This window comes from Ovis canadensis, chromosome 5 (assembly GCF_042477335.2).
Source record: "Ovis canadensis isolate MfBH-ARS-UI-01 breed Bighorn chromosome 5, ARS-UI_OviCan_v2, whole genome shotgun sequence".
Classification (NCBI taxonomy): domain Eukaryota; kingdom Metazoa; phylum Chordata; class Mammalia; order Artiodactyla; family Bovidae; genus Ovis; species Ovis canadensis.
Window position 1 is genome coordinate 110,570,656 of NC_091249.1, and position 70,592 is coordinate 110,641,247.

Genomic DNA, 70,592 nt, shown 5'->3' on the forward strand with positions numbered 1-70,592 from the left:
CTAAATTTTAAATACATATAAATTTCATATAAGCCAGGGACAAGTTGAGTGTTATCACCTGAAGTGTGGGGCCTCTGGAAACAGGACAAAAATCATAATTCAGGCAATCAACCCACATTAGAGTGAATATTGTGCACTCTTACTCTTACAATACCTTACAGCCGTACTACCACTGAAAACTTCCGCTCCCTTCTGACAACAGCCAGTTCTCTGCACCTATGACTATGCTTCTGTTGTGTTAGGTTTGTTCCTTTGGTTTTGTTTTTTAGATTTTGTATATAAATGAAATTATGTAGTATTTGTCTTTGTCTGACATTTCATTTAGTATAATACTTTTTAGGCCCACCTATATTGTTACAAATGGCAAAGTTTCATCCTTTCTTATGGCTGAGTGATATTCTATTGTAGATATATATACCACATCTTTATCCATTCATCCTTCGATGGACTTACGTTGCTTCCATATCTTGGCTGTAAAATATGCTGTGATGAACATGTGTGTGTATTAGTTGCTCATTCATGTCTGACTCTTTGCAACCCCATGGATTATAGCCCACCAGGCTCCTCTGTCCATGGAATTCTTCAGGCAAGAATACTGGAGTGGGTTGCTATTCCTTTCTCCAGGGGATCTTCCCAACCTAGGGATCAAACCCGGGTCTACTGCATTGCAGGCAGACTCTTTACCTTTATAGGAGTACATATATTTTTTTTTAAATTGGTGTTCTTGTTTTCTTCAGAAACGTACCCAGAAGTGGACTTGCTGGAATGTATAGTGATATACATTATAGATAAAGATAGGTAAAGATATATAGCTATCCATCTGGCCTAATGTGTTTCAAAACCAGTGTTTTCTTAGTGATTTTTCTTTCTGGATGATCTGTCCATTGATGTAAGGGGTATAAGTCTCCTACTATTATTGTGTTACTGCCACTTTCTCCCCTTATGTTTGTTCATATATGCTTTATGTATTTAGGTGCTCCTATGTTGGGTGTACCTATATTTACAATTGTTATATCTTCCTGTTCTACTGATTCCTTTACCATTATGTAATGCTCTTCTGTCTCTTGTTACAGTCTTTAACAATACAGTTTTTAAAATCTATTTTATCTGATAGAGGTACTCTATCCCAGCTTTCTTTGAGTTTCTATTTGCATTTTTTCCATCCCCTCATTTTTAATCTATGCACTATGCACTTATTTATCTACCTTTAATAAGATCTGAAGTGAGCCTCAGAAACAGCGCATAGATGGGCCTTGTTTTTTATCCATTCAGCCCCTCTGTCTTTTGATTGAAGTATTTATTCCATTTACATTTAAAGCAATTACTGACTGATATGTGTGCTGTGTGCTCAATCGCTCAGTTGTGTCCAATTCTTTGTGACCCCAAGAACTGTAGCCCACCAGGCTCTTCTGTCCCTGGAATTTTCCAGGTAGGAATATTGGAATGAGTTGCCATTTCCTACCCCAGGGGATCTTCCTGACATAGGCATTGAACTCTCGTCTCTCTGTCTCCTGCGTTGGTAGGTGGGTTCTTTACCACTATCCCACATGGACTTCATTGGTACATACTTATCATTTTGCTGATTGTTTTCTGGCTGTTTTTGTAATTTTCTCTTTTTTTTTCCTTTCTTTTTTCTCTCTTTCCTTGTGGTTTGATGACTATATTTAGTGTTATGCTTAGATTCTTTTTTCTTTTGTTTGTGTATCTATTATAGATTTTTGGCTTGTGATTTCCCAAGGAGTTGTATTTCCCTTGTTGCTTTTCAGATTCCTTCTTTATCTTTAATTTTTTTCATTTTAATTGCAATGTGTCTTAGTATGGATCTCTTTAGGTTTAACTTGTATAGGATTCTCTGTTCTTCCTGGACCTGGATGATTGTTTCCTTTCCCCAGTGAGAGAAGTTTTCGGCTACTCAGTTCAGTTCAGTCACTCAGTTATGTCCAACTCTTTGAGACCCCATAGACTGCAGCATGCCAGGCTTCCCTGTCCGTTACCAACTCTCAGAGCTTATTCAAACTCATGTCCATTGAGTCAGTGATTTCATCCAACCAACTCATCCTCTGCCATCCCCCTCTCCTCCCGCCTTTAATCTTTCCCAGAATCAGGGTCTTTTCAAGTGAGTCAGCTTTTCACATCAGGTTACCAAAGTATTGGACCTTCAACTTCAACATCAGTCCTTCCAATGAATATTCAGGACTTATTTCCTTTAGGATGCACTGGTTGGATCTCCTTGAAGTCCAAGGGACTCTCAAGAGTCAGAGTCTTCTCCAACACCACAGTTCAAAATCATCAATTCTTCGGCACTTAGCTTTCTTTAGAGTCCAACTTTCACATCCATATATGACTACTGGAAAACCATAGCCTTGACTAGACAGAGCTTTGTCAGCAAAGTAATGTCTCTGCTTTTTAATATGTTTTCTAGGTTGGTCTTAGCTTTTCTTCCAAGGAGCAAGTGTCTTTTAATTTCATGGCTGCAGTCACCATCAGCAATGATTTTGGAGCCTGAGAAAACACAGTCTGTCACTGTTTCCATTGTTTCCCCATGTATTTGCCATGAAGTGATGGGACCAAATGCCATGATCTTAGTTTTCTGAATGTTAAGCTTTAAGACAACTTTTCCCTCTCCTCTTTCACTTTCATCAAGAGGCTCTTTAGTTTTTATTCACTTTCTGCAGTAAGGGTGGTATTATCTGCATATCTGAGGTTATTGATATTTCTCCTGATAATCTTGATTCCAGCTTGTGTTTCATTCAGCCTGGTGTTTCACACAATGTACTCTGCACAGAAGTTAAATAAGCAGGGTGACAATATGCAGCCTTGACGTACACTGTTCCTGATTTGGAACCAGTCTGTTGTTCCATGTCCAGTTCTAACTGTTGCTTTTTGACCTGCATATAGATTTCTCAGGAGGTAGGTCAGGTGGTCTGGTATTCCCATCTCTTGAAGAATTTCCCACAGTTTGTTGTGGTCAACACAGTCAAAGACTTTGGTATAGTCAATAAAGCAAAAGCAGACTTTTTTTTTTTTTTTTTTTTGGAACTCTCTTGCTTTTTCACTGATCCAACAGATGTTGGCAATTTGATCTCTGGCTCCTCTGCCTTTTCTAAAACCAGATTGAACATCTGGAAGTTCACAGTTCATGTACTGTTGAAGTCTGGCTTGGAGAATTTTGAGCATTACTTTACTAGTGTGTGGGATGAGTGCAATTGTGCTGTAGTTTGAAATTCTTTGGCATTGCCTTTCTTTGGAATTGGAATGAAAACTGACATTTCCCAGTCCTGTGGCCACTGCTGAGTTTTCCAAATTTGCTGGCATATTGAGTGCAAGACTTTAACAGCATTATGTTTTAAGATTTGAAATAGCTCAACTGGAATTCCATCACCTCCACTAACATTGTTCATAGTGATGCTTCCTAAGGCCGCTTGACTTCACATTCCAAAATGTCTGGCTCTAGGTGAGTGATCACACCATCATGGTTATCTGAGTTATGAAGATCTTTTTGTACAGTTCTGTGTATTCTTGTCACCTCTTCTTAATATTTTCTGCTTCTGTTAGGTCCATACCATTTCTGTCCTTTATTGAGCCCATCTTTGCATGAAATGTTCCCTTGGTATCTCCAATTTTCTTGAAGAGATCTCTAGTCTTTCCCATTCTATTGTTTGCCTCTATTTCTTTGCATTGATCACTAAGGAAGGCTTTCTCATCTCTCCTTGCTATTCTTTGGAACTCTGGATTCAGATGGGTATATCTTTCCTTTTCTCCTTTGCCTTTAGCTTCTATTCTTTTCTCAGCTATTTGTAAGTCCTCCTCAGACAATAATTTTGCCTTCTTGTGTCTCTTTCTCTTGGGGATGGTCTTGATCCTTGCCTCTTGTACAGTGCCATGAACCTCGGTCCATAGTTCTTCAGGCACTCTGTCTATCAGATCTAATCCCTTGAATCTATTTGTCACTTCCACTGTGTAATCAAAAGGGATTTGATTTAAGTCATACCTGAATGGTCTGTGGTTTTCCCTACCTTCTTCAATTCAAGTCTGAATTTTGCAGTAAAGCCTTCATGACCTGAGCCCACCCCTCTGTTATGGCAGGCCAGCTGCTGTGGGTGCACTGGTATGCATCTCTAGCCCCAGTCCAGCTGGTGGACAGTCCTGCATTGTATGGAGGCTGCCAGGCCCCTGGTGGGTGGGTCCAGGTCCTGGCACAGCTGGCACTGGGACCCAGAGTGTCCCCTGTTGGTGGGGAGCAAGTTCTGGGGCAGCTACTACTGCAGAGCCAGGGCCAGGGGAAGGACCCTCAGGACTGCTGCTGAGTGGCTGGTACATAGACAAGCCTCCAGTGTTCATGGACTAGGATAGTGCCAAAATGGGGCTCACCAGCACCAGCGTCTTCATGGTAGAATGAGTGCCCCAAAGTGACTCCACTTGGGTCTCTGTCCCTAGAGGAGTCCCCATTACCTCCCGCCTTTTGGGGGGCTTCCCTGGTGGCTCAGCAGTAAAGAATCCACCTGCCAATGCAGGAGATGCTGGTTCAATCCCTGGGTCTGGAAGATCTCCTGAAGGAGGAAGTGGCAATCCATGCCAGTATTCTTGCCTGGAAAATCCCATGGACAGAGGAAGCTAGTGAGCCCATGGGGGTCACAAAGAGTTGGATGTGACTTAGCCACTAAACAACAACACAACCAAGATCAGCAGGTGGATTCAATCTAATTTGAAATGACTGCTTCTGCCTGAGGTCTTGGAATATGTGAGATTCTGCCTCTGCCCTTTAAGAGCAGGGCACATGCTCTCTGTTTCCTATAACTGCCCAGCTCTCCTGTATGCAAGCACCACTGGACATTCTCAGGGCTCATCTTCCTGAGGCAGAAGCACCAGGCCTAGGGAGCACAGTGGACCCCTCACTCCTAGGGGAGGACCTCTGCCATGGTGATTAACCTCCTATTTGTGGATTTCCTGCCTGGATCTTCCCTCATGGCTCAGATGGTAAAGAATCTGCCTTCAGTACAGGAGACATGCATTCAATCCCTGGATCTAGAAGATCCCCCGGAGAAGGGAATGGCTGCCCACTCCAGTATTCTTGCCTGGAGAATTCTATGAACAGAGAAGCCTGGCGGGCTACAGTCCATGAGGTCACAAAGGAGTCAGACACGACTGAGCGACTAACACTTTACCTGGACCATATTGTGCCCCTCCGACCCATCTCATTATGGTTCCTTCTTTATACCTTTTGTCGTAGAAAATCCTTTCTGTTCATCTTCAGGTCAGTCTCATCAACAGTTACTCTATAAATAATTATTTTGGTATGCCCATGTAAAGAATCGACCACAGGATCTTCCTACTGCATCTTGGCCATATCCTATTATCTTAACCCCCAAGTTATGATGTTTCCTTTCCTTTTCCTCACATGTGAATACTCAATAACTCCATCTTCCTGACCTTAATTCTAAAAATCAGGAGTCCTGCTTCACTCAAATATGATTGCATCTACCTGCTTCAGGAGAAAATGGAAAGGAAAACTAAATGTATTTTTTGGTAAACACAAAATGGAGAAGCAAAAGAAGATATAGAAGCATTGCTGTATATAGTAGACAAGATAGAAATGCTTGTCTTGACTTCAGAGTCAAACGTTGCAATGAGGTCATGCTTTATAAACCGTCTACTCCAAACCATAGCAATAATAGGTGAACTATTAAGATAGACCCAAAAAGACATACTCAGATTTGTAGAAAAGATAATATCCAGGCTACCCAAAGGCCAATAGCTTCCCTGGTGGCTCAGAGGGTAAAGCGTCTGCCTGCAATGCGGCAGACCTAGGTTCGATCCCTGGGTGGGGAAGTTCCCCTGGAGAAGGAGATGGCAACCCACTCCAGTATTCTTGCCTGGAGAATCCCAAGAACGGAGGAGCCTGGTGGGCTACAGTTCACGGGGTCGCAAAGAGTTGGACACGACTGAGCGACTTCACTCACCCAAAGGGTAGATGGGAGTTTCCACCCAGGTCAAAAGAGAGGAACAGCCACTGGGAATTTGATTCTTATGGAGGAAGAGGAAAGTACTTTGTGCAAGAAGGGGACAGTTGTGTCACTGCTTGAAATCAGGGCCTGACGTGAGTTCTCTCACCTGTGAAAGGAACATGGCAGATCTGTTGGCAGGGGCTGTAGCTTATCAGTAGCTGTGAGCTCAAGGAAAAGCATAACCTTGCTACTAGAAGCTCAGCTAAACTGCTTACTAGGTCTTCCACACTCCCATATATTATTGAAGTATGATTATAAATCCTAGTTTTCGACTGAGGGCCAGAAAGGTAAGTGGAGTCCTCCATAAAACAGGGAGCTCCCGAGCAGTCCAGCTGTTAGGCCTCAGAGCTTTCACTGCCATGGCGTGGGTTCAATCCCTGGTTGGGGAATTAAAATTCCACAAGCCTTTTTGTGTGGCCAAAACACAAAAACATAACGTAGCAAAAGTACAGGGGATAGAGAAAGCAAAAACAAATGTACTCAAAATAAGCCTTCAAATTCTAAAACAAAAAAATTTTTTTTTATTAGAAGAGGAAAAGAAGCAATGGAGAATATAAATTATGCTTGAAGTGGAGCTTATTTCATACAACATAAAAATGAGTTTGAAATAGCATTTGGAGAATTTCAAAGAGAAATAAGGGTGCAATGTCCTCACAGAAATAACAAGACACCGTGACACCAAATGAGGCACAAAGGATATAAGATTAAGTTCATATTAAGAGGAGTTAATCAGGGTTCCCCTCATGATGTGGGTGTATACTCTCTTACCACATCTGACTCCCTGCATACAACAACCATAAACTCTCAACAAAATACCCAAAGCAACAACCTGAAGGCATCAGAGAGTAAACCACAGCAAAGGTTGAGGTTCTCATTTTTTTACAGCTTTTGGCCTAAGGGCAACCGGAAGCTAACATTGCACAAGGTGGCTAAAACTTCAGTAGAAAAACCGCAGTCTTTCTTGCCTCAAGAATCAGAGGGCAGAGTTCAGAGTAACCGCAAACACTGGAAAGTGGGAAAGAGGGGAATTCTAGAACAAAAAAAGAAAACAGAGAAAGAAAGTCCCAAATTCTGTGTTTAGACGCTGCACAAATCTCTGGTTAATCCCTGAACCATGCATGTGTTGGACAGACTCCACTAAAGAAAAAAGAACCCGGTCTAAGATTTGAACAGTTTCCCAGGAGTCAGAGTTTGCAATTTGAGTGCAAGAAAATACAGAAATCAACACTCTTTGGAGGAATATAACAGACTTTGCACAACATAACATTTCATAATATCTAGGATAAAGTCCAAAATTACTCAATGGAAAATATGATCCATTTGCAAGAGAAAAATTTAATAAACAGAGACAAATCCTTGATGATCATAAATTGAAAAGAGCAGGCAAGGTTTTTTAAAGCAGCTATTATAACTGTGCTCCAATACATAAAGGAAAATGTGTACACAATAAACAAACTTAAAAGACGGAAATTCCAGAACTGAAAACCTTATATTTTTGTCAGAAATTTTTTTAAATATATATTTAGATAGTTTACTAGAATGAAGGTGACAGTAGCTAGCCAATGAACTTGAAGTTTGTTCAATAGAAATAATGCAATCTGAAGAACAGAAAAATCTTAAAAAAAATTTTGTAAGAGATTAGAACTTTAGGGACCTGTTGGACAATACGAAAAGGCACATATATGCTTATGCATAAGTAGAATCAGCATTATTCATACTCATGAATTCATATGCATCTAGTAACATGAACTTAAAAAGCAAATTCAGTTCTTCGCATCAGATGGCCAAAGCAATGGAGCTTCCCATCTTCAGCATCAGTCCTTCCAATGAATATTCAGGGCTGATTTTCTTTAGGATTGACTGGTTTGATCTCCTTGCAGTCCAAGGGACTCTCAAGAGTCTTCTCCTACACCACAGTTCAAAAGCGTCAATTCCATAGCATTCAGCTTTTTTTTATGGTCCAACTCTCACATCCATACATTACTGGAAAAACCATACCCTTGACTAGACGAACATTTGTTGGCAAAGTAATGTCTCTGCTTTTTAATATACCGTCTAGGTTTGTCATAGTTTTTCTCCCAAGGAGCAAGCATCTTTTAATTTGAAGCCTGCAATCACCATCTGCAGTGACTTTGGAGCCCAAGAAAATAAAGTCTCTCACTGTTTCAATTGTTTCCCCATCTATTTGCCATAAAGTGATGGGACCAGATGCCATAATCTTCATTTCTTGAATGTTGAGTTTTAAACCAGCTTTTTCACTCTCCTCTTTCTCTTTTATCAAGAGGCTCTTTAGTTTCTCTTTGCTTTCTGCCATAAGGGTGGTGTCATCTGTATATCTGAGGTTATTGATGTTTCTCTGGGCAATCTTGATTCAAGCTTGTGCTTCATCTGGCATTTCACATGATGTACTCTGCACAGAAGTTAAATAAACAGGGTGACAATATACAGCCTTGATATACTCCTTTTCCAATTTAGAACCAGTCTATTGTTTCATGTCCGGTTCTAACTGTTGCTCCTTGATCTGCATACAGATTTATCAGGAGGCAGGTCAGGTGGTTTGGTATTCCCAACTCCTTAAGAATTTCCCACAGTTTATTGTGATCCACACAGTCAAAGGCTTTGGTATAGTCAATAAAGCAGAAATAGATGTTTTCTTGGAACTCTCTTGCTTTCTTGATGATTCAACAGATGTTGGCAGTTTGATCTCTGGCTCCTCTGCCTTTTCTAAAGCCAGCTTGAACATCTGATAGTCCACGGTTCATATACTATTGAAGCCTGACTTGGAGAATTTTGAGCATTACTTTACTGACATGTGAGATGAATGCAATTGTGCGGTAGTTTGAGTATTCTTTGGCATTGCCTTTCTTTGGGATTGGAATGAAAACTGACCTTTTCCAGTCCTGTGGCCACTGCTGAGTTTTCCAAATTTGCTGGCATATTGAGTGCAGCACTTTGACAGCATCATCTTTCAAGATTTAAAATAGTTTAACTAGAATTCCATCATCTCCACTAGTTTTTTTCATAGTGATGCTTCCTAAGACCCTCTTGACTTCACATTCCAGGCTGTCTGGCTCTAGGTAAGTGATCACACCATTGTGGTAATCTGGGTCATGAAGATCTTTTTTTGTACAGTTCTTCTGTATATTCTTGCCACCTCTTCTTAATATCTTCTGCTTCTGCTAGGTCCATACCATTTCTGTCCTTTATTGAGCCCATCTTATGAAATGGGCATGAAATGTTCCCTTGGTATCTCCAATTTTCTTAAAGAGATCTCTAGTCTTTCCCATTCTATTGTTTGCCTCTATTTCTTTGCATTGATCATCTCTCCTTGCTATTCTTTGGAACCCTGCATTCAGATGGATATATCTTTCCTTTTCTCCTTTGCCTTTTCTTCTATAGGTATCTACTTGCTTCTCTTTTCCCAGCTATTTGGAAGGTCTCCTCAGTCAGCCATTTTGCATTTCTTTTTCTTGAGGATGGTTTTGATCACTGCCTCCTGTGCAGTGTTACAAACCTCTGTCCATAGTTCTTCAGGCACTCTGTCTATCAAATCCAATCCCTTGAATCTACTTGTCACTTCTACTGTATAATCATAAGGGATTTGATTTAGGTCAGACCTGAATGGTCTTATGGTTTTCCCTACTTTCTTCAATTTAAGTCTGAATTTAGCAATAAGGAGTTCATGATCTGAGCCACAGTTAACTATGTCAAGAAAATACAAGAAAATACACGTTAGCTATTGAGAGATTAGATGTTTTCTTATGTATGATCTTCCTGAAAATAGGACCTGTGTCTTTTGCATGCATTTAACTGGATCTGAGATGAAAAAGGACCACTAGAAAAGCCAACAGGTGTGGAGAACAATGACAGTGAATGGCTGTTTTTACCACCCAGGACCCACTCATGTTTCTCTTGGCACAGAACCCTGATGCTAGTTCTCCCTCCTCTCAACATGTAGGTTGCAGGTGAGCTGCCCCAGATAGCTTGGGGATGGTGTGAGACACAGACCTAAACCAGCCAGCATGGCACAGTACCCTGGACCAGGCTGATTGACCAGGGATGGGCCCCTGATCCAACGAGAGACAAAGAGATACTTCTTGCAATTCGAGGACAAAGATTTGCAAGCTTTTTTGCATGGCATTTGAAGACCAGACCACAAAAGGTTAATAACTGCTGCTGATCATGAGGGAGGACCCTCCTGAGGTCAAAGTTGACCAGGACAATGTAGAGATGAGAGACAGAAAGAGAAATCCCAGTCCCAGTTGGCACTGATTGAGTCCCTATATCCAGCTGGACCACATGTCTGCCAGTCAGTTGCTACTTTGAAACCCAGGCTTCATCAAAGAAAATGGACCTCTTTCTCTTTTCTTCAGCCTTCACTAAATGATTCTGATCCTCACAACCGTCCTTGTTGTTTTCTGTGAGCCCACTCGTTCTGCCCCTCCCCAGATGTACCTGGGTTTCAGAATGGTCTTCTGTGTGTGTAGGACTGTTTGCCTTCCAAAATATGAATTCACCCAGGAAAAGGATTATAATATTCTTTTCACAGATCCTACACAATTTAACTTCTGGAACATATTAGGCACTCAAACTAATTGTCGAGATCGTGTGTGTGGCATTGTGGAGAGACTTGTAAAGCAAGCACAGCTAGATTTAAACTGGATATTGTCTATAGTATAGAGCATCTGAGGGCTTCCCTGGGGCTCAGACAGTAAAGAATCTGCCTGCAGTGCAGGAGACTTGAGCTGGATCCCTGGGTCGGGAAGATCCCCGGAGGAGGGCATAGCAACCCACTCCAGTATTATTGCCTGGTGAATCCATGAAGAGGACCTAGCAGGCTACAGTCCATGGGGTCACAAACAGTCAGACACAACTGAGTGACCGACACACACCCACAGACACAGAGCATCTTGGTACCTCAGTTTCCCCGTATGTAAAATGGGAATAATAACTTTCACAATTTGTAGTAAAAGTTAGATAATGTTTGAAATATGTCTGTATGATCCCTAGCTTACAGAAAGTCCTCAATAACTGTTGGTTTTTTTCAACTCTATTCCCAGTAAATATTATATTAATTGATAATTCAAGCAAGTGGCAATGAGAATGTGATAGAGAACTACAGTTATAGGAAAAAAAGAAGACCAAGTTTAGGAGATAATATAAAGTAAAATAACAAATTTTGGTGAAGGACTGAAAAAAAAAAAAAAGGTAATTGAATGTAACCTAGAAGATGTGAGTACTGAGCGACCACTGATGATTTCATCATGATGCAGGGAGGGAGAAAAAAAAGCACAGACCATGTTATTGCTGATGAACAAATCCTCCTCCAAAGTTCCAACAATGTAATTGGCAGTTGCAGTGGTATACTATAATTTAACTGCTGTGAACATGTTTATTAGTCAGACTCTAATTCTCTGTTAGGGCCTCCATCAGCCATTCCAGTAACTAATTGCCCAAATTAAGTTGTAAGCACTGAGCTCATTGATAAACAATTTAATGATAACACATAGCATATGGCAACAGCAGAAAAGAAACAGCTGAATATCCAAAGTGAGGTAAAGCTACCCTTAGAGATAATCTCAATATTTGGTTGGTACCAGGCCTTCTTGGAATGTCCACTGAACCCTTCTGATGAGATTTGCCAACTGGAAACATGAGGAATGTCTAAATAATAAAATGAAGTAAAGGCTGAAACATCTATTCAGCCTATGGCTGCAGCGCAGATCAGTGAATGAAATAATTTACCCCAATAACCTCTTTCCCTTAGTTAGAAAAGAGTTCAACCTAATTTTGACAATGCATTTCCACTGATGGAGTGGACAGTACCAATAACGTCAGAGAGATTATGTGTATATTATCGGTAGTATTAAGCACATTTCTATTCAAGCAATATAAATCTCTGTAACAAATTTAGACAGGGGAATTCCCTGGCTGTCCAGTGGTTGGGACTCTGTGGTTTAACTGCAATGGCCCAGGTTTAATCCCTGATCTGGGAACCAAGATCCCACAGGCCATGCGGTGTGGCCAAAAAAAAAAAAAAAATTAGGCAAGGAGGGTAGCATCTAGGCTATTGGACTTTTGGTGAATAGATATATCTATATATCTGGATAGTTAACTTTTTTGGAAAGCTGATTTCATAATTTATGCACCCAAACTCTTTTAATTGTGCTGAATTTTTTCTAAAATAAACCACTAATTTTGCCTGACTCTTTAAACAAAGAATATTAATGACTCAAACTGATTGTTATAAATTACAATTATTAAAGCCTCAATACTTGAACACCCTTCCAACTATTATTTTCATTACTAGGAATTTACTTTTAGAGCATAATCATAAACACATGCAAGTATTTTACTTCAAAGATACTCCTATAAGATCGGTTTCAGAAATGATTATTTGATGTATACTCAAAAGCCATGGAAATAGTATAGAATGTGAATAGAATATGCAACAGTTACAATATGTTTGCAAAGTGAAAAATGACAGTAAATATGTCACACTTTTTAAGAAAGAAAATATAAACGGTACTGTGAAAGATATTGTGCCGTGATGTAGTGACCTTCAGAGCTACGAATGAGTATAGAGCTATTTGCTCTAACACACATACAACAATCAGGCTCTAGTAGAGTCCTCTTCAGATCTTGACCTGACTTTTGAAATGTTTCTGCCTTTCTTCAAGGCTGTAAGGCTGTCTGCTCCATCTTCTCGACACTGACAGGACACCTGTCCCTAGCAGCCCGCCTTCATTTTCATTCTCTCAGCATCATGAGGTTGAATAGGACACCAGTGATCCCTGAAACCAGTCACCTTCCAGATGTTTACGTCACCTCATTGACAACCCTGCCAAGTGCCATCCAGCTGAAACCTGGACCCATCTACCTGGACAGCTGACTTCATCCTCTGGCTGCATATAGCTCCTTTCAGCCTTGTGAATTTTTTTTTAATCTATTAATCCCCTTACAATATTCATCTTTTGCTTGTAATGATAGCCATTCAAATCTGAACTCCTTTCTAGTTACAGGATTTTTAATATTTGAAAATAACTATTAAAGTTTTCTCTCTTCCTTCATTTTTCATTCAGTGAATCATTATTTACACCCTACTAGGGCTTCCCTTCGGAGAAGGCAATGGCACCCCACTCCAGTACTCTTGCCTGGAAAATCCCTTGGACAGAGGAGCTTGGAAGGGTGCAGTCCATGGGGTCACTGAGGGTCGGACACGACTGAGTGACTTTACTTTCACTTTTCACTTTCATGCATTGGAGAAGGAAATGGCAACCCACGCCAGTGTTCTTGCCTGGAGAATCCCAGGGACAGTGGAGCCTGGTGGGCTGCCATCTATGGGGTCACAGAGAGTCGGACACGACTGAAGCGACCTAGCAGCAGTAGCAGCAGGGCCTCCCTGGTGGCTCAGAGTAAAGTGTCTGCCTGCAATGCGGGAGACCTGAGTTCGATATCTGGGTCAAGACGATCCCCTGGAAGGAGAAATGGCAACCCACTCCAGTATTCTTGCCTGGGAAATCCCATGGACAGAAGAGCCTGGTGAGCTATAGTCCATGGGGTTACAAAGAGTCAGACACAACTGAGCGACTTCACTCTTTCTTTTTCTTTCTTTCTTTCTTTTTCTTTCTTTCTTTCTTTTTCTTTCTTTCTTTCTTTTTCTTTCTTTCTTTCCTTCTTTCTTTCTTTCTTTCTTTCTTTCTTTCTTTCTTTCTTTCTTTCTTTCTTTCTTTCTTTGGTGAGGGGCACTGCTCTAGACACTGGGAATGTAGCAATGAATAAGTCCAATTAGGCCCCTGTCCTCATCCAACTCACGTTCTAGGAAGGGAGATAATATCAAGAAAACGAATAAGTAAAATAAGACAATTATAGATCCCAGGAGTTATCAGGCAGAACCTAAATGGGCTTTTGTTCCAGAAAGGCACTAGAAGATACTAAGTACGTAAGGGAGCATCGTATCTGAGTAGAGACCTGAAAGTTGGTGCTTCACCCACAGGAAAAGTCAAAGGGAAAGCAGTTCTGGCAGAAGGAACGCAACATGAATTCAGTCTTAGATAAGGAAACTCTCAAAGTGAGACAAACAGCCACTGGAGAGGGTGAGGAACGGGAGGAGCAAGGAGCGTGAGGTGACGTGGAAGAGGCACACACCACCAGATCATGTAGGGACTTGGTAAAAGGCTTAGATTTCCTTCCAAATCCAAAGGCAAGTGACAGGCATGAACGTGATAAAATCTGATTTACGTTTGAAAAGATCATTCCGGCTGCCCAAACATTACAAATTCCTGTAACCGTTTCTCACAGGAATGAGTTACATTTCTTCTCTTGGTCCCACCCCTCTAAACATGCTCTAGTTTTTCTACATTCTTCTCCAGGAGGGAGCCCAGAGCTTAAGGCGGTGCTTTGGGTGCGATCTGATCATCTGGAGTAAAGTCACCTCTCTTACCCAGGATGTTCTTCTACCACGTAGCTGAAGATTAAGACATCCAGCAAGGTTGAAAATATTCATATAAAGACATTTGTCAAGAACAAAAGTAAATCAATGCTGTTTGAGGGCTCAACACAGTGGCTCTCAACCTTGCCTGCACAATAGAATCAACTGGGAAGCTTTGAAAGAAAGGTAGTGTCTAGACAACATCCCAGGCCAATTAAATCAGAATCTCTGGAGGTAGTCTTTTCAGCCTCCCAAGTGGTTTCATTATGCACCCAAAGCTGAAAACCATGAGAGAATGGCTAGCTCATGGGCTCCAAATTTTATTTTGAGAAGGAGAAATGTGACAAAGGCAGGCTAGCCAATATGCTTTTGTGAGAGGGAAGCTTAACATGCAGAGATATCATCTGAGAATCCAGTTAAAATACATATTCTGATTCCCTGGGTCTGGGGCAGAGTCCGAGAACCTAAATCTCTCAATAATTTCCAAGTGATACCGTTGCTACTGGCTTAAAAGCCACTCTATTGAATCAGCAAGGGGCCAGTCCAGAAGTTCTCACAACAGGCACCAGAATCACTTGAAGGGTTTGTTAAAACACAGGTTATTGGACCCCACTCTCAGATATTCTGATTCAGCGGATTCAGGGTGCGGTGAGACCCAAGAATTAGCATCTCTAACACCTCTCTAGGCGGTACTGGGGTACTCTCCAGGAGATAGCTTGTACAGGGACCACTCTTTGAGGTCCGCTGAGCTACCCAATGAGGAAGAAACACACGAATTATAGGCTCTGAAGTCTGGAGCACAAACTTTATGTTTGACTTTCATGACCTGCAAAATGTTTCAGGTCTTTTTGTTCTCCCCTGGATTCCACCTAGGCACACTATTAATGTATATTTTCCACAGAAAAATGCTAACTAAAAGGAATTTTATTTCAAGCAGGAGAAGTGTGGCAATGACAGGCTAGCAAATATGCTTTTGTGAGAGGGAAGTTACTTTGGGACACTGAAGCTAATCTTGATATATTTTATCACTAAGAGAGGTTTACACTAAATTTTGAATGATCTCTCATAGATTTTAACTACAGTATGCAACCAGTTTCCCTAATTAGTAAAACCTCAAATATTCTGAGTCCTTTTATTTCTGTTGAGTATCTATCTATTGACTTCCTTGCTCACTTTGTTTCAATGCATCTTTGTGTTTTGTGAACATGTTGCATAACACAAACTAATAAAAATACATGTGTATTTTTACACATGTAAAGTGTAAAGAGTTGAGAAACATAAATAGAAAATAAAGTGAATTGCTCTTCCAGCACCAAGTTTTTTCAGCACGTACTTTTCAGAATAACATCTTTCCTTCAGACTCCTCTGCATACCAAACATTTGACAGAGATATTACATTCCATCTGTTATATATATTTCTACTGTGACATCATTCATTTCATTTTTCTATCATTCTGTGACTATTTTGTTTTATTAATAAAATGTATTTAACATAATAAACCAGAAAGCCTACTTTCCCTATCAAAACAATTAATCAACATATTTTTTGTTGATGTCCAAGAACTGCAAAATAATACACGATCCACTGGCTATAACAGCTGTCCCCAACCTTTTTGGCATCAAGGGCTGGTTTCGTGGATGACAATTTTTCTGTGGACCAGGGTGGGAAGGGTGGTTTCGGGATGATTTAAGCACACTACGTTCATTGTGCACTTTATTTCTGTTTGTGACAATCTCAGGATATTCCACCTTGACTTTAAAGTTAGTGTTCACACTTTTTTTTTTTTTTTTAGTGTTCACACTCTTTTGAGAACCTAAGGCCACCACTGATCTGATAAAAGGTGCAGCCCAGGTGGTAATGCAAGCAATGGAGAGCAGCTGTAAATATAACTGAAGCATCCCTAGCACACTGGCCACTCAGCTCCCGCTGTGCAGCCTGGTTCCTAACAGGCCATGGACCAGTCGGTGGCCTAGGGGTTGGAGACCTCTGGTCTATAACGTAGATACAAAAAAATCTACCAAGCTTAACACTCTTCTGTGAATCAGTTAAGAATTCATACAGTTGTGACACAGTCTTTTTGTAAAAGCCCAAAAACAATTATAGCACAGTTCTCCTCAATATACCATGAATTCTTACAGCTGTACATTATAGTATGAGCATGCAAACTGCATACTTGTCAAACCAGACACGGGAGGGTGGATGATTGGAAAGCTTCAAGTGTTGTATCAGTTTTGATGCTTATTCTCAGAACAAAGGACAGTAATAAAAAGTGCATAATGGAATTCTGTCTCCTATTCAATTTGTTTGTTGATTTATGGGGGCGACGGGGTGCTCTCCTGAGCTACAGAGGGGATGGTCTCCTGGTTAAGATAAACTGCAAGTCAGGTTTATTAGATTTGTCCAGTCAGCCGTTGTGATCTTCTGCTGGTCTTGCCTTTCTTGGACGGCAGCACCTCCACCGTATTCACATCTTTCACTTTGCCAAAGACCACAGGCTTGCCATGTCCAGCTGAAACCTCTCACCTCACCCTGGGACTTGAACCCACGGGTTCAGGACTGGATCCCAGCCAACACCTAGTTTGGGAGTCGAACCCACATGGCTGGGCCTGGAACCCCACAGTCTTCCGACAGAGATCATAGACCTTGTTTCAGGACCTAGTGAAGCTCAGGTTCTTGATGTCTCATCGCAGAAAGAATTTGGTGAGAGAGAAACTGGTAAGAAGTGAATTTATTCAGAGAAACACACTCCACAGACAGAGTGTAGGCTGTCCCAGAGGGTAAGTATGGTCTCCTATTCAATTTAAAATGTCAAATTATTTTACTTTTTTTAACCCTCCTGATTAGAAACATCCTGTAAAGGATAACAGAAAGGGAAAGAAAAAAAAATTTCCCATCAAGGTACATTTAATTGAGTTATTTTCAAGAGAATAAAAGAGAAAGATTCACTTGAGGACTTATATAATAATAAAGCTATTCCGGCAGAAACCCAAACAGAAACTAGAAGTTTCACACCTGGGAAAAAAAAAAAAGGGATTTGATGAGCATCTTGTTTAACATCAGTCTTGACAGTTTAAGAAATCAGTGAGTTAACATGGAGGGCCTTGCAAAGAAGTATAAAAAAAACTAAGGGATACGCCGGGACTCAGATTCCTTGTGACAAGTGTTAGGTCAGACAGCGAATTCAATGATAAGTTAAATTTTTATTTACCTCTTTCTCATAGAGTTTAGTTACTCCCCTCAACCAGCTTTGTAATTTAACAACTCCCTTACTGGATTACCCAGTATTGATTGGCTCCAGGATCCAAGGGTGAGACTGCATTCCTGAAGCCACCAGGTTACGAGTATTGCAAATTCACACTGATGTGTGCTTTTTAAGTGACTTAGCCCTTGAGAGCAACCCTTGAAACATTAGCATTTTGGCAGCTGGAGGGAAAGATGACCAAAAGCACTTATAGCCAAAATAGCTGTACCTGTTGTTGTTGTTCAGTTGCTAAGTCATTTCAGACTGTGCAGCCCCATGGATTGCAGCATGCCAGGCTTCCCTGTCCTTCACTATCTTCTAGAATTTGCTTAGACTCATGTCCATTGCTTCCCTGGTGGCTCAGATGGTAAAGCGTATGCCTGCAATGCAGGAGATCTGGGTTTGATTCCTGGGTCAAGAATACCCCCTGGAGAAGGAAATGGCAATCCACTCTAGCACTCTTGCCTGGAAAATCCCATGGATGGAGGATCCTGATGGGCTACAGTCCATGTCCATTGAGTTGCTGATGCTAACCAACAATCTCATCCTCTGCTGCCCCCTTCTCCTTTTACCTTCAATCTTTCCCAGAATCAGGGTCTTTTCTAATGAGTCAACTTTTTGCATCAGGTGGCCAAAGTATTGGAGCTTCAGCTTAGCATCAGTCCAGTGAATATTCAGGGTTAATTTCCTTTAGGATGGATTGGTTGGATCTCCTTGCGGTCCAAGGGACCCTTAAGAGTTTTCTACAACACCACAATTCAAAAGCATCAATTCTTCAGCCTTCAGCCTTCTTTATGGTCCAACTGTCACATCTGTACATGACTACTGGAAAAACCATAGCTTTGACTAGACGGACTATCGTTGGCAAACTGATGTCTTTGCTTTTCAATATGCTGTTTAGGTTTGTCTTAGCTTTTCTTCCAAAGAACAAGTGTCTTTTAATTTCATGGCTGCAGTTATTGTCCACAGTGATTTTGGAGCCCAAGAAAATAAAATCTGTCACTGCTTTGACTTTTCCCCCTTCTATTTGCCATGAAATGATGGGAGCAGATACCATGATCTCAATTTTTTTTAATGTTGAGCTTCAAGCTAGCTTTTTCACTCTCCTCTTTCACCCTCATCCAGAGGCTCTTTAGTTCCTCTTCACTTTCTGCTATTAGAGTGGTATTATCTGCATATCTGAGATTGTTGCTTTTCTCTCAGCAGTGTTGATTCCAGCTTGTGATTCATCCTGTCTGGCATTTCTCATGATGTACTATGCATACAAGTTAGATAAACAAGGTGACAATATACAGCCTTGTCGTACTCCTTTTCTCGGAATTATCATTCAAGCCAATACTAAATGTGTGTAATTTCTTCCGTGACCAGAGATCGGAGAAACTAAAATCAAATTATTGGTTAGAAAACATTGCTAAACAAACAAGCAACAACAAAAACCCAAAAACAAATGCCATTTGACAATAAAACAAACCCAGAAAGTAATTAAATGTGAATGTAAGATATTCCAACTAAACTGATTGGGAGAAAATGCTACTTAGAGTTCTATAGTAGTCCTTTAGAAGCCAGTATCTTCAATATTTTCATTAAAAGCTTGGAGTGGAGATTTTAATACTAATCAAATTTATAACTGACTAGGAGAATATATATATGACAATATTTTTGGAAAATTAGAATTAAAATAGAATATGAACCTGAAAGCTGGTAAAATGGATTAAAAATAAAAATAGTTCATTCGGTAAAGAAAAATGTGAAGTTATTCACATAGAAAGCAGTGAGTAGTATAAACCACTAATGAGAACAGAACACAAAGAGCATAAGAAAAAAGAAAAATATCAATAATGTGTCACTAATGTGTGACAAAAATTCTCTAATGCACTTTATCCTTCATTAAATATAGTATTAACACAATTGAGTGAGTTTCACTTGCAATGCTTTGTTTTAGTACAAGTGAAATTCACTCGGGGAGTATTACACAATAAAAGAGATACAAATTCTTTCATTCAGAAGAAAACATAAGAGTTGCTAAAAGGCCAATAAAGAAATTACTTCAATGCAAAAGTGATAGAAATGTTTTATTCCAGAAAGAAAAAGAAGACAAAGCAAAAATGATAGAACTCTTGTATAATATATACATGGAAAATACTACTAGGGATAATGTTTAAGGGATCTTATTTTATTTTTTTAATTGAGGTAGAGTTGATCTACAACGTTGCTGGTTTCTGCTGTACAGCAAAGTGACTCAGTTATGCCTATGTATACATCCTTTCTTACATTCTTTTCCACTGTAGTTTAGCACAGGATGCTGAATACAGTTCCCTCCACTATACAGTAGGACCTTGTTTATGCACTCTATATATGAGAGCTTGCATCTGCTAACCGCAAACTCCCAATCCAGCCCTCTCCCACCCAGTTCTCATCGGCAACCACAAGTGTGTTCTCTGTGTCTGTGAGTCTGTTTCTGTTTTGTAGACAGATTCATTTGTTTCATATTTTAGATTCCACGTATAAGTGATGCGTTCCTAATCTTTCTCTTCCTGACTTACTTCACTTAGTACAATCATCTCTAAGGCAGTCCATGTTGCTGCAAATGGCATATTATTTCACTTTTTTTTTTTTACTTCCTGAATAGTACTCCATTGTATATACGCACCACATCCTCAGTATCCCTTCATCCTGTAGATGGAGATTTAAATTGTTTCCGTATCTTGGCTATTGTAAATAATGTTGCTGTGAACGTTGGGACACATGCATCTTTTTGAATTAGAGTTTTGTCTGGGTATATTCCCGGGAGTGGGGCTGCTGGATCGCGTGGCAACTCTATAAGAGACACGTCAGTCAGTGATTTTTAATCATCTCCTTCTCACAGATATTAGCGATACTGTTCAGCTAGCTCTTCAGACTCTGAAGTCTCCTACAGACACATGTTTGAATCCTACTTCCTCAACTACCAAGCATGACTTCACCTTTTCATTTCCTTATCTGTACAATGCAGAAAATAATGGTAACAGATTGGAGGGTTGTTATGAGAACTTAATGAGATAATAGTGTAGTTTACATTGGGTTTCTGAGCTAATTTCCTACATTAATTAAGAGAATTTAGTTACAGTTATGCCTTTCTAAAGCCTAAAACAAGTAATACAACACAGATCTCAACTATGGATTATTTTAAAATCAAGTTCTTTTTTTCCCAAAATAAAGGGGATAGTCTAAATCATATTCCCAAATGTGCAGACAAAGCTTGTTCATCATACTTTGTTATATTTCAAGAGTGACTTTTGTCTTTAGACAAAACTATCCTTTGTTCTCACCCTTATTACCTTTTGTTCCTTAAATTTTAACTTATAAGATAAGATTTCTAAACTCAACATGTTCTTTCCTGCCTAAAACCGCTCTGTACTCATCTTTGCTCATTCCACATTCATATGATTTCCAATCTACTTTTTTTCAGTCTTTTTCCCAAAAGGCCTACATTTCCTATCACTTCTCTGGCTGCTTTGATCAAACCGGCTGTCCTGAATTTCATATGAAATATGAGGCACTCTAGGTGTTGGCAGGACATGTGAGAAAAACCTAGACCATTAACCTCTAACACTATAACCAAATGCATCATTTTATGTATTTTATCGTATATCGTTATCAAAAAGAGTTTTGTGTATCTTTAGGCAAATTTACTAAAGCTAGGTATGTTTTTTAAAATTTACTGGTCATCTGGGTATCTACAAGAGAAAGAACATAAGATACACAAGTCGCTCAATCGTGTCCGAACTCTTAGCGACCCCACGGACTGCTACCTACCAGGCTCCTCCGTCCATGGGATTTTCCAGGCAAGAGTACTGGAGTAGGGTGCCATTGCCTTCTCCAAAGATACACAAAGATAGGTATGAATATGAAATCAGTCATAACCAGCACCCTGCAATCTTTCATGATCCATGAATCCTATCACTGAAAAGTGAAACATCTGAAATGTCAGATGAAGGAAAATTTTGTTCCAATTTCATTAAAGTAATTTTAGTAATATGAAGGCTGTTAAAAACAAAAATATTTATACAAGAGAAAAATAATTCCGAGACTTCATCTGCTTACTGAAATGAAATAAAATTGATTATTCAAATTGCATATTTTTACATGCAGCATGAGAATTCAGTGCTGGATATAACACTCATCTCGATGTCAGGCAAGGAAATGTTGAAGGGATTTTTCACTATGAAATCTAACAGAAATCTTAAAGCTGATAAGTCCAAACCTAAAGTTCTGCTTTTCCTCACAGAAAATATTTACCTTTACCTGTGCCCTCTGCTCCCACTCTTTTGTGTCTGAAGAACTGGCTAACCAAAAATCACCACCCTTCCCTCAAATATTTGAAGATAACTCACTTCCACTCTTCCTCAAAGGACTCAGATGGGAAAGAGCCCACCCCGTCCTTCCTCGTGACTCCCATGAGACGACCTGATGACTCCATTTCGTATCTGCCTCTCTCTCAAGGTCCTTTCCTTTCCTTTGAGATGGCCCCCATTAAAGAACTTTTCTCCTTATTGCAACGGACTGAATAAAATCATTTCCTTAACTGGTGCATTTTGTTTTTCATACCCAAAACCTGTTCCAACTCAGCTCAGCTGATAGCAGTACATCTTGACGGTGCCTCAGGCCAAAATCCTGACAGCATTCCTTGACTCCTGTCTTTCTAACACCTCCATTTGAAAGAAATTCTCTTGATTCAAACATCAAAATATATCCAGAATCAAAACACTTCTAAACAATTCCTTTGCTACCACTATTGGTCTGAGCCACTATCATCTCTTACACAGTTGATTGAAATAATCATCCCACTGGACTCTCAGCTCCCACCCTGGCCTGGCCATCGTGAATCCTCAACCAAACAACATGAATGAATTCCTAAAATTTAAATCAAATCAGTCCTCATTCCTCTGCTCAAATTTCTCCTAAGGTTCCCCAATTCAGTTAGACTCCAGACTCCTTACAATGGCCTTAAAGATCTGGGGCCCCATAACACATCTGAACTCATAAGTCTCCCTTTCTCACTCTGTTCTGAGCAAACTGGCCTCTTTTCTCTTTCTCAAAAATGCCAGGCACGTTCCCACCTCAGAATCATCGCACTGGCTATTGCCTTGAACTCCCTTGCTTCAGATAGCTGCCTGGGTCACTCAATCAAATCCTCCAAGTCTTTGCTCAGATGTCACTTTCTCAGTTAAGCCCACCTTCACCACCCTTTTAAAGAACGTTACCTACAAATCAACATTCCACATCTCACTATCATGTTCTGTTTTTCCCAGAGCATGTTACTCCTTTTAGTATACTCTACACTGTCTGCAAGTTTATGTTTATTTTCTCTCTCCCGCTAGCAGGGAGGACTTTTATGATTCATGCATTAATATATGTCTCAGTTCCTAAGTCTTTTTTTTTCCCTTTCATTGTATATCCCTAGTGCCTGGAAAAGGGCTTCCCAGGTAGCTCAGTGGTAAAGAATCCACCTGCCAAGCAGGAGAAGCAGGTTCAATCCTTGGGTCAGGCAGATCCCCTGGAGTAGTAAACGGTAACCCAGTCCAGTATTCTTGCCTGGAAAATTCAATGGACAGAGGAGCCTGGTGGACCAAAGTCCAACGTGGGGTTGCAAAGAGTCGGACATGACTGAGTGACTGAGCATACATACCAATAATGGCACATAGTAGGTAGTTCAGTAAGTGTTTGTGGAAAGACAGATGGGCCGAATAGCTAACTGATTGAATGAATGAAGTAGGGATAAAACAGTGCTAATTCTTTTAAAAGTAATAATGAGCACAGTAATGAAGATGTGCACCAATAACTCAGATTATTTTCCATTGTGATTCAATCGGATCTTTTCCACAAAATTACCTCTAGTGCTCCTTCCAGGCTCTAAATGTGGCAGGAAACGACCACGGACACCACACAAGCATTGCCATAGTCACACAGCCCTGACTAAGAAAACGGCACAAGCTATGTTGTGAAATGGGCACAGTTATGTCCACAAGATCATTCTGTTTGTGAATTCACTGAAAACATACAGGCATCCCCTGCAGGAGTGTGCATCTGCCCACGGAGTCCTATGATCAAGCCATAGGCTACTTACCGGACATTTTATCAAGTGAAGACTGTTCACTCAGGTCTTGACAAGAGCTGTACAGAGTGACAGATGTAAGTGGAGAAAATCTTCAGGTCTTTGCACAGTTGAGGAGAGATTCTTGAGTGGGCTAGATGAGGACTACAGGTGTAATTCTAAATTTCTAAAAATTATTCTTAATGCTTTTTCCCAAAAGCCCACTTTTTAATTCTCCTATTAATTACACTCATTTTATATGTCAGTGACACAAAAATTTAATAATGCTCTCTGTGCACTCTAACCCCAGGATTGTCCCTAAATAACACAGAGCAGTAAAGTCTAGCGGAAACAAAATTGGACTTTAGAATCAGAAAGACTTGATTCAAATCCTGTACCAACCACGTGTCACATACCTTTGGACAGGTTTTTCAATCTTTCGATCTAAATGTTCTCATCTATGAAAGGAAAACAATAATCTCTGCTTAGAGAGAGGTTACGAGGCAGTTAGAGCTCACCCACCCCCACCTCCGAGTCAGACACAGGGTGTCGCTCCTAATAATAATTAAATAAATGTTCCTTCCGTTTCTTACCTTCCTAAGGCTTGGGAACAACCAGGACATCTCCCTCATTCAAATTCCAACCGGGAATTAAAGAACTCTACCTTAGATTGCTTAAAATTCTCCCATGTAAAGCAATTTTTTGACATAGATTTTTTCTCTTCCTTGAACTCTACAGGATTGTTCATACCTCGAGACACTGACCTCTGCCTGGAACCCTTTCCCTTCCACATTATTCCAGGCCTTTCCATGATATCTCAGAAAGCCCTTTCTGGTAATGGTGACTCCTTCTCACCCTCATTACTAACAAAAGCCTATTCGTTAAACTCGATAGCATTATTAAAATTATTTTGTTTATTGGTTTGTACTTGTTTGTGTTCCCACCATGAGAAGGTACATTCAGAGCCCTGTCTGAATTATTTTCAGCAACATCCACAAATTTTGAAGCTTGCCAGGCTCATTGATGGGTGCTCAAAAAGTATTTGCTTAATGGAAGGATTAAAAGAAAGGAATTACATCTGCGCATGATCCTTTCTTTAACAAAGACCGAGTGTCCTGGATGCTGTATGCTTCAGGGGCCTAGGGCTGTGTACCCCCCATCTCCCTTGTGACACCCCCTCCAGGGGGCAGGGGCAAGGGAAACGTCATCTATTTCACAGAGATCCCTGCGCCAGCCATGCATTCCTCACATTCTTGGTTGATTGACAGCCCCAGCTGGGACAGCTGAAGAGCACGTTAACAACTCAGCAGCAAGAGCCTGACCTCTGAGAATCGTTTCCCGCTCTTCGTTTGAAATGAGCCCCACTCTTTAATTCAGGCAGGTTTATTTCATTCAAACTTGTGATGAACATGCACTGTTTTCATCCATCCATAGGTTCATTCTCAGGCTTGAATCTCACCTTTCTTCTGGCATGGAGTAACGCAGCCTGAGTCTCTTTGTGTGGTTGCTGCTGCTGCTAAGTCGCTTCAGTCGTGTCCAACTCTCTGAGACCCCAGAGATGGCAGCCCACCAGGCTCCACTGTCCGTGGGATTCTCCAGGCAAGAACACTGGAGTGGGTTGCCATTTCCTTCTCCAATGCATGAAAGTGAAAATTGAAAGTGAAGTCGCTCAGTCGTGTCCGACTCTAGCGACCCCATGGACTGCAGCCCACCAGGCTCCTCCGTCCATGGGATTTTCCAGGCAAGAGTACTGGAGTGGGGTGCCATTGCCTTCTCCACTTTGTGTGGTTAGACAGCTTGAAATGATGACATGATGAAATATGAGGGAAAAAAAGAAAATACTGTTTTTTTGCATTTGTGATTATCTGAACATTGACTCCTTTGGCCCCATTGTTTTTTTTCAATTTATTAAGTTGGATTAAAATATATCTCCTTGGAATTTTCTCTCCTGTCTGTAGGTATAAACATATATCATTTGTATATGAGAGCACACTTTTTTATTATTATTTAAACTCTCATTGGTAATGTTGGCTATTAGAATTGAGGTTATCCAATTTCTCGAATGTCTTAGGTTTCATGGTATTTTAAGGATTTTCATATGTTTCATGGTGTCATATTTTCATAATGTTCCTACCACTGTGTATACAGGTGAGTGTGGGAAAAGAGATTACACCTCTGTAAGAGGTTGTGAGTTACCATGGTAGGTCTAAATTGGTTTACAGAAGAGTAACTTCACAATTTTTTACCTCTCTAAAAAGGTTCTTTTACAGTTTCTTGAGCTTTACCTTTTACAGAGCAAATGTAAACGAAAGTGAATATTTGGAGGCTGTATATGTTGCCTCTTAAGATTTAACAACAATAAACAAGTGGGTCCAGGAAATGGCAACCCGCTCCAGCATTCTTGCTTGGGAAATCCCATGGACAGAGGAGTGTCGAGCTAGAGTTCATGGGGTCACAAAGAGTCAGACATGACTTAGAGACTAAAGAGGAACAAGAAAATATGTGAGAACTAATTAAGCCTAAAAACTTTTGCACAGCAAAGGAAATTTGTCAACAAAACAAAAAGCAAACCTACTGCTTGGGGGGAAATATTTACCAGTGATATGACTGATGGGGGTAATATCCAAAATATATAAACAGCTCATACAACTCAACATTTAAAAATGAAATTAAAATAGGCAGAATAACCAAACATATTTTTGACAGAGGAAACACAGATGGCCAATAAATACATGAAAATGTGTTGTTCAACATCATTAATCATTAGAGAAATGCTAATCAAAACCACAATGAGATAACATTTCACACCAGTCAGAAAGGCTGTCATCAAAAAGAACACAAATAATGAATATTGACAAGGGTATAGAGACAAGAAAATCTGCGTACACTGTTGGTAGGAATGTAAACTGATGCAGCCACTGATGGAGGTTTCTCAAAAAACTAAAAACAGAACTACCATCTGACCCAGTAATTCCATTGCTGAATATATGCCCAGAAAAACACACACACACACAAATATAAATATATATATATACCCCAAGTTCATAGCTGCATTATTTGCAAAAGCTAAGATAAACAACATGTGTCCTTCAATAGATGAATGGATAAAGAGGATACAAATATACATACAGCAAAGTACCACTCAAAACCATAAACAAGAACACAGTGTTGCCATTTGCAGCAACAGAGAAGACTCTTGAGAGTGCCTTGGACTGCAAGGAGATCCAGCCAGTCCATCTTAAAGGAGATCAGTCCTGGGTATTCATTGGAAGGACTGATGTTGAAACTGAAACTCCAACATTTTGGCCATCTGATGAGAAGTTCTGACTCATTTGAAAAGACCCTGATGCTGGGAAAGATTGAAAGCGGGAGGAGAAGGGGATGACAGAGGATGAGATGGCTGGATGGCATCACCGACTCAATGGACTTGAGTTTGGGTAAACTCTGGGAATTGGTGATGGACAGGGAGGCCTGGTGTGCTGTGGTTCATGGGGTCGCAAAGAGTCGACACAACTGAGTGACTGGACTGAACTGAAAATGTGACATGTTCTTTTACTAATGAAATGGGCCAGTCATGAGAGTAGTGTGATGGATAGAAATGAAAGGAACAGAATTAGACAAGCTCAAAATGTTCCTCCATCACTATTGTTTAAACAATAACTTATATTTCCCAATGCAAGTGTGCTCAAGAATTCTCTTCAATATATAATTTTTAAGTGTGCATTGGTATGAAAGCTAAGCAGTTCTAAAATTCTTTTGTTGAAAGTGAAGAAGCAAGAGATTTATAGTTTAAAAATTAATACTTCATTATAAAATTTCACCATTTATTGTCTTGGTTTCAGAAAAGATTCACAGGAAACAATCAGGTTTCTCCAGAGGGAGAAATAAGGCTAAAGATTCCAAAGTGAGTAGTGAATCAAAAATTCTGGAAAGAATTATGAAAGAAAGTGAAAGTGAGGTCTCTCAGTCATGTCTGACTCTTTGCAACCCAGGGACTGTAGCCTGTTCGAGGCTCCTCCATCCACGGGATTCTCCAGGCCAAGAATACTGGAGTGGGTTGCCATTTCCTCCTCCAGGGTATCTTCCCCACCCAGGGATCGAAACCCGGTCTCCCACATTGCAGGCAGACGCTTTACCCTCTGAGCCACCATTGGGCTTTCCCATGAGGCTAAGGGAAAGTTTAGTGTATTGATTTGATTAATGCATTTACATGACAGCTGACAAGTTAGCATACAGGTTCCACTGACCAATATTTATGGGAAGGGGTGAAGGGAAAAGGGTTCTGGCAGCTCCTGCCTACTATTTATGTGCTGTCCAAGGCCAGCTTTAGCAGGGGCTGTGGTGAAGGACTCCGGCTGCATTAGCAAACGTCCTCTGGGCTGGCTCCCTGAGCTTGCTTTGAACTCTTGTTCATCATTATTTTATGTGGCAGCTTGTCTTTGTGTTGGTGGAAGGGAAAAGAAAAACACAGGAGGCTTGCCTTTAGGTTTTAAATCAAAGCTCTGCTCTACTGATTGTTGGAGTGGTTTTCAAAGTGAGGACATTAAAATTCCTTGTTTCTGTGGACCAGGAGCTGAGGGTTATTATTATTTTTTTAATTCTCAGTAGCAAAAAGAGCATTTTCCAATGTATCTTACGTTTATCATGAAACATCCCCAGTTTTTGGTTTTATTTATTTTTTTCCAATTTGACTGGCACTTGGACAAGATAAAGCCAAGTGGATGAATGCTTTAAAAGAGGAAAAGGAACCTACAGAAAGGGTGCCAGCAGGTGTGTCTCATCATAGGATTTCAGAACCAGAAGGAACCCGGCCACTGCCCCTAACCCACCCTTTCTCCATAGTGACCCAGGAGCCAAAGACATCAGTTGCCTGACTTCTCTTCAGGAAGTCCCTCAAGGACCCTGCTCCCTGGATTCCCACCCCGCCCTCTTTGCCCTGCTCTACGCTGCCTCTAGCGACAGACCAAGCAGCACCAGAGCCGGGACAGCAGAAGGCGAAGAAAAGCTAGAGAGGGTCGGAGAAACTTCTAAGGAGGCAAAAAGTGAAGTGCCTAGGTCAAGACGCTGGACTATTTGTCCAAACGAGGAGACGCAGTCTGCTTGTCTCAGGCCTTGATCGCACAGAATAATCATAGCTACTGCTGAATAACAGTGATGCTTACTTTCAACTTTGGAAAGTCAGCTAGTCCCTTCCCTCTAGTCCCCCGACCCCCATCCCGCCTTCTGCTCTTACCCAAGGGACTGTCTTCCCTTGAACGTTGCCTGCGCTTGGGCTTGTTCTTTATAACACACTTCCTCCCCTGTATCTTAGATGTCTTTCTCCCCTGGTGGTGGTGGTTTAGTCGCTAAGTCGTGTCCGACTCTTTGCGACCCCATGGACTGTAGCCCGCCAGGCTCCTCTGTCCATGGGATTCTCCAGGCCAAGAATACTGGGGTGGGTTGCCATTTCCTTCTCCAGCGGAATCTTCCCAGCCAGGGATAGAACCCAGATCTCCTGAATTACAGACAGATTCTTTACCAACTGTGCTACCAGGGAAGCCCCTCTCTCCCCCTCGTGATTCCCAAATCGTTGTCCTGGGCTTGTCTTAAGCTATAAACTCAAACCCCTTTTAGAGGGACGGGACAAATGGATGGATCCCTTATTTCTGCGAAACTCCAGAGGACCAACACTGCCCCCCTCCCTAGTTTAGACGTATTAGGAAGACACTCAGAGGTCGTGTATGGAAAGGGAGGAAGGCATTTAGACGCTGCTGGTGGGCAGCGAGAGAAAGGTGGAAAGCAGGGCATCCGCGTCTGTGCGGAAAAGCGCAGAGTAGGAACCACGTGCCCACGTTCCCTGCCGCCCTGCCCTGGCGACAGCTGGCACAGCCACCAACCGGGAATAGGTTGGTGCGGGGGGGCGGGGGGGGCGGGGCTGGGGACGGGGAGCAAAATGCAATGCAGCCGGCGAGGAGGGTGGCTTTGGCCGCGCGAAAGGCTCTTTGTGCCGGCTCTCGGGGTAGGGGAAACGCGGGCGAGCGGACCTGGAGGCTGGGGGTCCTGGCCCGCGGCTGCGCGCCCCTCCGCAGCCGCGCTGCACAGATCCGGTGCGCGCCGGCAGGGGGAGACGTGGAGGAGTGGGGTGGAGACCCCCTAGATTTGGTCTTTGATAACGGAAGGGAAGAGACAGCAGCTTGGAGAAAGTGAGGACGCAGCTAAGGGCTTTTTGCCTCCCGCCCCCCTCCCCTAGGGAGCCGGAGAGATCGCGGGGGCTGCAAGGGCGCAGCGCCTCACCGGGCGCTCCCTCACAGTCGGGGAACCGGGAGAGCGAGCCCCCCACCCCACCACGAGGCGGAGCCCCCCCGGCGTCCCCTGGTTCCCGCCGCCCCCACCGGGGAAAGAGAAGCGGGCGCCGCGCTGCCTCGCTCAGCGCCCCGGCCGCGTGGCTTGCGGCTTGTTTTCCCAGCTGGCAAGCGTCGTGCTGCGGACAAGAGAATGCCTGTGGTGAGCTGTTTATTTTGCTGAAGTTTGCGGTGGGCCAGAGGGCCGGGGTGGGGGTATGGCGAGCGGCAGGCAGCGACCGGGACTGTTTTGTTTAGGTCTCCGTCCACCTGTGTGGTATAAATCTGCCCGCCTCGGGGCGGCGGGGAGCCAGGGTGAGAAAAGCCCAGCTCTGCAAAGGCCCCTTCTTGCCACGTGCAGACCTAGAACCGCACTGGACTCCCCACTCCCGGCGTCGGCTGGATCCGCGGGATCCCGGCGAACACTGCCTTCCCCCTACCCCAACGCCACCCCCCACCCCCGACCTTGCTCAGTGCTGAGAACGGGGCTGGAGCCCCAAATGGGGAGTCAGCACCCGCGACCCGGGCCCAGCTGGCCGTCGAAGTTCCTTCCCGGGTACCCTCGCTGGTTCCGTGAGGCTCACAGAGCTGGAGGCTTTGATGCGACGGGCGCTCGCGAAATCAGTGGGGACTTGTTGGGGCGATTTCCCGCTGCAAGTCGGTTCAGCGGTGTCGGGTTTGCCCGTGATTACCGTCTGGGGATCTGGGTTGGCCAGAGTTTCCCTGACCTGAAGCTAGGGGGAGGAGGGGAGAAGGTAAGCGGTTGGCTCCCAGGGGAGCCCAGAGGACGCCCCCCACCCACCCACCCCCAGCCACCAGGGGCTGATGGCAGTCGCGGCAGCGGCTGCGTTTGCCTGGAAGAAAAGCCTAAATACATTAGCGAGCTGGTAAAGCTTTTAAGGCCTTCTCGGGAATGAGTGGCTGGCTAATGAGAGGTTAATTCTGTTTGGAAGGGAAGGCTGCGCTGGTTTCCTGAGATAAATGGACAGGAAGCGCATTACCTCCGCGCGCTGGCAAGCGACTCCCAAATGCTTTTTGCACCTGCCGCTCTGAGCAGCGCGAGCCGCTGCTGAGCCCGCAGGGATCGCGGGGGCCAGTCGGGTACGAGCGGGTGATGAGCCCCACGCACGCCCTGGGCCCTCTCCTTCCGGGGGCGCAGCGCTCACCCCCGGCCCTGGAAATCCTCTGTCACACCCAGGTGCTGCGTGTTCCGGAACTCAGGGGTCCCCCGATCCCGCCAGGCCCCCTCCAGGAGCGGAAGGGTTAAGAATGATGTAAGTACGATACACAAGCCGCTAGCCGCCGGGCTGTAGGACTCCGGGCTTCTCCCCGGCTTTGCTGGGGAACAGTGGGGAACCTTTCCTCTAAAATGGGTGGCACACATCGCAGCCCTGGGTCTGACTCCTGGCTCCTCTGCCCCAGGGTGGTCTGTTAGAAGGGGGTCCTGGTAGCTTTCTGGAAATGGAGATTCTGTGTATTAACAGGGGAACAGTTTAGACATCATGTAAAGGTTCCCGAAAAGAAACCACGTCTGTTTAGAATCCATTAATGTTGCTGGCATGTGTTTTATTTCTATCCATTTGGCACGTTCATACTGTGGGATGCTTTCCTGTGTCCCCTAATTGTGCTGTTCTGCTTTCCTCTTTTCTTCCTGAAAATAAAAAGGAAGGAAGGAAGAATACAAGGGGCAAGAAGCGGGATGGGTTTGAGTTGTGCAAGCTGTCACGTCACGGTTTTCTTTTCTATTAAAATATAAAACTTTTATAAGTCATCGATTTTATGTTTGTGTTCTAGCTCCCTCTCCAGATTTTTCTTCTTAGAGTCTTAAAAGACTCCTTAACTTGCGGCATTCTAGCTGGGGAAGTGGGTACTCTATAATTGACCATTCACCAAGCTCTTGCTTCCCAAGCTGACTTCGGATCTTGTTAACAGTCCGAATGTACTCGGGGAATGTGTCAACTAACCTAATGTCCTGAAAAGAAGAACCACCTTGCGGTTTAATTGTGAAAATTAACATTTTCCTCTAGCATGCTGAACACTTATGCAGCAATAAAAAGTGAATCCTTAGACGTATAAATCTTGGGCTTGTCAAATGTTTACAACAGAGGAGCAATAAAGCACCTCAAAAGAAATGAAGTTTTTCCTCTAAAGAACAATAGTTCCATTTTAGGACACTAGGACGTGCAATGACTCGGGGGTGCCCTCTGTTGGTAAAATCTAGAGTAACCATGTACTTAAGGAACAGGATATAGAAGGGAGAAGAGGAAACGGAGGAAAATTACAGAAAATCAGGAGTGAAAAAACTCCTGAACTCAAACTAAACTGAATTTGATCCTTAACTCTTGGTTATATGTTTTAAAGTATGGTCAATAAAGTGGGATTCTTCTTTCATAGGAGTCGAACTAAATCTTGGGTTAAGGAAGAGGAAACATCTTACTATTAGTCTTTGTTAGCAAAATGTTTTGAAAGATGCTGTTTACATTTGATTACTTTGAAAAAGAGGTTTACCAGGGTTTCATTGACTTGATTTCATTGCTAATATGTAGTAATTGCAAGAAAATCAATTTGGGGCTTAACAGTATTTACTTCACAGTATCACCTAAAAATCATATCCCATAACTCCCCCAAAAAAGTCATTTCTCCGGGCAACTCTGAAGCTACTATTAAGCATATTATGGATACACACAAGACTTGGGTTATATCGTGGGCAGTGAAAGGTATGTTTACCACTTGAGTCATCATAGTATGTAATAAGTAAGTAATGAAAAGTTGCAGTAAAAATAGATAGGCATCCTTCATTAGGGAGCTAGTGGTTTGTATAATTCAGAAGGTGTGTAATGAGGAAGCTGGAGTGATGGAGGGCTTGCCCTCAATTATCCTGGTCCATTGACTGGCACTTTTTAACATGTGGAATACTAACATGTCCGTGGTTGATACGAAAATTCCTAAATTAGGGATTGTGAGTAATGTAGCAAGCAGAGTTGCAGACTGCGACTTGGATATAAGTTCATTTAAAATGGCAGCCCATTGCCGTTTGCGGTGCTGCTGTGCTGTGCCAAGTCGCTCAGTCATGTCGGACTCTTTGCGACCCTACGGACGGTAGCCCTGTCCAGGGGATTCTCCAGGCAAGAACGCTGGAGTGTTGGAGAAAGGCAAAGAGGAGGACAGTATGAAGTGGCTCCTGGCCTTTGAGGCCATTCTTGAGATTAGATACCACTTCACACTTGCTGATAACAAATTGGAACCTATCATCGACCTCATAAAACATGCTTTCCTGTATCTCTGGAAGTCTCCTTTCCCGCCAGCAATTGGTTTCCCTCTCATTTTTGCAACCATTCCATCGCAAAAGTAGAAACGGACCTGCTATTGAATTAATTTGCTAATAGACGATGAACATTTGTGGAAAAGCCACGGAGCAACAACAGATCATGGTATAAAATTACACTGCAATAAAACTCACTATCCTCATGAATCTAACTACAGTATAACAGAACGCGTGGACGTCCTCCCTACTCTCAGAACCCCCTCCCCAACTGCTGTCAGGAAGGGAAAAATGTCAGAGTGACGGGAACACCAGCTGCCCGCGAACTCCACCAGGGAGCTGGTGGCTACCTTCCCAGGCCATCCGATTCGTTCCGGACCACGGGTCACATTCGCATTTCCAACGCGACTGGCTTTACCAAAAGTCCCGAATGGGCTCAGAAGGCGGTGGCTTTACTGAAAAAAAAAAAAAAAAAGGCTCATTTGAAAACACTCTGATGCTGGGAAAGATTGAAGGTGGGAGAAGAAGGGGCCGACACAGGATGAGATGGTTGGATGGCATCACCGACTCAATGGACATGGGTTTGAGTAAACTCCGGGAGCTGGTGATTGACAGCGAAGCCTGGCGTGCTGTGGTCCACGGGGTCGCAAAGAGTCGGACACGACTGAGCGACTGAACTGAACGAACTTACTTAAAAAAAAAAAAAAAAAAGTCCGCAGCGGGCTCAGAACGCGGCTCAGCAGATGCGATTGGCGTCGAAGGGACCTGCCGCCGGGCGCTAAGCATAAAGGCGCCCGTTTCCTCCGAGGAGCCAGGGCTGTAGGGCAGGGACAGGGTCGGGGGCTGGTGATCTAAATAAATGCGTTACGGAGAGGGACGTTGAACCCGATCACTTTCCTTCTCGGAAAGGCCAAAGGCTGGCTCCTTTGTAACGACGGAGCTGCCGTCGCCCGTCTCCACTGGGCGCGGGGCGGCAGTACATTGCAGGAGAGGGTGGAGGGGAGCGTGGAGGCCGCAGCCAGCAATAGGGAGGCTGGGCCGCAGCGCCGCCGACCCGACCGGCGGCGGGCAGGACGCGGAACTCGAATCACCCCGGGGAGGCTGGGAGCAGGGGGCGGGGGCCCGGAGGGGTGGGGCCGGAGGGCGGGGCGGGCGCTTGGGGTCCTATGAGTGGCCGACTGGGTCCACAGCTCCCGCCTCTCGGCCAATGGAGTTAGAGGGGGCGGGGAGGGGCGGGGCGGAGCCGGCGTGGATTGGCGGGGCGTTGGGAGGGGCGGGGCGGCAGTGCGGGGCTGAGATTGATCGAGCGCGGGGGCCCCCGCGGCACAGAGTGATCGCGGCAGCCGGCGGCTGCGGGCTGCCGCTCTGGGCTCCGTCCGGTGCGTTTCCGCGCCCGCCGAGCCCACGCTGCACCAGGGACGCCCCGCGCGCGCGCTGCCGGCCGGGCTTCGCACTCGCTCACCGTCTTTGTGTCTTTTCCTTCCCCGCCCTCCGCTCTCTCCTCCCGCCCTCCGCCCGCTCGCCCGCCGACTCCGGCCGCCACGATGCCTCCGCTCCCCGCGGCCGACGCCGCCGACGCGCTCCGCCCGCGGCGCCCGGCTCGCTTCTGCTGCTCCTGCGGCGGCGGCGGCGGCGGCCCGCGTCCGACGCGGGGCTGAAGGAGGAAGAAGAGGAAGCGGGGCGCTCCCTCCGGCCCATGCCGCCGCCCCGGCCCGGGACCCGCCACGGCCCCCGCGCCGCCGCCCTCGCCGGAGCCCACGAGAGCTGCATGGACGGGCATGGGCTTGAGAGCAGCATCGCCCTCCTGCGCCGCCGCCGCCCCAGCCTCCGCCGCCGCTGCCGCCGGGGCTGAGCCGCGCCGCCGCCCCCGCCGCCGCCCCGGGCTCGGCCCGCCGCCCCTGGCGCTGCTGCTGCTGTTGCTGCTCAGCCTTGGGCTGCTTCATGCAGGTACGGGGGGCGCGCGCGCGGGTTGGGGGTGGGGAGCCGCCTGTAGGGCCAGGGGGGCTGGGTTCCCCTATCCCCCTACTCCCGGGGGGGCAGAAGGCGCTGGCCGGGGCAGGAAAGGCCTCCCCAGCTCCTGACCCGCACCGTGGCCGGCTGGCGGCGCGGCGGCAGGAACACACCCGCCAACCGAGCGGCGCGCCCAGGGCACACGGGAGCGGCCTTTCGCCCTGCCTCCCGCCCGCCCGCCGTCCCCGCCTTCTGCTCGGACAGTGGATGGATCTCTCCTCCCGCAGCCGCTTATCAAAGATGTAGCGGCGCGGGCGGGGGGCTACGCTCCCGAGACAAACGTTCCGGATGCTCTATTGCTCTCTGCATGGGTGTTTTACTGAAAGTCAGGCTGGGATCAGGTTTACGCCGCCGCCTCCTAGGCTGAGGAGACGAGGAGCCTGGTTGCTGCTGCTGCCCTGGAGTTGGGGGTGGCATCGAGGCGAAGAAATGGCACCCGATGGGAAGATAATTCTACCCTTTTGAAAACCTGGGGGTTCATCTCGAAGTCACTTAAAACTTCTTTAAACTGAGATCGTTTTCGTATTTGCGAAAGCCCCTTTTAATTTCAGCTTTCACCTCCTGTTTGGGAAAACTTCGTGCTTTGTGGCTAGCCGCGTGTTTTGGGGCGTTCCAGGAGAGTGTGACCGATCTCTTGCCTTCGGGAACTTCCCCGGTGGAAGCAGCAGTGAGAAATCCGTTCTTAGCGAAGTAAAACCTTTTTGTCTTAGCGACGATGAGCCTTCTAGCTTGTTTTGCCTGTTTTTCTTTTTAAGATCTTTTCATGAACACAATGATACATGTCAGTTATATCTCAAGAAAGCTGGGGGGGGGGGGGATCTAGAACGCCCTTTACAAATAGGTACCATTCCTAGCAGTATATCTAGACAAAAAGTTTTTTCATTGCCAAATTGAAAAAGAATCTATCTTTTAGTTTGAGAGCACTTAGAGCATTAGATACGTTATCCTTTGAGATCTTTTTGTCCTGTATTTGTGGGACAGCAATCACCACACTCTGATCTGAAGAATACTGAACTGTAATGCCACCCAACTGTGCCAGAGTTAATTTTTATTTATTTATTAAGTCATACCAGCAGTGTTAAAAATCCGGGAGGTCTTTTAAGTAATGGGGAAAAAATGTGACATTTGAGCAGAGGACTAAATTTAGTTTTGCGTAACTTTGCATTGTGATGTAGCAGCTGCATTTTAACACTGTCACTTGTGGAAGCAAACTGAAGTCTTAATAGAGAGTGTAAATAGCAAGTTTTACAATGATGAAGGTTTTTAATTAGTGATTTTAGAACCTTAGAAAATAAAGTCAGTCTGCTCACGGTTGCATGGAAAACTTTTTATGACGTGTCAAAAAATATAGGAGTGTTTTCTGTGGGGGAAAAAAAAAAAGTGTCCATAATGTCAAAGTGTAGATTTCTTGAAAGGGAAATTGAGCTGGTGGCCAGGACTGTGACCCTCTTGACTGCATAGATATTGTTTCCTTTAGTTGCCATAGGGTCCTGTAACAGGATTGGAATGTGGTCCTTGAAGGTTTCTTCGATGGCCTCTGAAAAGCCTAAGAAGTTTGGTTTAAAGGTTTAGAAAATTAAGGTGCCTTAGTTCAAGAACTTGGAATGTGAAACTCTTCTCAATATCCTAATGTGCTCACACTGAAGTCCCCATTAGATTCTACCCAGAGTTGCTGTAGTGAGTGATATCTGTGGATAGCTTGTTGGAATGAAGTAATTAATCCGGTTTTAGGAAGGAGGGCTCCTTTTGAGAGAGTTCTTTGAAGAATGGTGCTATTGAAATGCAGGGGTTGTGTCTCCTCAGAGCAGCCAGCCTCACCTCATGCTCTTTACAGATGGGCCACCATATGTTTTATGCCCGGATCCTTATAATTTGCCTCCACACCCCAGATGGCTCTGCGTTTCACTTAATTCATTTCAGCATATCTCATTTCTTTTATTATAATCTGATGATTGGGCTGCAGATTCACCCGTGCAGGCCTGACATTGCGGAAACCGCCTTGAATGGTGAGGTCTTTATGTCTGGATCATTCATGAGAGCTCTAGACTGACAAATCCTTTAGTAAATTTCATTTACTGGGATGAAAATACGGTCAGATCATAGATGGTATGATCTGAAAAAATAGGTCTGTAGCTGTAGATTTTGAATTCTGCCCTTGGGAAATGAAAAGGATACTTTTATTCTTTTTTTTTCTTTTCTTAAGCAAACCTCTGCACTTCCTGAATGGAGATCCAATATGGGAGTTCCTTGCTTACTCATACACTCCATGGTTTTCTTGGCTGCATCCTTGAATTGTTTCTGCTCTGCATTGTCTTGGCATTTTTTCAGGAGGTTTACTTTACCGCCTCTTACAGGCAAAGTGTGCATTGTCATTATAAATTCATGAAGCCTGGATATTTCTGGGTGTATGCTGCAAATTAGTCATTATATACAGGAGCCTGTGATGGGGCTGAAACTGCTGACCCACATACACTTTCTCTCTGATTAGCCCTCCTACATCCCACCGTCTCTATTCAAAAAATCTGTTAGAAACCTCATCCAAAACAAAGGAATCCAAGGAACTGTGTTTTGTGTGAGATTTCTCAAAGGAATCAGCACCTACCTGCTATGAAAAAGGGCGTGGGGAAGGGAGGAAGGGAACCGAAAAGGATCTGGGAGTCTAGATTCTGCTTTTCCTTTCTAAACAGTTGCATCTGCATTTCCATGCTGGTCTTACTTTTGATATTTTTATGACTATTTGAAATAATTATAAGTAAGCGTACGCTCGGCTAGATTTTATAGACCATAAAAAGAACAGAATAAGCACTGCAAGTTTAGCGGGCAGTTCTTGTGTTGTCATTTATGTGTCGTCCAAAAGCTGTTCGGTACTGAATGAGCCTTGGCTCATATATTTATTTTCTTGCTTACTGCTTGCTGTGAATCTGATTTTAAAAGAAAAAGAGAAAGGATGTTGCTGTTTCTGACTTTTTGTAAGGGGGGAAAGTAGTTTTATATATACGCAAAGAATTCTGTCTCCGGTTCTGTTTCTAGAAAAAAAGCATAGTTGGTGGAATCACCTGTCAGTGTTGTGTACATTCTGAGTTAGTATACTTCTACTGTGAACTGTTGAGGAGTTAGAATCCTGGAGTGATTGATGTTACGGGATAGTGAATACCTAGCTTGGTCAAATCAGTCACTTTATTTTTTTAAAAGATCATTTATACTTTGTAGAAACCAGGGGGTTACGTGTGTTAGTTTATATGCAATTTGTCGGTAAATATTTCTCAAGGAAGACGGAATAACTTAGTACCTGGATTTTTTTCCTGTTATTCTTCCCCTGTAGCTAGAGTGGAATCAGGTAAAGGTGTTTTAACTAATCATGCTATAATTTAGGAGTTTCCCCTCCCTGAAGTGTGCAGGCTTTACTCATGGTTTTGTGTACAGACTGTGCTTTTCAAAGCAAATTACTTATGCAATTTTCAAAATCAAAACAAAGTTCACATCTTTGACTTGGCCTTAGAGCAAAGGGATCTTTCTCAAAATCTATAAACAAGCAAAGTTGATAAAATATTTCCTTTATTGTTCCCTTGTAGTTTAGCCTAAGAACACCTGGCTAAACTCCTATTCACTCGCAATGGCCCACGCTTTAGTTGTTAAGTTAACCAGCTGCATGCAGTGGTTCTCCCAGTGGCTGACTTTGTGAGAGGCCAAGAAGCCACAATGCAACCCTATTTCTGAAGGCCTTCTTAAAATAGGAGTATAGGAAATAGAACAAACAGTTCCCAGAGGAGAATGTCCTTTTCTCATGCAGCTCAGAAAGTTGTGAAGCCTTTTAAAAACATTCGGTCTTAATCTTCTTTCTCCTAGGTGACTGCCAGCAGCCAGCCCAGTGTCGAATCCAGAAATGCACCACGGACTTCGTGTCCCTGACTTCACACCTGAACTCCGCCGTCGATGGCTTCGACTCTGAGTTCTGCAAGGCTCTGCGTGCCTACGCTGGCTGCACCCAGCGGACTTCCAAAGCCTGCCGTGGTAACCTTGTGTACCACTCTGCTGTGTTGGGTATCAGCGACCTCATGAGCCAGAGAAACTGTTCCAAGGATGGACCCACATCGTCTACCAACCCGGAAGTGACCCATGACCCTTGTAACTATCACAGGGGCGGGGGCCAGAACCCTCCCAATTACCTTTTCTGTGGCTTGTTCGGAGACCCTCACCTTAGAACTTTCAAGGATCACTTCCAGACATGCAAAGTGGAAGGGGCTTGGCCGCTCATAGACAATAATTATCTTTCGGTTCAAGTGACGAACGTGCCCGTGGTCCCCGGATCCAGTGCTACTGCGACAAATAAGGCAAGTGTACTTATTTTTTTTCCTTCTTCTTTTCTTCTGTAACTTTCAGATGTTTGATTCTTCAGACGACTGTTGAAGTATGATACGAAAGATCTTGTTTAAAAGGAACTTCTGTTGGTCAGCTTAGCACAGAAGGTGGATGAAGGATTAAATGAAAGTTACTTAGTAAAAAAAAGAAAAATTTCTCACTGGAATTCTTGTGGGTCTAAGTTTAAATAGGCAATGATACAAAAAATAAAAAGGAAACAGTGAAGTTGGGTTCTCTAGGGAAAAGGCAGGCCTGTTTAATGAAAAAAAAAGTTCTTTTTTTCCAGTGATGTCATTTTTGAGTGCAGATGTCTGTGGCTCTTGAAGAAATCCACGTTCAGATTTATCAGATGACTGCAGTGGGTGTTCTGAACAAAGAGTGCCATGAAGCCTAAAGAGCACGACTCATCAGGAAATCTTACTGGAAACTTGGAAGCTATAGTAAAACATGGTGACCAGGGAAGTTAAGAAGTGGATTTTGCAGAGCAGTAATACCTAATTCTGTGTAACCTCAGGATAAAATTTAAGTCAGCCAGAGGGGAAAACTGACAAAATTAAGCTCACCGCGTCTAGCTGCCATTGTCTGTGGTTGGTATTTGTTCATTTTAAAGAAACTTTGACACTGAAGAGGGAGCCTGGAAGCCAGCGTTAAGTCACCAGAGTCTTAGTGCAAACAGGTGGCAAGGAGCTGTGGCTGGGTTTCCAGTTGTCAGGCCAAGCTGATTCAGGCGTTAGTAAATAAAGAGGTCCAAAAGGGTTTTCCACAAAAATGGTGTCCCAGGGGCTTCCCTGGTGGCTCAGTGGTAAAGAAGAATCCTCCTGCCACGCAGGGGACACAGGCTCAATCCCTGGTCCAGGAAGATCCCACTTGCCTCCAGACTGCTAAGCTTACGTGCCACTTCTACTGAGTCAGAGCTCTCAAGCCCATGTCCCACAGCAAGAGAAGCCCCCACAATGAGAGGCTGCCCCCCACACCTGGAGATTACCCCCCGCCCCCGACTCTGGGCAGCTGGAGAAGGCCTGTAGATAGCAAGGAAGACCTATAAACACATTTTTTCAAATGTTTCTATTGTTAACAAAAAAAAAGCATAACAACAAGGAACCAGCTCCTTGGCTGCTTCTCCAACTATAAAATCACACATACAGGTTTTCTTATTTTGTATCATTTCATTTTGTTTATTGTATCTTTTCATCAGTTGGGTTAGACTAAAATGTAATTGACAGCTAGCATGCTTTTATAATACTTAAGGACTGTTCTCTTGATTCCAGGCCTTGCCTCCAAATGTATGTAGCATAGTTTTTAAGTGAATTTAAATTATTTTACTTGGCATTTTGTGGAGAGAATATTAGCACACTTCCAGAGACTATATGGAGACACCCTGGGGTGTCACAAGTCTAAAATTAGAAGTCATCACCCTGATCAAAAGAGACCATACATTGGTCTAGACATCTTAGGGGAACTTAAAACTATTTACACTCCAGTTCCCAATAAAACCCAAGGTTGCCTTTCCAAACTTTATATCTCAAGTAAACTTTTCTTTTTCTGGTTTTTGTGACATAGTTTTTCCTATCTGTATATTACAGTATGCATTTGCTACATGTTATAAAGTTAATAGCTGCAAAGTCATAAGAAAAGCAGTGAGCCACAATTCATCATTGCAGACTCAAAGGGCATAAAACCTGGTAATAGTTTTTGAAAAGACATGGCACTGAAAATTCAAGAAGGCAATTCCATTGAAAATTCAGAAAATCATCAATTTTGCAGATAATTGAGGGCTTGGAAGGGTAGCCCTCACATGATACTTTTGAGATTAATAACTGCTGTGTGCATGGGAAATTTTACAGTTGACCCTTGGACAACATGGGTTTGAACGCAGCCAGTCCACATATGTGGCTTTTTTTCAGTAGTAAATACTACAATGCTATATGATCCCTGCTTGGGTGAATCCTTGGGTACAGAACCCTGTATACAGAGGGTTAGCTGTAACATTATATGTGGGTTTTCAACTGCCCAGGGGTCATTGCAACTAACTCCCCTGTTGTTCAGGGGTCAGCTGTATTGTGTCTTTCACAAGCCCAGAGATTTATTTTCCAAACCTTCTATCCAGTCACATGCCACTCCTATTTGGTGTTCAGCCTTTCAAAACTCTGTACTTTTTACTGATCGTGTTGAAAATAATCTGGGGACAGCTGGTTGCCTTGTGAGTACGTGTAGTATATGAATGCGACAGCTGACGCTGAAGTACTTTAGATCGTTCTGTTTCAGTTGTGGTTGAGCCTATCATAGCTTTTAGCAAATACATTAGTACAATTTGTTTTCTCCCTCACTTTGGTGAGGATCAAAGGTTTTGCCCTTTCCAGAAAGGAGAGAGGGAAAAGTTATCTTTTAACATAAATTCAAGCGGACAACGAGAATGCTTGGTCTTTAATTGCCCTTTGGGAAAGTATTCCCCCACATCTGGTGACCATGCTGTGCAGCAACAAATTGCTCTGTGGCTTCATGACCTCCAGTGGTTGGTTGTTTTTGTTTTTTTTTTTTGTTTTTTTCTTTTCTCTTTTTGTAACTCTCTCCAAAGCCCCCCAGAAGCATGTGAAGGTTACTATTTGAGGGCCTGTCTCCATGGTGGTATGGCCTTTGCTGGTGAAATCAAACAAAGACCTAAAATCTTGCACTGCAGTTCCTTTTGCTGTACCCAGGACCAAACTAAAACTTTTTAAAAATTTCTAAGCAGTGAAAACAGTCCACTCCAGTATTCACGCCTGGAGAATCCCACGAACAGAGAAACCTGGTGGGTTACTGTCCATGGGGTCCCATAGAGTCAGACATGACTGAGTGGCTAACGCACACACACACACACACACACACACACACACACACACACACACACGCCACGAAAAAAATGAGATGCTGAAACGATCCTGTCTAAGCAGCCATTCATTCCACCACCCTCAGCACGAAAGTAAAGCACTAGACTCAGGTATTTTGCTCAGGCAACTCAGTCCTGGGGCCGTGGGCTTCTTGAGCAGGCCATCATCGTCAAGGCTGTCTTTGTGAGCTCTGCCTTCCCCCTGAACACCCAGATTTCCCTCATCATGGAAAGACAAAGCTTAGTGGGGAAAGAAATCTAAACAACAGAGGGAAAGAAAACGAAGTTGTCTCTGGTCAGTTCAGTTCAGTTCCGTTCAGTCGCTCAGTCGTGTCTGACTCTTCACAGCCCCACGGACCACAGCACGCCAGGCCTCCCTGTCCATCACCCACTCCCGGAGTCTACTCACACTCATGTGCATTGAGTCGGGGATGCCACCCAGCCATCTCATCCTCTGTGGTCCCCTTCTCCTCCTGCTAGCTAAGCCTTTCTTCGCCAGGCCTGCAGTGCTTGGCGGTGTGGTCTCATCTCCCCTGGTCCACGTCCTCTCCCCCTTCCCAGCTGTGCAAAGGTGTGCCTTCTCAGGGCCCAGGCTCCGGGCTCTGCCCTGCACCAGCCTGTCCAGTTCCCTCCCTTCCCCAGAGTCTGTGTGCTTGGCCACCTGGCTAGCTTGGTGTGTTCCTAAAGGGGACACCAGGGCTGCTTTCCCCCCTCCCCACCCCGGGGGCTGCCAGGGCTCCTTGGCACACCTGCACACACCTCTGCTGAGATCTGTGTCCACTCTGGGCCACCGTTCCCACCTTTGACTATAAGAGGCGCGCAGCTTCAGACCTGCAAATGCTCTGCAGAAAGATACGAGAGAGGGGACGGGCTGGGAACGGGCAGGGTTGGCTCTGTGGGAAGGAGCACTGTTTGTGTTTGGGGCTCCGAGGGGATACAGTGCTGTTTTCTCTCTTGATCCTCACACAGGTAAACAAGCAGATCATCTGTGGAGGGTGCTGGGTGGCGTACCTTCTCTTCCACATTCTCTTTGCCCGCCCCTCAGTCTCAGCTTCATGTTGTGTAACTAGGAATCCCTGTTTATGTGGATCTAAGAAGGAATTGCATATGCCATGATTGCAGAAGGCAATTTTGGTGTGAATTATTTCATAAAAAGATTTTGCACTTCACAAATGGAGTCCTAGTAGCGTGTATGAAAATCTTCAATCTCTCAGGTGCATTTAAAATTATTTCCTTTTCCCCAAAATTTCAAGGATGCATTTATTACACATGTAATGTAACTCAGTTGGTAAAGAATCTGCCTGCAATGCAGGAGACCAGGGTTTGATCCCTGGGTCGGGAAGCTCCCCTGGAGAAGGAAATGGCAACCCACTCCAGTGTTCTTGCCTGGAGAATCCCATGGACAGAGGAGCCTGGCAGGCTACAGTCCATGGGGTCGCAAGAGTCAGACATGACTAAGTGACTAAACCACCAAACAGTAGCAATACTTTTAACAATTATTTTGTACAAATAACTTGTGTACTTTTGCTTTGTCTTTCAAACCTTTCCTTTCAATGTAATCATGTCCTTTCTTCAACATTCTAGCTTCTTATCCTATTCTTCAAAGTCAGGGAAACAAAATTGCAAGTAGGATGGGATATTGAGATGACAGCCAGTCCTTTATAGATCTTCAGATCTTGCTACACTTTAGTGAAAGCAGGTGGTTTACCTTCAGGCAGTTTGGTTTTGGGGAGGAGGTGTGTTCCTTGTGCTTGACCAAGCCAGGCGAGTGGACACTAAGGTGCTTCATATGTCCTTGCTGCTGCCACGGGCCACCAGCTGCAGTAACCCGCGGGCAGCAGGGCTCTGTGCCTGTCCAAGGCACGAGAAGAGAGCCTGTCTTTCAAAGTCCTTAAATATCTGTACCTCTGGAGCTCTGGCTACTTGCTGAGAGATTTTCCTGGAAATCGCTGCTGGCTGATGATACTGGAGATACAGGAAGTCTTGAGTTCCTGGGCTCCATTCTCACTGGCTGCCCACAGTGTTCCCTGGTGATAAAATGCCCTTTCCTTGTAGGGTCCTGGAGCACGAGTTGGGTCCTCTCCTGCTTTTGATGCCCCTTAGCATGCCCTGTTGTTCAGCAGGAGAATGTGGGCACCTAAACCAATGTTCTGGGTCATTCTCTGTTGGTTATAAAGTCAGAGCCGGAGGTGCCTCTGTTGCAAAGTCTTCCAATGATCTTTTTTTTTATTTTAGATGTATCTCTGGATCAGGCTTTGGGAATCTGTCCTCTTTTGACCCTAAGCCTAGTGGATTTTTTTTTTTTTGTAGCTAAGTTTTTATAACCAGTTATGTTTTTAGTATCTTTGTGGAGACTCTGTGAGCTGCACAGTGGTGATCATTCTTATTTTTTTCCACTAAGGAAGATGCCTCTTCCTCTTGTGTACAGAATTAGGTTTTGAATACATGGACACTGTCCTTGCGTGCAACACTGTTACAGAGGTGATACACTATTCTTTGAGAATATAGATTCCTTCTGGGAGTGCACAAGTTGCCTTGCCGATTCATTGTAACTAACCCTTAAAATCTGAGATTTCTCTTTGTTATGATTATCTGTTAATACAGATAACTCTTGCCATCTTTAAGTTTTGCATCTCGTCCTGGTCCTCCTTGTTTTGCAGAAATGTTTTAAAAAGAAAAGTTGCAAGATATGTTGAGATATATTACAGAACAGATGGGAAAGAAGTTTGCAGTTGTATAGCTCGCTGCGCAGTATCCTGTGTTCATTTCTCTGGTAAAATGTACAATTTAGTGTTACATTGGAAACCCCAAGCATTGAAGGGCCTATCGTGTCTGGGACATGCCGAGGTGAATGTAGTCTCTGCCTTAGTCTAAGCTCATAACTAAACTTTGCTGCCTTCATGTCATGGAGAATTACGGCGTTTTTGTGGGGGTGGGGGGGAGCCGTTTTTAGGGTTTCTTTTCAGAACATTGGGGGCCCACGCTATAGGCTGGTTCCAAGTGCTGCAAGTTGCTTCCGGGGGTCAGGACCAGGAGGTTAGGCCGGAGAGATGGGCTGCTGTACCTCGGACATAACCCTGCCCACCCGCCTCTGTCACAGGTCAGTGTTCTCACTCCCAGGACTTGGTACCATTTCCCTTTTCACCTCCCACCATCAAGGTGGTCCCTCACCTACCCAGATAGCCTCACTCCTCTGAGATACCCTAGCAGGGTCTGGAACCCTGATTGCTGTTGTTGAAAGGTAGTTGATCTTTAATACCCAGAAGCTTGCTAGGGTAGTTGAGCATCAGAATCACCAGTTCTTAGTTAAGTTGATTTTTCAGGGTTCTGTCTCATCTTTAAGACTCATAAACGCATGTCTTAGATAATCCTCATCCTCCCTGAATTTCCTTATTGTAGAGACAATATTAAAAGAATAGTTTCTAGAAGAACAGAAACCAGCTATAGTTGTTCCAGGTGGTGGTATTCCTGTTGGCCCTTTTCTGCTTCCTGCATAGCTCTGGTTTGTACTGGATTTTAAGGTCTTAGGCCCAGAAACTTTCAACTTCGCTTCATATAGGTTTCAGCAGACTGCCTGGGGGTGAAAGTATATTTGGGCAAAGGAAGCAGAAGAAAAGGGGGCGACATTCTTAGCTCCATGATGTCCCCGTAATGTGAACGATCATTTTGTGGGATGAAAACAGGCCTACCTGGCTTATTCTTTAGACCATACTTTAACAAGGTCTGCCTTCATTCTGTCCGTACAAATTGCATGTACTCTGGGCAACGAGGCCTCTGTCTTCTCTCTGTTCCCTGGAGGAAGAAATATATAAGATGTCAGTGAAAACTGTCTAAAAATGTATAAAATTTGTCTGTGTATACCTTGTCAGTTTCACATTTCGAATATCTGCGTGTGCCAGTGTCTCTGTCCCAGACGTGGTTTGGAAGGATGAAAAGGACCTTCCGAATCCCCCATGTGTAAGTGACAGTAACCCAGCGCCTGCCTGAGCCAGCCGGAATTCCCTGTGAGTGCTCTGGGCCTCTGCTACTTTAAAACAAATCCACCCTCCTCCATAGTTGGAACCAGAGGCGCCCAGCCAAGTCTGATACACAGCTGAGAGTTAGAACTTGTTTTTCTGTAACGTTTCCAAATGTCTCTCTCTGCCCTGTTAAATTTTCTTTGAGTCAACATTTTGAGAGGAAGGGGTAAGCAGGAAACATTGGAAGGTTGGTACTTTTTTTTTTTTTTTTGGTTGTTGGCTTCAATTAATGCTAACCAAACAGTTTCTGCCCCTGTGGAATGTGGCAAGTAAAAAGAGTCGTACCTACAGTGTCGAACAATGAAAGCTGCTACCTTACCCGTTTCGTCTTTATTTGTTTTGACTGCAAGTAGAACTTGCTCTTCCACTGGTTTGGATTTTGTGTTCTCCTGGGTGGGGTAACTTCAGGACTTCTTAAGCTGCTCAGCTTGTCCTCAGTATAACAAGAATAGCATCTCACAGCTAAGATGCAGAATTTAACGGGGGAGCCTTGCAGTGAAAACCCGTCGCTGTTGGGTCTAGAAAGAACTTCAGATGAAATTGGGTCCGTGCAGAGAGGAGCTCAGTATGTCCCAGTGAGCTGGTTCTCTTAAGAGTTGGAGCCCAAAAACCCTTAGCTCCTGCCGGTGGGGTTGTCTCCGTGCTGGAGCTGACTGTGTACACTGTGGATGGGATTAATGTGACAGCATTTAAAGGCCAGCTTCTCATCTGCTCTGCATGTGCCCCTGAAAAGGGTGTCAGTGTTTGCTCTTTCCTTTTTAAAGGTGTGAGTACACACACAAGCACACGTGTGTGTTTATGTGGGGTCCGTGCCTTCCCCACTCCCTGCCTCAGGAAAATGAAGACAGAAGGATATTGTTTTGGAACTTTCCAGTTAACTGGCTTCTTGGAATATATGGTCACCAGCTCTAACCACCTTGTTCCTGACTGGGCTTTGCTTTTTTTTTTTTTTTAATAGCCCTGGGAACCTGAAACTCAACCTAGAAGTGACAGAATGTGAGTGCATTGCAAGACCTTTAAGGCCTTTTTAAATCACCTACCCAAACTGAAAAATGATCAAAGGGGCTGTGATTTCCTGATAATCCCCGTTGGTTTGGGAAACAGCTGTGCTGAACCTCGGCCCAGAGCGTTTACCCGGGGTGCTGCGAGAGCCTGGGGATCTGTGTGCGCCCCCTCCACCCCATTAGGAGGGAGATCCCAGAAAGCCAGACCTGCCGGGACAGATTCCTGCCCCTTAGTGACTGCAGTATTTTTAGCCTCTGGTCCAAACCGCAGCAGCTTCCCTGGTGGCTCAGAGGGTAAAGCGTCTGCCTGTGATGTGGGAGACCTGGGTTTGATCCCTGGGTCAGGAAGATCCCGTGGAGAAGGAAATGTCAACCCACTCCAGTATTCTTGCCTGGAAAATTCCATGGACAGAGGAGCCTGGTAGACTCTAGTCCATGGGGTCGCAAAGAGTCGGACACGACTGAGCAACTTCACTTTCACTTTTCCAAAGTGTAGCGGCAGCCTCGGCCTGGAATACTGTCCCCATGCACCTGACTTCCCATCTAGAGGTCTAGCGAGGGCCTCCTCACAGTGCAGAGACCGGGCACAACAAGTAAGAAGGTCCCTCTGGAGTTCTCGGGGTACCGGGAAGGCCAAAGCACCCCAGGCCTTCCCTCCTCCCTATAAACTCAGCACCTTGTGCCTCTGGTCTGTACAAGGAAGCTGGCCCATTTCCCTCTGAGCCTATTTATGCTTCCAGCCTTCCTTGTTTTAAATGCACAAAAATTGCTCTTTGGATGTCGACTTTTTTTTTTTTTGGCCTGTCACTTTTCTGTATCATCCCTGGGCCTGCTTCTCTCTCTCTCTCTCTCTCTCTCTCTCTCTCTCTCTCTCTCTCTCTCTCGCTCTCTCTCGCATGCGCCTTCCAGCCACCGAGCTTAATGCTTCCCCCCTGGACCACCCTAGCAGCCTCAACCGTGGGTGTCCTTCTCTGGTTTGGTTTCTTCTTTCTCCAGCTGCTGCCAAGAACCCCTCCAGGAGCCAAGGCAGCCCTTGTTCCTGCATGTATTACCTAGGGCAACCCTGAAGAATAAATAAGTCTGATCCATTCTGTGTCTCTGGAATCCTGTGAGTGCTGCTACAGCAGAGCTCGGTGGAAAGAAACTCGAGATGACAGAGAAACCTCTTTGGGTATCTTTAGGAGGCTGCAGAATTTTGTAGTCTCATTCAAGCCCGGAAAAGAATCTAGGGGGAAATTTTTTCTGCCACCCTCCTCTGAAACTCATGTATGGCTATCTTCCTGTGAGCTATCTTGTCCTGGCCCAGTGAAATGACTTAAGCTGTGCTTTTGTAGATGTTGAATTCAGACTTCCTGTAGGTAGCTAGCTGATGCTAGGCTGAATTGCAATGGTAACGTTCCATTTGTTTCATTGAGTTCACGCCTTCCTGGCAAGACTTTTTTTCATTTCTTTTTTTTTTTTAGTTTTTCAGGAAAATGATCAATGATATCAATTACTGACCTCCTTATGTATGGTCCATGTACTCTCCTAGGCTTTGTGTGAAATTGTTCAAACAGAAAGTTATTCTAGACGGATATGCTTTTATTTCCTGCCTCATAAAAAGGAGCGAAATCCAGAGTTCTCCCCAGCCTAACCGAGATCCTTCCTTAGTGCTTTGGAGCTTCCTAGTCTCAGACTTCTCAACATTGAGAAACATTGGCCCCCTCGAGTTAAGATGATGTGTTTTAGAGCTAGCGATAGAGCAGGTGTGTTTATTTCTTTGAAACACACGCTCTCGTAGGAATGATCTCCTTTGTGTTCAGCTCTGAGGACTAAGCAGAGGCTGTATGCTGCTGACCTGGTAAGAGCAAAGGCCATGGGCACAGCGTTCTCTGATTTCTCCCACAGTCATCTGTTTTTTCAACCTATAATTGCACCCAGAGGATCTGAGGAAGCAGACATATCAGCTAATTACATGAAATAAAATTAATCTTAGCTTTCTTAACACAAGCAGAATTTTAACTGGATACCTGTCAACATTGGGTTTCCCTGTGTTCCAGGCTGATTTCCTGTGATTTTCAGTTTGGTTTGCTGGCCCATCTTAACCCGAGAGCTGGAGCCCCTTGTCTATAAAAGTCCCAATTCTGGTATTAAGAGAATTCCAGTAACGTCCCACACATGCAGTGCCAAATGGTCTGATTTAAACCCCGATAAACGTTTCTTCCAAAGAATGATAAGCACAAATAGTTCAGGGCACAGCCTATGGGGAATTCTGCTGTTTGAAAACCTCACAGCACTGTACAAGGCTGTTGAGCTTGGAGAAGCTCTGTGCTTTGGCAAGGCAGTGCTTGGTTCTCTAGGTGACCTCCCTTTCATTTAGTTCATTTTTATTTTTGTTTTTTCCTGATGGAGAGGAGAGACAGGTGCCTCTCAGTGTTGGCATTTCACAGCAAACCCTAAATCCTCATTGCCTTTCTCATGTGGAAAGGTTGATTTGTAGCTGCTGTCTTGCTTCTCCTAAGAGACCCTGTAGGTGGTAAGGATCTCAGGCAGTGAAACGTTAAAAATGAATGAGGAGACTGGAGTAGTGTGTCTGAGGTGGGGGTTGGGAGGAGCTGGGCGGGGAAGGTTTAACAAAAGGCATTGATGTTTGAAATGCACAGAAATGCCATCCATCAATAATAAATGGTGTGGCACAGAACAGATGTGCCAAATTGAGTCACTACAGCATACGGATCAGTTCATAGAGGGGGGAAAAGTAAAGAGCATCAGCTCAGCTCAGTTCAGTCATTCAGTCGTGTCCAACTCTTTGCGACCCCATGAATCGCAGCACGCCAGGCCTCCCTGTCCATCACCAACTCCCATAGCTGTTTTTAAAATATCTGTTTAAGAGCTTTAGAATACAATTTTGAATGTCCTGTTCTGACCCTCTGATAGCTGCTAGCTGGAAATAGAAAACGTGTGGAATTTCCAAACATTTCCGTTAACATTTGAGTGTTTTTAAAGGAAGAATTATTGAGAATGAATAAATTTTATTTAATTTTTCTGAAGAGGAGGATAGAACTGGAAAATGAATTTCTGGCCCTTTCTGGTTAAGTGCTTGCTTAAGACCTGAGATTGTAATTGTATGAGGGATGAAAATACCTTACACAGCTTGTCAGGGACTGTTACCCGTGCTTTCTACATTTTCATTGCTTATATCTCTAGGTACCTCTTCAATATCTGCTTAAACTCCTGAGGACCGCTCAGGAAACCTCTCTTATGCTTTGAGGTTAATTCATTCCCCTCAACGTCTTGATTCAAGGGCTGATTCTATACATAGACTCTGAGAGCAAATTATCTCACCGAAAAGAGAAACAACTAGAGAAACATCAACTTCCTTGTCTTGTAGAGAAAGTCCCTCCTAGGAAATTCGACAGATAGACAAAAATGCATTAGGTAAACTGGAATATTTTGTGCGTGTAGATAGTAGTACAGAGGTCAAGCTTTAAGGTTCACCTGATCTCCCAGAGGCGTGAGAGTTACCTGTTGGTGTCACAGGTAGAGCAGAGGACAGTAGCGTGAGAGGTGTTTGAAATGACTCCTGAGTTGGAATTGGTGTTTTTAATGAAAACAGCAGAGACTTGGTGAGACAAGGAACTATTCCATTCACGTTAATATTGACCCTTGCTTGCCTTTGTAGGAAACTTGTTTGGAATTGGATCTCTCTGCTGTGTTGTCCCAACAAAACTAATTCCTCTGTGTTTTTCCTAAGGGGAACTGAAAAGTCCTTAATTGTTGCAAATAAGGGCAAGTTGGTTTAAATTTGAGGTTTGTTAGGTTGGAAGGACAGATGGCTTAGCTGTTGTAGAAGAATTCAGTTACTCTTTGAGTGTGGATGTTCTGGTTGAAAATGAGAACAGCGGCTGTATGCAAAGTCTGTTACTCTTATTGTAGCCATCTGTATTAACTTGCAGTCCTTTCAGGTGCAGAATTTACTTGAATTAATCTTTTCACCTCCAAGAGATCCCAGCTTGCCTCTAAAAAGCCCTTGTCAAACTGTCTTTAGAGTCACCAAATAAATCTATTTTATAGTCCCATTAGATATCTAGCTCGAAAAATCCCACTCGCTCTGGAAGGTCGTATGGTTGGATGCACAGAAAATTTCCTGAAATCATCTCTGGTACACCTCCTTCAGGTTGTTAGGAAGGTGTTGAAACGTGAGAAGGCTGGTCATGAAATTAAATTGTGGCTCAGAGTAATTAGGCAGGGAGAACACCAGGCATTCTCACAGTGCATTGTCTGGCTTTTGGTTGCAGCTGCAAACAACGGATATGAATTTAACCAGTTGCTGCAGCCACAGCTGGTTCGGATCTGTCTTTACAACTGGCTGAAGTGAAATGAAATGGCTGGAAAATTCCAGTCAAGTAACACCAGTGGGAACATGTGGAATTAAATAGCGTGAGCAGATGCCGGCTGAGCCCGGGGGAAAGCCTTCAGACATAAGCCTGAGGGTGGCGGGGGGGGGGGCGGGGGGGGGTTGTAGGGAGAAGGGTGGGGAGGGAGGCCCTCGTGGCCTTTTAACAAGGGTCTATTGTTTTGATTAGTCCCCTTGCAGGAGGTGGCCGTTTGCCTCCATCCAGAGTAATTTGTAGAGTGTTTGGCCTGTCTCCCTTCCTCCTTGACTGAAGTCACCTGATACTTTTTTCTTTTCTTCAAGAAGAAAGCATAATAAGCCATTACCTCACTTACAGACAATAACTCAAATCTCAAAATGTGGTCTCCCTCCTCTCCCCGCCCCGCTACCGCTTGGGGGCCATTTTCCCACCTTGGGTGATCCAGAAGCCCGTATCTGTCTTAGCATCTTTCTATTCCCTGTAGCAGAGATGTCGAGGAGTTTGGAGGTGAAGGTGCTCAGAGTTCATTTTTTTTCCTAAGTACTATTCTAATTATGGAAAGAAAGTTCACTAAAGGGAAGTTTTTATATTATCACTAGATTTTTTTTTTCCCCTCCATGAATTTTCTGCTTAATTTGGAGAGTTGAGAGTTGACTGGGGGACAGATTTCTGAGAAGCTGAAGGGCCAGCATGCTCTTTGGGGAAAACATTTGCTGTAACTAGGTTTAGGGTATTTATTCTCTGCCAGTGCTTGGGAGCGCACTTGCCAAGTGATTTTGCTGTCCCGAGGATTAGCTGGTCATGTGAAACATTTGATTAAGAGACTTAGAGAATCTTTCCTGAGGCACATGGTTGGTAGCTGTTGCTGGGCTGGCTCCCTCCTCAGCTTTCTCTCTTCCCTGAGTGTGTGTGTATAGCTCAGTTTGCAGTGATGAGTCATAGGATATTGTTTTAGAGTCCAAGGGAGAAACTTTTTAGAAATCACAGTTCTGGTAGGTTTACTTAGAGCATCTGCATAACTCAGAAAGGAATCTTCTTTCTTTTTTTCTCAGAGCTAGCTACCACCACTCATCTGTCTTTGAGGAGACAGGATACAGATGATCAATAAAACTTGCCTATATCCCAATGACATTTTTCGGTCTTAGGAAAATAAAAATTTTTTGCTGAGACACTCTCTGGATCTGTGTCAGTTTTACATTCTAAATACATAGGACTTTGGGACTTCCCTGGCCGTCTAGTGGTTAAAACTTCGCTTTCCAGTGTAGAGGAGTGCAGGTTCAATCCCTGGTGAGGGGCTAAGATCCCACCTGCCTCATGGCCAAAAGAAACCCCCATAAAACTGAAACAGTAGCGTAACAAATTCAATAAAGACTTTTAAAAAATGGTCCACATCAGAATGAATACGTGTATATGTATGGTTGAGTCCCTTTGCTGTCCACCAGGAAACTATCGCAACATTGTTAATCAGCTGTTCTCCAATATGAAATAAAAAGTTAAAAAAGAAAAAGTCCACATCAAGAAAAAATACATGAGTTCAGTGGCTCAAACTCAAGTTCCATTGAGTTGATGATGCCATCCAACCATCTCATCCCCTGTCGACCCCTTCTCCTGCCCTCAATCTTTCCCAGCATCAGGGTCTTTACCGATGAGTCAGCTCTTCTCATCAGATGGCCAGAGTATTAGAGTTTCAGCTTCAGCATCCATCCTTCCAATGAATGAATACATAGGGTCTTCAAAATTGTCCCTAACAGTGACACCATTCACTTGCAAGGCAGAAGCAGATACAGGCTGAGTTGGGAGATTCTGTCTCTAGCTGGTTCAGCCTCTAGAACTGGAGGGCAGCTCTCATGGCCCAAGGATGCTGTCGCGCCCATATCTCTCCCATCTGTGTTAAAACTTTGTCCGCCTTCCTTCCCTCACAGATCACCATCATCTTCAAAGCGCACCGGGAGTGTACGGATCAGAAAGTGTACCAAGCCGTGACCGATGACCTGCCGGCCGCCTTCGTGGACGGCAGCACCAGCGGCGGGGACGGCGACCCCAAGAGCCTGCGGATCGTGGAGCGGGAGAGTGGCCGCTCAGTGGAGATGCACGCGCGCTACATGGGGACCACGGTGTTCGTGCGGCAGCTGGGCCGCTACCTGACGCTGGCCATCCGCATGCCCGAGGCGCTGGCCATGGCCTACGAGGAGAGCCAGGACCTGCAGCTGTGCGTGACCGGCTGCCCCCTGGGCGAGCGCATCGACGATGGGCAGGGCCAGGTGTCCGCCATCCTGGGACCCGGCCTGCCCCGCAGCCCCGCAGCCGCGGCCTGGCCCGGCTACACGCTGGAGACAGCCAGCGCGCGGTGCCACGAGCAGATGCCGGTGAAGGACATCTACTTCCAGTCCTGTGTCTTTGACCTGCTCACCACCGGCGATGCCAACTTCACGGCCGCCGCGCACAGCGCCCTGGAGGACGTGGAGGCGCTGCACCCCAGGAAGGAACGCTGGCATATTTTCCCGAGCAGTGCCCGCGCGGCTCCCCGTGGACGCCCCCTGTCGTCTGTCAGTCTTGGACTCACATGTTTGATCCTTGTTGTGTTTTTGTAGGGGATTGTCTTTTTCGTGTTTTTTTTTTTTTCCTGTTCCGTTTCTCCTGTCTATAACAAAATTTTTTAAAAATATATATTGTCATAATATATTGAGTAAAAAGAGTATATATGTATATACCATGTATATGACAGGATGCGTGTGTCCCGGGATGCCCACCTGATTTGTACATATCGCGTTTGGCTGTTTTCCACATAATGTTGGATGTAGTGTTTTGGACCGTTACCAATTTTGGTTTTTGGTGGTTTTTTGGTTTTTTGGTTTTTTGTTTTTGTTTTTTTTTGCAGTTTTGTGAAATGTTTTATAACGTCCCTGCCCGGGGACCTGTTAGAAAGCACTTTATTTTTTATATATTAAATATTTATGTGTGTACCTGGTCAGTACGTATATAGTACACGGGCACAGACACCGGATGCGGCGCGCGCCCTTGGCAGAGGACCGGCGACCTCGTTTGCAGCTCTTGCTGGCGGTGCCCTCACGGCCTTGACCATCACCGCGCGCCCAGCTTTCACCTGCTGCTCTCCTGGTGCCACTGCCTTGTTCTTTGGAACTAGGTCCTTGCCCACTTCTCCTGCCCTCGCTCCACGCGGAAGGATTGTTAACCGCCCCACCCCACCCCCCGACAGGTGCTTTTGGCTGTTAAACACTGATTCTAGGAAGCCCTCTCCCTCTTGGACAGCTGCCACTTGTTTTCAGAGGGTGGGGAGAATGTTAGCACAGTTCTTATTAACTAGGATTGTTACATCCGAGCACTTAGAGCGTGGCAGGTTAAACGGTATGAAACTGCTGTTTTTCTAGGTCGGGAGGGGCTCCAGATGGCAATGGGTAAGGAGATAGCAGGCACCTTGCTAGAGCCCTCTCAGACTTCTGTCATCCCTCATTCCCTGTTCAAACTGTCTCTCTTCCCTCTTTTAACTCCATTCTACATTGAACAAAGAAAGGCAGACACCTAAGTGCAGCGATCGTGCCTTGCTCGTCCCTCTGTGATTTGTACAAGCCTGCGTTCTCAGCCGCCTCCTCTCCGGCTGTTTGGACTTGTACTCACCGTGTCCACGCCCAGTAAGCCCTCCCCAGGCTCACTGTTGGAGCCTGGGAGCCCAGGCTCTGGGGTGTATTTGATTCTTTCATGTGAAGACCCAGATCCCGTCACAAAGGTTTCCTCTTCCTTGGCCCCGCCCACACCGTGGTCTTCCTGTCTCGCACTGTGTCTGTGTGTGTGATGGGACGGACTGGGGTCCTGACAATGGGCGTGCTTCCTTGGCCTGACCCTGTATGCAGCTTGACTGGGTGCTGGTTGGTCAGACATTCTCATTGGCCAGTGTTGCTCCCCACGTGGCCTCTCGATGTAATCACTTTCCCTCTTCATATGCGTAGGTGACTTATTAGTTGCTCGTTTAACTTGATAGTGATTTCACCGAGCTACACTCCTTCCATTCCATCATTGTTGGCACCTCTTGAAAAAAGGAAACCACCACCACCCAACGGCAAGAGCAGTAGCTGCGAACAGGAACTCCAGGATAGGAAGGTTTCTATTGTTATACCTAAAATGTAAATATCTGGTTCCTAGAATTAGTGGTAGAGTTTGTAGTTGAATCATTTACATAAATGCAAACAGACGGTGAACTTGAAAGGCCGCAGAGATTTGGGTCAAGGTTGTGCCTAGTTTTAGTTGGCCAGGTAAATTTCTTCCTTTTGATGAGTGGCACTACCAGACTGGTAGCAAAGAGGATGTCGCTTCGTGAAAGTTCTGTTTCTTTGTGAACTGATCTGTTGGTCACAGCATGGAGCTGTCGACTCACCAGAGGTGGCAAAGCTTCTCTCGAGCCTGTCTTCCAATGTATGAGAGAATGATCTTGGCCAGTCTGGGAAAAATCCCGAAGGCATCCTGCCTCTTACTGGGCAAAGATGCAGGGCCAGAGAGCTGAACCCAAACCTGTTATCCTTGTATCAAAGCCGAGCTGGGGCCCGCCTACCATCAGCTCTGAACGGTGACTGCTTTTGTTCCCTTACGGAATCACGTGCCCAGGTCAGAAGCTGTAGTTACCTAGTACTTCTGTTATGTAACCGAGTAGAATGCAGGAGGAAAAATATTTAGGGTACCTCTAACCACTATTTTTGTGCAAATAGTCTACAAGTGGAAAACGGTAGAAGTTTTCTACGATGTCTGGGTTTAGTGTGTACATGATGTAATATACCTGTGTCCTTTTCAATGAAAGCAAAACAACTGCCTCTTCTAATAGCTGGGAAGAGGAAACCAGGTTGTTCTGATGCATCATCTGCCTGGAAAGGCTGAATCACAGCTCTTAGTACCAGTGGATTTGGCTGTTCTCACTTTGCAGTCAGTGTCTCTCCATGACTCTGAAGTCTTCCCCACAGATAACCGTTTCAGAAATACAGGTATTTCTCTACAAGTATTTCTCTGGTGTATTTTCTTCTGTTTCTTTCATAGAATGTCTGGAGAGGGAAAAAAAAAATGTTCCTTGCACATGTTGGTTTTTGAAATCCCCCCCCCTTAACCAGAAGCATTTTGGGTCATACACGTTAGGTAGGACATCTTCTGGGGGAGCTTAATCTTGTGGGAACACACTGGTTTTCACAGATGCACCACATGGCTGTCTAAAGACTCAAAACTTTTTTTGTCCTTCCCTTCTCTTTGTTACGCTCGGAAACCCCCACAGTGTGTCAAGTCTTTGCAAAGAAACCTTTAGATGTGTTTCATAGGTATATGAATAAGTATCTGTGTAAAACAGTGAGTGTGCAGTGTGTAAATACTTTAAATTATTATGGTAGAAAAATAAAGTTACATACCCTGCTGTGGAATGTTTGGTCTGTGACTGTAGTGCCACCTGCTGGAAGAGTGGAGAAATAGCAGAAGAAAGGGAGTGGGGGCGGGGTGTGTGTGCAAAATCCTTCATGGTTACTGACAATGTTGTTCAACCTGTCCACAAACTCACTTATTTTCTGAACTATATCACTACCATAGTTTTTCCTTTTTTAATTTCTAAGCAACTGGAAATAAGTCAGTATCTGTGAGATTAGTCCACTGGTATCATCCCAAAGGTCTTTTTTTAGTGTTGGTTTTGGTCCCCTGTAAACATGGAACCTGCATTTGGTTCTTTGAAGGCAGCTTGGATGGTAGTAACTTTGTTAGTCCTGGTGGGGAGGATATTGGGGCAGGATTTTCTGGCTTTGTAAACTTTTGTAAATTCTCACTTCTTGGGTGTTCCAGAAAGAGACATCACAAGATCACAATTTGGTCTTTGTTCAAGAAACATGCCAAAGGGTAGAAAAGCTTGGGAGAGAATTAAACCCAAACTGAAGACACAGAAACGCACTGTTCGTGCCACTGGGTAGAATACTAAATGGAGCGAATTCTGACTGGGGAAAACATACATAGTCATTTCTTAAAAGAGAAAGTTAACCTTTACATGTGGTGTTTATGTGTGGCCTTTCAGAACAAATGAAAAAGGAAAATTATTCCAGCTGAGCCACACACACAAAGTAAGATGCCAGTGTTACAGCCACCGAGTACCTAGTGCTTATGTCTGTACTGAACGAACACCAAGAAATAATCTGTCACCGTGAAGTCTGTGCTTAAGAGGAAAAACATTCCTCACTGTATTCACATCCAGATCTCCAGCTTTTCAGGGATTGAAATGTGAGCAGCTGTCCAAAGCCTTAAAAAGAAGCTGTTACTGTCTTGAAGAGCAAATGGTGACTAACAGATTCTAAGAATCCTGTTATCTCAGTTTCTCTCTCTCCCTCTGTTTTGGTAGCCACAGCGTTGAGCAGAATCCTGTTGCTTGTAATCACCTGGAATAAAGCACAGGGGTTTCTGCCGTCCTTTCTGGGCCAAGATACTTTTGCCTCAGTTTTTCCCCCGTTCCCACAAACAGTGATCTATTTGTATGTGAACCAAGGAACATCTCCCCCACAGAGAATGTAACCCAGACATCCAAGAAGCAGGGAGCAGTTCCCAGTTCTTTGCTATCTCACTCCCTAGCTCACCGTGTTGTTTCTGCCTGCATCCATTTCAGCATGTCTATTAATTGGACGAGTCACATTCACGTTTTCATTTCGATGGTATTTCCCTTTGAATTTACTGTTCTTGCCCCGAGTACCTCTAGTAAGCACGATGCTTAACACTATCAACTCAGTAATAGAACACGCAGTCCCTTGTGCCCTCAATGTGATGTCTGAGCTGTGTGCTTGGAGGGGGGCTGTCTTTGTGTCCCCTCTTCCTTGCGAGCATTGTGTGGGTTTATAATCTGGGCATCCAGACTCCAGGAGGACACACTAACAGATCCTATAGAGGTGGAGCATATGCCGCTGGCCTCGTTAAAATGACGTTCTAATCAGCTGAACAGACCAGCCTTGTCAACTAAAATGTGTTAAAGTAGGCCCATCAAACGCCAACCAGTGCTTCCCTAGTGGCTCAGTGGTGAAGAATCTGCCATCCACTGCGGGAGACATGGGTTCGATCACTGGTCCAGGAAGATCCCAAATGCCACACAGCAACTAAGCTGGTGCACCGCAGCTGTTGAGCCTTGTTCTCTAGACCCCAGGAACCGCAGCTCGACCCCAGGAAGCCTGCGCTGCAACTACTGAAGCCCTCGCATCCCGGAGCCCGTGCGCCGCGGCAAGAGAAGCCCCTGCGATGAGACGCCCCTGCGATGAGACGCCCAAGCACCCCAACTAGGAAGTAGCCCCCTCTCTGCAACTAGAGAAAGCCTGGGTGGCGGGGAAGACCCAGCAGAGCCAAAAATAATAAATAAAATCATATTAAAAGAAAAACAACTCCAACCAGAAGAAAGCAACCAGGCAATGTTTTCTAACTGAAGGTTCTTGATGGGTGACAGTTCTAGGGCCATTTTTAGTTTAATAATGAAAACTCCAACTACAGAAGAAGAGGGAAAAAAAGAGGAAACATTCTGCTACCAGAGTGGATATAGACCAAAGACGTGAACTGAAGTCGCTCAGTCATGTTCAACTCTGTGACCCCATGGACTGCAGCCCACCAGGCTCCTCCATCCATGGGATTTTCCAGGCAAGAGTACTGGAGTGGGCTGCCATTTCCTTCTCCAGAGGATCTTCCCGACCCAGGGATTGAATCCGGGTCTCCTGCATTGTAAGCAGACGCTTTACCGTCTGAGCCACCAGGGAAGTGGTGATTAAACCACATACAAAGTAACCAAGTATGAGTTGCACCTACATTAAATGACATTTTAAAAACCTAGATTCTCTCAATCAATAATGTAGCCCTGCCAAGGGAAAGGATGCTACTGGATGGCATTAAGGGCTTCCAGAGGCTTCTAACAGGAAGCAGTAAGATGCAGTCACTGAAGGGGAGGATGACGGGGACAGTAAATTCATTTTCTCACAAGCCCCTCTCTGTAGCTGCCAAGTAGCAGTCCCCTTAATGCTTTGTTGGCCCTGAGTGCGATGAGGTCCGTGGAGAACTATCGATCGGCTCGCTCTCAGGGTAAGATTCAGGGCCAGAGTCACCCTGCGAATGTTCATCTTCCTTCTTGGGAAGAAAAGAATGGTGAAATAACCTGGGGCCTGGAGAATCCCAGGGATGGGGGAGCCTGGTGGGCTACCGTCTATGTGGTCGCACAGAGCCAGACATGACTGAAGTGGCTTAGCAGCAGCAGCAGCACAAAATATAAGATCCTCAGTGTCCTGTCAAGATGGACATTTGGATGATATTTAGAGACTGGGTAAGACGTGGAAGTTTTATCTGCAGGCCTGGGAAGGGAGGTGGTAACAACAGGTGGAGCTCACAAACCGGAGGGACGAATACGGAGGGCGTACTGACTACATGTGCGGCCAAGAGCCATTCCTAAGGGTTCATTTGTGTGTTGGTGTGGGTTTTATATCCTCTTCCTTAGAGGAGGCAGCATAGCCCGCTGGTCAAGATTACGGATGATGGAGTCACCCAGTTCTGAGTACAAATCCACACGCTGTACCAGACATTCAGCCTCAGACACGCCAAGCCACGGCCTCATCTTTCACTGTGAGAGGTAAATATGTTACCACATCGAAAGTTCTCAGTACAGCACCTAGTACACACCCACCCCTCAACGTACATTACACAGAAATGTACCTGAGGTGGAGAATTGTGTGTTTACTATTCTTGTTGTTTAGCTGCTAAATCGTGTGTGACTGTCTTGCGACTCCATGGACTATAGCCCACCAGGCTTCTCCAGGGGATCTTCCCACTTGATCTTCGCATCAGGTGGCCAAAGTATTGGAGTTTCAGCTTCAGCATCAGTCCTTCCAATGAATATTCAGGACTAATTTCCTTTAGTATGAACTGGTTGGATCTTCTTGCAGTCCAAGGGACTCTCAAGAGTCTTCTCCAACACTACAGTTCAAAACCATCAATTCTTCAGTGCTCAGCTTTCTTTATAGTCCAACTATCACATCCATACATGACTACTGGAAGAAATACAGCTTTGACTAGACGGACCTTTGTTGGTAAAGTAATGTCTCTGCTTTTTAATACGCTGTCTAGGTTGGTCATAGCTTTTCTTCCAAGGAACAAGTGTCTTTTAATTTAATGGCTGCAGTCACCATCTGCAGTGATTTTGGAACCCAAAAAATAAAGTTTCTCACTAGGGGAATGGGTGAGACCAAAAGCAAAAGCCTTGCATACCAGATACCTCCTCACTGCAGCCCCCACCCCCCACCCAGATCTCAGTGCCAATTCTTGAAGGACTCTACTGAGAGAGTAATCCTGACTTGTAAGCAACCATTTGCCCTGGACAGAAGCTCAGGGCTTAAGAGTGACCTGGGGACAGGAAGAACTCTGCCACCAGTAAAATAACTGCTGGAGATTTCTGGTCCTATATATATATACCTTTGCAAGTAGGAGTCCCAACGGAGAGAGCATCCACCTTTGGAGAAGGACATTCTGAAGTGTCGTCCTAGGTCCGGTTGCATGTAGAAGGCCGGGCAGCAGGACGTTCAGGAACTTAACTCTAACCCATCCATCTCTTCTAGTTGCGCAGACTGGGCAGGCTTATTGACAACACGTGGCTGTCTTCTCAGAATCGCTTGTAGTGGAACACGCAGAGAGCCAAAGGGGGAGGCCACAGTGGTGGCTGGCGAACTTTGAGCCAGTCCTTCTGGTGTGAGGATTTTTTTCACATGTTAAGAAGGAAGAGGAGAGGAATTGCGAGAAAGTGCATGCAGACATTCAATAAAGAGACAACACAGGAAAAAATGTTAATGACAAAGGTGTGGGAAACAACTGCAAAAGCAATAGAAACAGGAAAGAGAAATGCAACACGCGACAAAAGCAAAGGAGAAGCAGGGGTGACTGAGAAGACTCGTAGACGCGAATAAAACACAGACTAGAGGCACCAAAGAGCTTGAGGGACTTTGAAGAAAAGCATGGAGGAATCGGATGTCCCCATGTAGTTAGTTCTCCAGAGAAACAGCCAGTAAAACAGACACATGAAGAGATTTGGTATAGGAACTGGCTTCTGTGGTTGTGGAGGCTGAAAAGTCTCACCATCTGCTGTGCACAAGCTGGAGAACCCGGAAAGCCTGACTGTAATTCAGTCTGAGTCCAAAGGCTTGACAGGGACCTCTGGTGGAAGTCCCAGAGAAGTCCCAGAGTCAGGAGGCCTGAGACCCAAGAGCTCCAGCATTCAAGGGCAGGAGGAGCTGGACGTCCCAGCTCAAGAAGACAGAGTCCGCCTACCTCCACCATTTTATTCCCTTCAGGCCCCCAGTTGGCTGATGCCTGCCCACACTGCTGAAGATGATCCCTTTACTCAGTCTCCTGAATCAAACGCTAATCTCTTTCAGATACGCGCTCACAGACGCACCTAGAAGTCATGTCTGGGCATGCCTTAGCCCAATCAAATCGGCATATAAAATTAACCTTCACATCCTTCTGTTATATATTTGCTTATACATTTTGTTATATATCCCTCAGGCATTGGAGGGACTAACATGGAATCAAGAGTCTGATTTCATCAACAAAATCTAATTCAAACTACCAAGCACAAAAGCAGAAACAAGGGCCTTGTTTTAAGTTATATTACATCTTATAGATCATAAAGAAAGCTGAGCACCGAAGAATTGATGCTTTTGAACTGTGGTGTTTGAAAAGACTTTTGAGAGGCCCTTGGGCTGCAAGGAGATCCAACCAGTCCATCCTACAGGAGATCAGTCCTGGGTGTTCATTGGAAGGACTGATGCTAAAGCTGAAAGTCCAACACTTTGGCCACCTCATGTGAAGAGCTGACTCGTTGGAAAAGACCCTGATGCTGGGAGGGATTGAAGGCGGGAGGAGGAGGAGACTACAGAGGATGGGATGGCTGGATGGCATCACTGACTCTATGCACATGAGTTTGAGTAGACTCTGGGAGCTGGTGATGGACAGGGAGGCCTGGCGTGCTGTAGTCCATGGTGTCACAAAGAGTCGGACACAACTGAGTGACTGAACTCTCACATAATGGATCTGGGGCAGGAATGGCGCCTGGCCCACAAGGCTGGAAACAGAGTCTGAAGAGCTGTTGGGATCTCATCTCTGCTTCTGACTCTAAATGCACTTTCTTCTCTTTCACTCTGCAGGCTGGTTCCTCTACTTTACAGGAACACCTGGTGGGACAACTGAGTTACCCACCTGCATAGAGCTCATGTTCCTGGGGGATCTCTTTGGCCTGACTTAGGCCAGGTAAGCAAGCACAACACAGGATGGCCGCAGACACCTCCTTCGTGGCTACCCAGCCTTCTGCAGCTTTGGCACTTGGGAGCTCTAGGGTATCAGTGGTGTGGCCGCTTTATTCTGGGCACATGACTGTCCCGTCTACAATGATCCGCCTCCCTCATTCTCTACTCCCAGACTCTGCATGGTTGTTCCTTCACTATCTTCCAGTATACTGCGTTTCACGTCTATGTGTTTATTGTGCTTCCCCTGCGAGGATGTAAACTCCATAAGGACAGAGGTGGTTTTTTGTTTGTTTGTTTGTTTCCTGTTTACTATTTTGTCCCTAGAGAAGACCATGGTTCTCAGCACGTATTAATAGAATATCTGTGGAAGGAAGGTAGGAAGGAAGAGAGGGAAGGAGGAGGGAAGACAAGCTGAAATTCAATGTAGTGATCCTTCAGGAGTAGAGCTAGGACTGGAATTAGAAGAGAAAAAGAATGGGCAGGTTGAGAACAAGCTGTAAGACAAGATTATTATAATCAGCAAGACTTTGAGCCAATGGTAACCACTTCCTGACACAATATTGAGACAGAGGCCGTGTGAAAGGGGAGGAGCTGGTTCTAGAACTGGACTTATCCTGCGTCCCACAGAGGTCCTGACCCCACACAAGGCGGGCACCTTGCAAACTCTATGAGACATGAGAAAACTGAGGAGAGAGGTTGAGCTGTTAGACTGTGGTCACCAAGCCATGAGAGGTGGAGTTTATTAGCAGCCAGGCTCCCTGGGACCAGAAAGCCCATGCCTGCCAGTGAGATGAGCCCAGTAATCTTATACTGTCACTGTATGGTTTGTGCGTGCGTGCTAAGCTGCTTCAGTCATGTCTGACTCTGTGATCCTATGGACTGTACACTCTATCCGTGGGATTCTCCAGGCAAGAATACTGGAGTGGGTTGCCATGCCATCTTCCAGGGGATCTTCCCGACCCAGGGATCGAACCTGCATCTCTTACGTCTCCTGCATTGGCAAGTGGGTTCTTTATCACTAGCGCCATCTGGGAAGCCCTCTGTATGTAATCTGTATCGTTTACACTCAGTTATAGTACCTGCTTAAAGGGAACTGCTCACAACATCAGGTTAAATAGTCTATTAAACGAACGTTCCTTTATGAATAGTGAAGGTGGCTCAGACAGTAAAGAATCCGCCTGCAACGCAGGAGATGAGGGTTCCATCCTGGGTCTGTAAGACCCCCTGGAGAAGGGAATGGCAATGCACTCCAGTATTGTTGCCTGGGGAATCCCATGGACAGAGGAACCTGGTGGGCTATAGTCCATGGAGTTGCAAAGAGTCAGACACGACTGAATGACTAACACTTTCATTTATGAATAGTAAATACTACAAATTATGTGTCTTCCCAGGTGGCTCAGCAGTAAAAAAAAAAAAAAATCTGCCTGCAATGCAGGATACCTGGTTCAATCCCTGGGTCAGGAAGATCCCCTGGAGATGGGAATGGGTACCCACTCCAGTATTCTTGCCTGGAAAACCCCATGGACAGAGGAGCCTGGCGGGCTACAGTCCAGGAGGTCACAGAGTCTGACCCAATTGAGCAACTGACAACAACGAACACTACAAATTACTATTTTAATTGTTTGCTAATTGAGGCACCGAAGATATTTTAGAATATTGTCATAAGAAGGCAAACAGCACATCTATAATCTTATTCATCAAACATTTTACTTGATTATGACAAAAATGAAGTTTATCATCCTTATTTGAATCAATGGGATCAAAAATTAAAGAATGCTTGGTATGTTTTAGGTGTAAATACCTATATAAACATGTATGTATGTGTATAACATTGATAAAACCTTATATAAGTTTCAACATTACTAATCACCTGACGAAAAAGTGCCAAAACTTGTCATCTCATCAGAACCACATTCCTTGGCAGTCCTAGGGTAGGATTATGAATTCAATTTGTAAAATAACTCACTATCATTGAAGAGGAATCTTAATGAGTAGGAAAATTGGACTGAGTGCAGTATGAAAAGGAAGAGCTGTTCATTTAACAAATGTATACTGAGTATCTGCTAAATGCAAAATGCTGTTGAAGTATTCGGTTGGTGCAAAAATAATTGTGGTTTTGCGTTGTTGAAATCTGCCGTTTGATGTTGGAATACATTCTTAAAAAATGTGGTTATTTTATACATCATTTTAATGCACTTTTCTTGCTTTATGTTTTTTGCTAATGAATTATTACTTGCTGTTTATATTTATTTTAAACTATAGAAGTTATGTTAAACAAAAAGCAAATTCAAGTGATTTTCTTTCGAGTTCAAAATGGGTTGTAAAGTTGCAGAGACAAGTCGCAGCATCATCAACGCATTTGGCCCAGGAACTGCTAGCAAATGTACGGTGTAATGGTGATTGAAGAAGTGGTGATTCATGGTACTCTGCAACAATTCAAGAAGCTTTCTGAAGGAGACAAGAGCCTTGAAGGTGAGGAGCGTACCTGCCAGCCAGCAGAAGTCGACAACAACCAATCGAGAGCCATCACTGAAGCTGACCCTCTTAAAGCTACACGAGAAAGTCGCCAAAGAACTCAATGTCATCTATTTTATGGTCATTCTGCATTTGAAGCAAATTGGAAAGGTGAAAAAAGCTCAATAAGTGGGTGCCTCGTGAGCTGACTCTTCCCCAAAAAAAACCCAAAGCAGTCATTTTGAAGTGTCTTCTCTTATTCTATTGCAACAATGAACCATTTCTTGATTGGATTGTGATGTGCAACAAAAAGTGGATTTTATATGACAACCAGTGATGTCATCATATATGACATCAGCTCAATGGTTGGGCCAAGAAGAAGCTCCAATACACTTCCCAAAGCCAAACTTACACCCAAAAAAAGTCATTGTTACTCTTTGGTGGTCTGCTGCCAGTCTGATCCACTGCAGCTTTCTGAATCCCATTAAATCTGAGAAGTATGTTCAGCAAATCAGTGAGAAGCACTGAAAACTGCAATGCCTGCAGCTGGTATTGGTCAACAGAATGGGCCCAATTCTTCTCCATGACAATGCCTGACCATACATCGCCCAACCAGCGCTTCAAAAGATGAACAAATTAGGCTATGAAGTTTTACCTCAATTCAGTTCAGTTCAGTTCAGTCACACAGTCGTGTCCAACTCTTTGCGACCCCATAGACTGCAGGCCTCCCTGTCCTTCACCAATTCTCGGAGCTTGCTCAAACTCATGTCCATTGAGTCAGTAAGGCAGTCTAACCATCTCATCCTCTGTCGTCCCCTTCTCCTCCTGCCCTCAATCTTTCCCAGCATCAGGGTCTTTTCCAATGAGTCAGCTCTTTGCATCAGGTGGCCAAAGTATTGGAGTTTCAGCTTCAACATCAATCCTTCCAGTGAACACCCAGGGCTGATCTCCTTTAGGATGGGCTGTTTGGATCTCCTTGCAGTCCAAGGCACTCTCAAGAGTCTTCTCCAACATCACAGTTCAAAAGCATCATTCTTTGGCACTCTGCTTTTTTTGTGGTTCTCATCCACTATATTTACCTGACCTCTTGCCAACCGAGTACCACTTCTTCAAGCATCTCGAAAACTTTTTTTCAGAGAAAACACTTCCACAACCAGCAGGAGGCAGAAAATGCTTTCTAAGACTTCATCAAATCCTGAAACACAAGTTTTTATGCTTCAGGAATAAACAAACTTATTTCTCATTGGCAAAAATATGTTGGTTGTAATGGTTCCTATTTTGATTAGTAAAGATGTGTTTGAGCCTAGTTAAAATGATTTAAAATTCATGGTTCAAAATTGCAATTACTTTTGTACCAACCTAATAGCTAGGCCATGAAAGCAATGCAAACATCCATCAACAGATGAATGGATAAAGAAGTTGTGGCATATATGTAAAATGGAATATTACTCACCGTAAAAAGGAACCAATCTGAGTCAGTTCTAGTGAAGTGGATGAACCTAGAGCCTATTATACAGAGTGAAGTTAAGTCCCACAAACAGGGAAGCCTGGCGTGCTTCAGGCCATGGCGTCACAAAGAGTCAGATACAACTCAGCCACCGAACTGAACTGGATAAGAAGAAAAATAAATATCATACAATAACACATATATGTGGAATCTAGAAAAACGGTACTGATGAACCTATTTGCAGGGCAGGAATAGAGACACAGGCATAGAGAACAGATTTCTGGGCATAGCAGGGGAAGGAGAGGGAGGGACAAATCGAGATAGTATCATTGAAACATATATATTACTGTATGTAAAACAGCTCGTGGGAAGTTGCTGTATAACAGGGAGCTCAGCTTTGTGCTCTGTAACAACCCAGAGGGGTGGGATGGGATCGGAAGAGAGAGGGAGACTCAAGAGGGAGGGGGCATGTGTATACTTATGGCTGATTCACCTGTTATATGGCAGAAACCAGCACAACAGTTGTAAAGCAATTATCCTCCAATTAAAAAAATTTTAAATACTGTTGAATGCTGGAGATTCAAGTCCAAATAGTCATATTTCCTTGCCTAGAGGAACTTAGAGTTTAGCAAAAAGGAATATTATTGGCAACCCTCAGTGCTGAACTTTTTTTGTATGATTCCATTTATATGAAATGCCTACTACAGACAAATGTATAGAAACAGAAAGTAGGGTAATGGTAGCCTACAGCCGGGGAAATAGAAGGACGGTGGGTCACTGCTGAAAAATGTGGGCTTTCTTTTGGGAGTAGTGAAAATATTACGAAATTGACTGTGGTGATACTTTCACAGCGCTCTGAAGACAATAAAAGCAGTTGAATTGCACACTTTAGATGGGTGAGTTGTATTACATGTGAATAAGATTGTTAACAAAAAACCGACATAACCGAACATTTATTTTCTCACATTTTCTGTGGACCAGGAGTCTAGGCATGGCTTAATTGTATCCTCTGCTTGAAAGTAAAAAAAAGTGAAAGTGAAATCGCTCAGTCGTATCCAGCTCTTTGTGGACCCGGTACACCAGGCTCCTCCGTCCATGGGATTCTCCAGGCAAGAGTACCGGAGTGGGTCACCAGTTCCTTCTCCAGGGGATCATCCTGAAGCGTGGATCAAACCCAGGTCTCCCACCTCGCAGGCAGACGCTTTACCCTCTGAGGCACCAGGGAAGCTTTAGCATTAAAGCTTAGTCCTTTGCTTAGGATCTCACAAAGCTGCTGTGAAGGTGTTAGGCAGGGCTGTGATCTTATCTCTCAGTGCTCAACTTTAAATGAAGTTCTAAAGGGCTAATATGTTTTTCATGCAGCAAGTGTAATTTCTTTCTATAATATCAAGCCACAGTTTCAATAAAGTGCTTTCTCTCATGGCTCTACAGATTTGCTGGGTTCAGGGGTTCAGTGGGTGGTTCGCCTCTGAGATCTCCCCGCAGTGGTGGTCAGCAGTCTTCAGGCAGCACGTGCGCGCTCAGTCACTGAGTTGTGTCTGACTCTTTTGAGACCCCATGGCTGTAACCTGCCAGGCCACTCTGTCCTTGGGATTTCCCAGGCAAGAATAATGGAGTGGGTTGTCATTTCCTTCTCCGGGGGAATCTTCCCAAGCCAGGGATCAAACCTGTGTCTCCTGCATGGCAGGCAGATTTTTTTTTTTTTAACCAGTAAGTCATTAAGGAAGCCATGGTACTCTGCTACAATTACAAAAAAAAAAAAAAAAACTATCCTGAGAAAAAGTGCTCTTTGATAAAACAAATAGGAAAAAGGATAAGGGGGCAGTGATCAAAAAACTCAGTTGGGCTTGATATCCAAGATACGGGAGGCGAGCTGGGCCAGGCACTAAAACACCTACACGTGGCTTTCCACGTGGCTTTGACTTGGGCTTTTCACGCACAGCGTGTGTGCTCATTGGAAGGACTGATGCTGAAGCTCAAACTCTAATACTTTGGCCACCTGATGTGAAGAGCTGAATCATTGGAAAAGATCCTGATGCTGGGAGGGATTGGGGGCAGGAGGAGAAGGGGACGACAGAGGATGAAATGGCTGAATGGCATCACCGACTCGATGGACATGAGTTTGGGTGAGCTCCGTGAGTTGGTGATGGACAGGGAAGCCTGGCGTGCTGCAGTCCATGGGATCGCAAAGAGTCAGACACAAGTGAGCGACTGAACTGAACTGAACTGATGGCGGCTCTAAGAGGAAACACAGAGAGAGGGAATGCAAACGCAGCTACGATAAATCAAGAACAACTAAGGGCTGCGCCAGGAACCATGAGCACAGCGTTACTTCCGCTGTACTTCATAAGTCAAAGCAGTCATGGGACCTACCCAAACTTAGGAACATAGAGAAATAAACTCTCTGGATGAGGGACATCACGACCACATTGCAGAAGATGATGTGGGATTAGAGTTATGGAAAGCATCATCTGCCAAGGAGAGAAAAGCCATTGTTTTGAGCAATGTTTCATTTCAAGTTGCTGTAACCAAGCATTAAAACTTTCAAACGCAGTAAATCATCATATCTATCTGGCAAGCAAGGTTATTCCCGTCTGCACTTTCCTAAGGGAAAGAAGGAAATGCCACATTTGGGGAAAGAATGCCACTCTAACGCTGAGTCGAGTACTAGTTCGGCTCTAACAGACACACCAGATACCCCCCACACCCCATGTAGCACAGAAACACGTGTTTAATATCCAGGGCAAGGTAATAAATCCAGACAGTCTTCAGTGATAATAGATCGAAACGCTTATCTATGAGTGTCATGTCCTTTCAGCTCTTCATCAATTCAAGCAGACAATCTAGTGAAATTATCTATATGATACTGTTAAGTGTTTTAGGCTGCGTAAAAGCTTATAACTCAGAAACCATGTCTTCCTGGAATTTACAGCTTATGCCAAAGGGCAGGAAAATATTGTCCCTTCTTCATGATTAGTCTCAGCAGCGGTTGGTGTGTCCTTTGTTATTGTGTGTTTTTCTCTTTTGGCTCTTTTCTCCCCACAAATGGCTACCAGAATAAATTGCACAAAATCAGAATTCATTTTTCATCAGCTGCCTTTTAACCTACATTAATTAGAAATGATTTCAAGCATCTCTTGTTTACCCATCAGTGGAGATTGTTGTAAAAGTCTCAGCATGATTCTGTAGCACTGCATGTGAAAGAGAAATATGAATAATTTCCACCAAAAAATTAATATAAACTCATTTTTTAAACTGTCAGCAACTCTTCATGTTTGAATATGGTCATTAGATAGGCTTGGGAAACTCCAAAATATTCTCCCAGTGCTTAAAAATGTCTGTGCCTCTGCGTGTTTTAGTCTTCTTAAAAAGACAGTTTATCTAAGTGGGGTCTCAGCAAATCCCAGATGGTAAATGAATACACAGGTTCTGGCATGCCAGGAAGAGCAACAAAGGTACTCAGTTT

General features: G+C 44.4%; 1 protein-coding gene across 2 annotated transcripts; it reads left to right on the top strand.

Annotated features, from left to right (window-relative positions):
* Positions 1-29,682: 29,682 nt before the first annotated feature.
* RGMB (repulsive guidance molecule BMP co-receptor b) lies at positions 29,683-57,357 on the top strand. Of its 2 annotated transcripts, XM_069590178.1 has the most exons (6): positions 29,683-29,749; positions 29,981-30,234; positions 31,270-31,345; positions 34,994-35,280; positions 39,190-39,674; positions 53,869-57,357. In XM_069590178.1, exons 3-6 carry the CDS (start codon positions 31,341-31,343, stop codon positions 54,535-54,537), a joined length of 1,446 nt encoding a protein of 481 aa, XP_069446279.1. In that variant the 5' UTR covers positions 29,683-29,749; positions 29,981-30,234; positions 31,270-31,340; the 3' UTR covers positions 54,538-57,357. The 2 variants fall into 2 exon arrangements, with proteins under 2 accessions (XP_069446279.1, XP_069446280.1); XM_069590179.1 differs by lacking the exons at positions 29,683-29,749; positions 31,270-31,345 and having other exon boundaries at positions 29,927-30,234.
* Positions 57,358-70,592: the final 13,235 nt, after the last annotated feature.

Coding starts and splice junctions, on each gene's coding strand:
- RGMB (XM_069590178.1), top strand. Junction 35,281..39,189: donor CCTTGGGCTGCTTCATGCAG/GTACGGGGGGCG, acceptor TCTTTCTCCTAG/GTGACTGCCAGCAGCCAGCC. Junction 39,675..53,868: donor GTGCTACTGCGACAAATAAG/GCAAGTGTACTT, acceptor CTTCCCTCACAG/ATCACCATCATCTTCAAAGC.